The sequence below is a fragment of the Arvicanthis niloticus genome, chromosome 1, assembly GCF_011762505.2.
Source record: "Arvicanthis niloticus isolate mArvNil1 chromosome 1, mArvNil1.pat.X, whole genome shotgun sequence".
Lineage (NCBI taxonomy): Eukaryota > Metazoa > Chordata > Mammalia > Rodentia > Muridae > Arvicanthis > Arvicanthis niloticus.
In genome coordinates this window covers 69622130-69683077 of record NC_047658.1, presented here as the reverse complement: position 1 = coordinate 69683077, position 60948 = coordinate 69622130, and the positions used below count along the sequence as shown (strand labels likewise).

At 37.5% G+C, this 60948-nt stretch overlaps 1 protein-coding gene and 1 pseudogene across 1 annotated transcript; one reads left to right on the top strand and one right to left on the bottom strand.

The window, feature by feature from the left end:
• Positions 1-3031: 3031 nt before the first annotated feature.
• On the bottom strand, positions 3032-48968 carry Pgm2l1 (phosphoglucomutase 2 like 1). The gene is made up of 15 exons (XM_076938787.1): positions 48901-48968; positions 48267-48608; positions 24702-24869; positions 22885-22991; positions 21883-21967; positions 19711-19794; positions 16429-16622; positions 14606-14795; positions 14204-14301; positions 13258-13435; positions 10812-10905; positions 8508-8637; positions 7870-8059; positions 6010-6143; positions 3032-3701 (listed from the first exon to the last, which is right to left on the bottom strand). Exons 2-15 carry the CDS (start codon positions 48375-48377, stop codon positions 3599-3601), a joined length of 1866 nt encoding a protein of 621 aa, XP_076794902.1. The 5' UTR covers positions 48378-48608; positions 48901-48968; the 3' UTR covers positions 3032-3598.
• LOC117708476 (heterogeneous nuclear ribonucleoprotein A1-like) lies at positions 9436-10717 on the top strand (annotated as a pseudogene).
• Positions 48969-60948: the final 11980 nt, after the last annotated feature.

The following is a 60948-nucleotide window of genomic DNA, read 5'->3' as shown; positions in this document are numbered from 1 at the left end:
CAAGTGTGTTCAAGTCTCATACAGCTTGCAAATTAAAGAGAACACCCATTACTGCACCCATGCACCTCCCATTCAAAATATATACAAGTTATTGGTGAGCCAAACTCTAGATATGGGGTGAAACACAAAAGTTACTGATAGTGCTCTCTATATAAGTCTTGTTCCAACCTGATTCTTAAAAATGTGTTTGAAGTAATCTTTAAACTGCCATTTGGTATATCCCTTAATATTTCAAATATTATTCCATCAAAAATAAGGTTTCAAATAGGTTTTATGATCACTTCTACTCAAGAAATTCTAACCTCTTAAACATTTCACATTGTCCATTCATTTATTTCTGACCATTACATACATGTATAGAATGTATTATGATCATAGTAACCCCATCATCTTTCTCTTAACCCTTTCCTACCCGTTTCACTCACTTTTCAACTAGCTCCCTTCTATGTCTTCTTTTCGTGTTCTTACAATAGGTATTGTTTAGTTTTTTTTTCTTTACAACCTTATTCCCTGTGGTGTCTTCACTAGAGATAATCAGGGTGCCATTAGTGCTTCTTACTTTGATACCTTTAGCAAAAATCCCAGTGAATAATTTATGATCTAGTAAATGAACTCAATAGCTCTTTGTTTCAGAGTCCAACAATCTTAATTCCTTGAACTTTTTCTTGGAGGTTATACTTTCCAATCTTGGTTTTATTTCTTTTAATTTTGTTCTTTATCTTCTCTCATTTTCACATAATTCTGGAACAACATCCCACTAGGGAATGAACCCACAGTTCAATTGTGCCTCATCTCCTAGAACTGGGCTTCTTTTTAGTGATCACTACTGAAGGAAAACAATACAGGCTTGCTGTCTGTGCATCCTAACACACACAAGTGAACAGCCTGGCACACAGTTTACCCCCATTTCAGCTTATGTTTGTACTTCTCGAGCGCTGCTTAGACCATCATTACTGGCCTTTTACTGTTTGTTGGTCTATTGTTGGTTATTTCCACTTTATGATTTGGCTTTGCTCCATCAATAATAACATTTCTCTTTCTTTTTTAGTATAGCCAGGGATCAAATGTAAGCTTTGCTTTACCTGCATGCTAGGTAAGTGCTTTACCACTGGGTTATGTTCCAGCCTAATTCTTTTCCCTCAGAACTCCAGAAAATACTTGTTTTGATTTATTTGCTCAAAGAGAATATATTCCCATACTATTACTGAAAAAAGGGAAGAGATAAACAATGTAGTTATTATCCCAAGGCCGAGACCCACAGGCTGGCACTCCTATCTTGAGCTGTTGTTAAATTTATCCTGTTAGGCACCTGTGCACCCATTGTGCCAAGTTCATGTTAAACATGCTCAGACAGACTCAAGAATGTAGACAAAAATCAAACATTCTCCTTAACTTACACATTCTAGGAACCTTTATACATAGTTGGAGCTTAGCTTTTAAAGGTAAAAGCTCAAATGTCAGTAACTTCAGTTTAATATGACTTATTTCTTGTGTATGCTAAAGTGCTGAAACAAAAATGTTCTCTTCATAAGTGAATGGCAATCATGACATGGCTTTCTTGCTATAAATAGGCTGTCACATCGCTTTAGTTTCATTTTGTCCTTGGGCCACTGGGACACAGTCACTTAAATCTGAATATGCATGTTTTTCCATATATAGCTTTGATTACACCACTTTGTAGAATACATGCTATTTCCTAAACTACAATTTACACTCCTAAAAGCCAATAAAATGTTTTAAACATTTTAAAAATAAAACAAAAAAGTCTACACACTACTTCTTTAGCACAAAGCCTTTAAAATAAACTCATACAGAAAAATGGCACCGAACATTAACAAGCTGCCATCTATAGTCATATAGGACCCAGCTCTAAGACAGTAAGGAAGGAACACAGCAATAGTGGCAACGTAATGTAAAAACTATGCTTGGATTATATAAGCTCAACCAAAATTATCCTCAAGCTGCAACAAACCAAACCATGGTTTAATTAACGTTCTAACTGGCTTATGCTTATACTATTTATTTTTAGGAAACAAATCATCAAACGTCAGTGCAACTTTTCTTAAATGATTATACCCAAAGGCCTTGTTACTGTTATCGTAACTATATTTTGTGTATTCTGTAAACTATGTAGGGAAATACAGAATTTGGGAAGTTTGGACAATATTTTTCTATTAGGGCTTTTCAGAAGGCTAGAGAGTCAACCACAAATGACTTTCCTGAAAACTGTTCTGCATTGAATAAGATGAAAAGTATTTATATGATCAGAAATTCCAAAGCCAGCAACATACTAAAATAAATAAATTGACCTTAGTTTTAAATATCAGTTTCAGTGTTTCATAATACCTAAAATTTCCCATCCAAGCACCATGCTTAGCCTTGTTTAGCTTCTGAGATAAAATGATACTGGATATTGAATCAAGGAGGTATGGCTGTAGAAAATACTTATCACTTGATGTTTCATTTCTTATTAAAATTAGCATTACCTTATCAGATAAAGTAAATCTGGCTATAAAAATGTAATTAAAAAAGACTGCCAAATAAATGTCATGCTCATTTCACAGGACAGTTTTTCACTTATAGGTTATAACTGAATCCTAGCATGAAGACTCAACTACAGTTACATTAAGCCAAATTTTATTAAGACTTTTTTCTGCAACCATCTTTAGAATCAACAAATCTGTTTCCTATAGAGGAAGCACCTATATAGTTTAGAAGATTTTCCTTAACTATCTGAAAATGGACTAACAGACTCATATTCAATGCAGGAACACTGTTTCAGTACACACCAGACCCTGAGAATGCACTGAGGAATTTGACAAGAATGAAGCCATGAGGAGTGCTGCCACTACTGTTTTATGTTCAGTAAACATCAGTCTTAAATACATACAGTAAATGTACACCACACCAAGGGCACCTGAATCAGAGGTGCAGAACCACAGACTGTAACATCTGTCCTAAATCAGAAAACCTAAATAAACTATCAACATTTTTTTCTTTTCTTTCTTTTTTTCTTTTTTTGGAGACAGAATTACTGTGCAGCTCAGGCTGGCCATAAAGTAGCTAATGATCCTCCTGCCTCAGCCTCCTAAGGTCTGTAATGACAGGAATATGCCACCAAGCTGGTTTCTAATTTGAAAAACAGTATCTACAACATAAGAACTTTTTGACCCTGGGCAAGAACAATGCTCCCAGCCACACATACACCTTTAAAAAATAATTTCCTTAACTAACCCTATAGTTATACAATGTTTGACTTCTTTTAAACCATGCTATACACAATACAAGCTACGTAACTAAGCTTAACCACAGTTCAATAAGAAAACTCACTTTTGTATTGTTGTGATACAAGAGAAACAGCGTGCCACTGGAACACTTCCACTGTAATGACTGTCATTTAAGACTATGAAAATACCTGACTTATATCCAAACATTTTCATTTTAAATGTATATAATCTATTTAGCTAGCTGAACACAGGAAAGAAAAGGAAAACGATAACTTGGCAGATGAGAGAATTCTAACACAAGGTTCACTGAGTGGAGTTCTTGGAGGTTTCGTTCCATATGTCAGTGCAAAGTCATAATGTACTGATGTGCCCTACACAGAACGCCAGATCAGTGCATTCTTACTGGGCTCAAGAAAATTCTCTATCAGAGCGTCAATCAGTTTCTTTAATTCTTCTTCCAGTAAGGTAGTGTCACTGAGGGAAAAAGACAAAGAAATTTAAAATTCTTATTTTCATAGCCTTAACATCTATTTAAATCCTTTCCACTTTTAAGGAAGGCACATCTCTGATAGGACAACTAAATAATTGTCAAGCAAAATAGAAATTCACCCAGTTGAAATAAAACAAAAGTCTCTTTAAAAATTAATACACAAAAAAATCACAAGCTAAAACTGAACTGCATTACTAGGTGTCTTCTGGCCCATGATAAAGTATGAATTTATAACGGCCAATGAATTTTCCTAGGTTAATCAATTGAATAGCTCAGAACGCCAATAGCAGGTATTATTAAAAAAATGGTTTTCTGAGATACTAAAGGACATTCAGTACAGAAGATATGGAACAATACTGCATATCTTTCAGGTATCAGAAAGCAGTCCTGGCACTCACTGGGAAGGTGATCTCTGTCAATTTGAGGCCAGCCTGGTTTATATAGAGTTCCAGGCCAGCCAGGGCTATATAGTGAGAGCTTGTCTTAAAGGGGGGAGGGAAGGAGGGGATGGAGAGGTGGCTCAGTGGATAAGAGCACTGACTGCTCTTCCAAAGGTCCTGAGTTCAATTCCCAGCAACCACATGTTGGCTCACAACCATCTGTAATAGGATCCGATGCATTCTTCTGGTATGTCTGAAGATAGCTAAAGTGTACTCATATGCATGAAATAAATAAATCTATAAAAAAGGAAGATACTCTTTAAAAAAAAGAAAAAGAATAAGGTGTTTATTAAAAAAATAACTATACACTTACAAGTATTCCCTATGAATCATCACTGAAATATTGCTAAGGCCAGACAGTTCTAGAGAAGCTTCTAGCATCGACTTTCACAGTCATTTTACAAGCCAGATAACAAATTCGTTTTTATTGCTTTAATAATTCCAGATTTTAACTTAAAATTATTTGGATAATTATAAATTCTGCTCCAAACATAAAGATGTCCTTTTCTTCTCTAGTAGAAATACAATTTTAGTACATAGGTACAGGGAAATACAAACTAACACACCCTAGTTGTGTTCTGAAGACAATTAAAAAAGAAATCATTCCCCAAATTCACTCGTCAATGAATGACATAATCAAAAGAAATACTTTTAAATAACTTTTGGTATGTTTATTAAAAAGATCAGCAATCTATGACAAAATGAACCCATATTTTTAAAAAATGAACTGGCAGATTATGTCAAATCATGGCAGATACAAAAAACAAGATTTAACATATAATTTCTTTTTTTTTGTTTGTTTTTTTGTTTTTTGTTGTTGTTTTGTTTTTTGAGACAGGGTTTCACTGTATAGCTCTGGCTGTCCTGGAACTCACTCTGTAGACCAGGCTGGCCTCGAACTCAGAAATCCGCCTGCCTCTGCCTCTGCCTCCCAACATATCATTTCTTTATACTAAATCTCAGTCTTCCCAAGAAAGAAATTCACTACAGTTTTGAAATTCAATTCCCAGCAATGTAGCTTCTTTGGGAAAGAATCTGGCAGTTTCTCAAAGGGTAAAACATAGTTACCTTAGGGCCCAGCAATTCTACTTCTACATATATATCCAAGAAAAATGCAAGGACACTCCATACAAACTCAATCACAACTGCTCATAATTGTACCATTCTTGATAGTGTAAGAAGTAACAGTCTGCGTGTCCACTGACGAGTGAATTTAAAACCACAGTATAAGTCATACAGTGGAATATTTGTGGAACAAGAATGATTTTAGCCACTAAGTACCACATAATATATTTCATTTATATATAAAATGTCCTGTCATGGGTTGAATCTGAAATGTCCCTTACAGACTCAGGTGTTATATATGCTGTCTTCAGATACTGGTGCTATCTGGGGTAGTATGTACTTGAAGGAGATAGATCCCTGGGGCTATGCTTTTGAAAGTTTTACCTGATCTCTTCCTCCTCCACATGTGGTATTATGTTCATCCTTGTCTTCAGTCCAGACAACTGTGAACCAAAACCTCAAAAAGCATGACCCCAAATAAGTCCTCCCTTCCTTCTTTTAAAGTGTTGAAAACATTAAGAAAAACCAACACAAGCAGATCTATAGGAAAGGATGGTGGATCAGTGACTGCTTAGGGCTGTAAAGGACTTCAAAGGAACTCTTTTTGGAGTCATAAAAATGTTCTAAAGTTGATTGTAGTGATGGTTACACAGCTCTAGATATATTTAATACCATGAATTTTACACTGACAAGTTGTATCTCAATAAAGCGCATATATATATATATATATATATATATATATATATATATATATATATATATTCTCTCCAAAAAAATCAGTTCTCACCTCTGGCCAGGTGATGCACACATCTCTGCATAATACTTTATCTTTGGTTCTGTCCCACTTGTTCGAAGAGTAGCAACACAGCCATTTTGAAAAGTAAATGTAATCATTTGGCTGTTTTTACTCACAGGCAGTACCTATGCAAAATACAACAGTTTACACCTATATCTTCATTTTCAAGAACTATAAAATACATCACACTTACATGAAGTATCTAAGGTATCTAAGTCATAGAAACAAAGTAGACTGGTGGTTGCCAAGAGTTGGGAGATGGGTGTGCAAAGTTGTCTAATGAGTACACAATTTCAATTTATCAATGGAAAGTTCTAGAAATCTGTTGTATAATAATATAAACATACTGTATGTTTTGAAATTTAAGATTAAAAAAGAGGACATAAAGTCCTGAGGGAGATGGGTTGGTGGAGCCCAGAGGGAGTTGGAAGGAGGGAGTGGAGGTGGATAAGATCAAAATACATTGTACACATGTATGTAATTTTCAAATATGAAAATTATTTAAAATGGGTAAGATGCAAGCATAGATTAAATACATTATTAGAATACTGAAATATCATATGAACATTACAAATGAAAACTTAAGCTAATGGTTATTATCATAATTATAATAGTGAATGTTAGAACTTATCAGATAAGTATCTATTGAGCATCTACCACAGAGGTAGGAGCTTGGAGAGGCATTGAGGAAATGGACCTGGCACGTGCAATGCAGCAGTGACATAAGTAGACATCACCCAAAGAAGGTTACATAATAACTGATTATGTAAAAACTGATTATGGGACCTGGAATTCCTAAGGAAGATGTAACAATTGCCTTAAATCTTAAGCCTCAAACATTCTAGGTAAGGGCCCTGTCAACATCAGCTCTTGCCTTAATTAAACCTTAAGTAATGGTGAGGTATGAGCCTACAGCAGAAAGGAGAAAAGGTAAACTGAGGAAAACAAGTTGACCCAAAATATAGAAACCTTAAGGCATATGTATTTAAGAAACCATCAGTTCCTCTATTTGTCTAGAGGTATGGAGAGTCGGGTTGGAAGCATGCTACAATTAGAAAGTTACAGGGCTCTGAAATCAGCACTTAGACTTCATCCCACATCACTCATCACCACTGCACATCCCCTCTCTGTACTCCCTCTTCTTCCTTGTCCTCTTCTCCACGCCCACTTTACCAGCAGCACCAATGGTTATTTGGGGAGTGGTAAGTATCAAGTCAAAGAGACCAGTTAGTGCACTTGAAAACACTCTAGCACAAAACAACAGGTCCTACCCTCAAGAAACTAGAGGCCACTCTTTTATTATACCATGAATTATAACATTGTTTTAAAAAAGTTTTTTTTTTTTTTTAATTGCTGCTGTTGTTGGTTTTGTTTGTTTTTTAAAGAGGTGTTTGCCAGGGGCTTCAAATTCTAGCTGAACACACAGAATGCTGGGAAGGTGGTACACCTGGAGAGTGCTTAGAACAGCCATTCTTTATCTGTGGGTTTTGAACCTTTCAGAGTTCACATATCAAATAATTACATTGTGATTCATAACAGCAGCAAAATTATAGTTATAAAGTAGCAACAAAATAGTTTTATGATTGGGGGTCACCACAACATGAGGCTATATTAAAGGGTTGCAGCATTAGGAAGGCTGAAGATTAGTAGCTTAGAAGGTTTTCCCCCGGCCTCCATTTGTGGAGCCTTGCCTGTATGTCTCTTCCATCTGACGGCTTCTAAACTCACCACTGTAAACTAGTAAACATGATGGTTTGGATCTTATGCAAAACTTACTGCAGCATTAGATTATTTTTGGTGTCTTGAGTCATTAAATTTTCTTCATTGTTTGTAAAAAGATAAGGTACTTACTGATTTCTTATTTGGCTGGCTGCTATCATATCCAGTGGTTATGTCCCGTACATGCAAAATAGCAAATGCCCCACAAAACTTTGGATACTCCTTTGGAGACTCAAAATTGCGAATCCTTTCAAATATGGTTTTGATGGTAGGTGGATCATAACACAAGAAATATGAAGTTTTTGACAAATGATAACCGTATCTGCACAAAGATTTAAAGCTAAAGTCAGATTCTAGGTAATTTTTGGAACATGTGCATATTTTTTTGGAACATGTGCATATTAAAGATAAGACAATATAATATTTTATAGAAAGTGATACAGAAAATATTAATAGTAAAAAATATAATCAGGAAGTGATGGTACATGCTTTAATTCCAGCACGCAGGAGGTAGATGCAGGCAGATCTCCATGAGTTTGAGTCCAGCCTGGTCTACAGAGTGAGTTCTAGGACACCCAGGGCTGTACAGAGAAACCCTGTATTATGAAGAAAGGAAGGAAGGAAGAAAGGAAGGAAGGAAGGGAGGAATCTGTTCCTCAAAAACAAACTAAGAAAAGGACCCCAAACCAACCAACCAAACAACCAACCAACCAACCAACCAAATGAGCAAGCAAGGCAGGTCTGTTGTGTGAGATCCCATGAGAACTTACATTTCATACACTTTCGTCAGTTGCTCCATCAGTGTTACCTTCCTGGTATCCAGGAAAGAGGCCATTTCAGCAACAACAGCAGCTGCACTCACTCCATCTTTGTCCAACACGGAGGTTCCACACAGAAAGCCTGAGGGTTAGACGCTGTCTTTAGAAAAGGGGGAAACTTCCGATACCCTTTGTAGTTTTGTACTTCCTCCCTGACCAGGGAACTGAAGATGACAGTACCAAGCCAGGTGTGATAATGTATGACTCTCTCTCAGCACTCAGGGGCTGAACTGGGAGTTCAAGGCCAGTTTAGGCTGTGACAGCCAAGATCTTTTCTCAAAATAAAAACAAAAAACAAAACAAAAAAAACATTGACATGAACCACAAAATACAATGACAACAATAAGTACCCAACTCCATCATAGTCTAGTAACAATATATTCAGGGATCTTTAGGTTCTTCTCTGATGGAAAATGTTTTTCAGTCTTCTTAGGTAGTCAAAGCTTTTAGAAAGGAGACATAACCACAACTCATGCTTACACCACGGCTACAGAAAGCTTTTACCAAGTCCTTCTCTGTAATCAGATTTGAGGGGCTTTCATCTGATGAGCTACTGTCCACTTGAAGGCATATATACCACTAGGCATACATCTGCATTTCTGCAACTCAAAATTATAGCCAGAAGGTTGGTTTGGCATCCTTTTCTTCTTAGTTTGTTTTTGAGGAACAGACTGATTGATTGATTGATTCCTTCCTGCCTGCCTGCCTGCCTGGCTGCCTGCCTGGCTGCCTCCCTCCCTCCCTCCCTCCCTCCCTCCCTCCCTTCTTTCTTTCCTTCCTTCCTCTACAGAATTACTGTATTTTAAATGCTTTCAATCAGGGCACGTTCGTTATCTTATTCCTTTCTGCTCTTTGGCGCTGTGGAGGGAGCATTGCTGAAGGCTCTCATCACCCTGCTGTCATGTCTAAGTCAGAGTCTCCCAAGGAGCCAGAACAGCTGTGGAAGCTCTTCATAGGAAGGCTGAGCTTTGAAACAACCAATGAGAGTCTGAGGAGCCATTTTGAGCAATGGGGAACACTGACTGACTGTGTGGTAATGAGAGATCCAAACACCAAGAGATCCAGGGGCTTTGGGTTTGTCACATATGTCACTGTGGAGGAAGTGGATGCTGCCGTGAATGCAAGACCACACAAGGTGGATGGGAGAGTTGTGGAACCTAAGAGAGCTGTGTCAAGGAAGATTCTCAGAGACCTGATGCCCACTTAACTGTGAAAAAGATCATTGTTGGTGGTATTAAAGAAGACACTGAAGAACATCACCTATGAGATTATTTTGAGCAGTATGGGAAAATTGAAGTGATAGAAATTATGACTGACAGAGGCAGTGGAAAAAAGAGAGGCTTTGCTTTTACCACCTTTGATGACCATGACTCTGTGGATAAGATTGTTATTCAGAAATACCATACTGTGAATAGCCACAACTATGAAATAAGAAAGGTTCTGTTGAAGCAAGAGATGGCTAGTGCTTCATCCAGCCAGAGATTGAAGTGGTTCTGGAAACTTTAGTGGTGGTCGTGGAGGCGGTTTTGGTGGCAATGACAATTTTGGTTGAGGTGGGAACTTCAGTGGTTGTGGTGGCTTTGGTGGCAGCCATGGTGGTGGTGGATATGGTGGCAATGGGGATGACTATGATGGATCTGGCAATGATGGAAGCAATTTTGGAGGTAGTAGAAGCTACAATGATTTTGGCAATTACACCAATGAGTCTTCAAATTTTGGACCAATGAAGGGAGGGAACTTTGGAGGCAGGAGCTCTGGCCCTTATGGTGGCAGAGGCCAGTACTTTGCTAAACCACGAAACCAAGGTGGCTATGGAAGTTCTAGCAGCAGCAGTAGCTATGGCAGTGGCAGGAGGTTCTAATTACAGCCAGGAAACAAAGCTTAGCAGGAGACAAGAGCCAGAGAAGTGACAGGGAAGCTACAAGTTACAAAAGATTTGTGAACAAGACAAGCCAAGGTGGCAGGGCCTAGCTGCTACAAAGAAGACATGTTTTAGACAATACTTATGTGTATGGGCAAAAACCCCAGGACTGTATTTGTGACTAATTGTATAACAGGTTATTTTAGTTTCTGTTCTGTGGAAAGTGTAAAGCATTCCAACAAAACGTTTTACTGTAGACCTTTTTCACCCATGCTGTTGATTGCTAAATGTAATAGTCTGATTAGGATGTGTCTTTTTAAAAATAAATAAATAAATAAATAAATAAATAGATGCTTTCAACCAAAAGAAAAAGAGTATTAGTATTTACTACATACCAATAGACTCTTCAAATGCAAAAAGAACTTCTTTTCCATGTCCTAGGAGGTCTTTTATCCTACTTCCAATCCATTTAAAGCCTGGTAATGTTTCCTGAAATATAGAGGAAGCCACTCCAGTTAACTCACTCTGATGAACACATATTAAAGAGCTTATTTCTAAATGTACATAGTTCCTGCATAGTGAGCTTCTGTCACAGTACTTGGTCCATAAAGGTTTATATAGTGGTAGATATATATAAGCTATATATGTGTCTCACACACACACACACACACACACACACACACACACACACACACACACACACAGGCACAATTAATGACCTGCTAACAGAGCAACAGGTGATTTACATCAAATATAACATGTTTACAAGTGGTGATAAATACAGATTCAAAATGACAGGTGTGTGTATATATGTGCTACAATCATCTACTGCCTATTAAGTACTGTAATGGGTGCTTTACAATATCCCTTCTAATGGTTACAAATATTACTGCCATCGCAGAAGCTTAGAGATTACTGTTCCCAAGACTTCACATAAGGGATGGAGGCAGAGTTTGATTATATTAATTTCCTGAAGCAATTGCTGTCCTTTAAGTGCATTATAACTTTAATATGAGCACTTGTGAAGGATCTGTCTTCTGGAGTAATCAAGGCCTTTAAGTTTTTAGTGACATAACACAAGCGCACCACATGCCTGTACTGCCTGTACCATTCCTCAGCACTGTGGCATACACAAAGCCTTTACCAAGCCCTTTTTGTAATTAGATTTGAGGGTTTTTCATCTGATGAGTTACTGTCCAATTGCAAGACGTGCCCTGCTTTACAGTCAATAGGGAGGACACATCATGCACACTAATTCTAGAGCTTACCACCACTCATCTGTTTCCTAATTTACTTTTCTGCTTCCTCTCAAAACAACAACCAAAAAACCCTATAAATAGAAAAGCCAATACCATCCTCAGTAAAAACAAATTTATAATATTGTTCCTTAGAATCAAGTTTCTTTTATGCTCAGGATATATCTTTTTGCTAACACACAAGGAAAATGTTAACATAATTCAGAATCTTAGGCTTGAATAAAATTCCAGTATCTTCTAATTTTTTGTGTGTTTAACAAGCACAATATTCATTTTTTCTTTTTTGTTATGTATGATTGGTGTGTATGTACACACATGCATGTTCATGTGAGTGAAGGCATATGTGTGCCACAGTCCACATGTGGACTTTAAAGAACAACACTGAGAATTGGTCTTCATCTTTCAACCTTATTTAAAACAGGGTCTCTTCATTGCTTGTTATTGCATTCACTGAGCTTCAGAAGGATTCTCCCATCCCCAAACCCTATTTTGTCATAGGAGGATTAAAATTTCATGCATGTAATACTACATGGGTTCTGGGGATTCAAATTCAAGTTCCCAAGAGTGCAAAGCAAAACTTTACCCACTAAGCCATCTCTCCAACCCAGAATATTCTTTTACTTGTCTAAAAGCTAGAAGAAACTAAAATATTAGAAGATACTGAAATTTTATTCAAGCCTAAGATTCTTAATTATGTTAACATTTTCCTTGTCTATAGCAAAAAATATATCCTGAGCATAAAAGAAATTTTACTTTAAATAACAATATTATACATTTGTTTCTTTTGATTGAGGGTAGTGTTAAATTTTCTACTTCTATTTCTTGTTTTTGAAAGAAAGCAGAAAAGTGAAATAGGAAAGAGGTTCATGATGCATTAGTGGGCATGATGAGCCCTCTCTATTGACACTAAAGCAGGGCATTTGCAAATGGACAGTAATTTATCAGATGAGAACCTCGAAAATCTAATTATAATTAGTAGCTAGATTTAATTAGCCCATAGCCTGATGACGACAAAGATGACAACTTAATTGACATTAGTCCAAGAGGCTGCAAAAAACTAACTGCCTGTCATAAGTTCATGGTCACTAACTGCCCGAAGGTCACAAAACTTAATGATCCAGCCTGAGAGTAGCTACTGAATTTCTGGATATAGAGTCACTGGGTCTTAGTTTGCAATTTAGAGTTACACTTAAGGTAAAAAGTCATAATTCTGTATTTGATGAGAAGAAGCAAAGATTCAATGAGATTTATAGTTTTCTGAAGTCTGAGTTACTGATAAGTTAGATTTTCCCAGTCTAAAATGTTGTATGTTCCCATATGACATTCCCAGACAATACTATATGGAATAAGAAGTGTTAGCTTAATGTCTAAAAGAACATTTCATCTTAGTCAGAAATTCACATAGTGGATAATTTTGGCTAGGGTATCTAAATTATCAAAAATATCAAGCAAGCATGAACAGAGGTAGAAAACACGAAGAGTTATCCATGAGATCAATGAAAGTCAGTTTGGTGCAGAGATATCTTTACAGAAATGTTTAGCAAAGTAGCACACAGATTTCTAATGAAGTCTGCATCATTCTTACTTCAAAATGAAATCCTTCTTTAAGTGCAACTGCCTTTAAAATTTTAGAAGAGACAGTGGTGGCTAGCATGTAAACATTCTTCACATCGGCATTTGGTTTGTTTTTCTTCCAGCAATCAAACATCCACCACCCAAACAAAGCCGCCAACTCATTCCCTGTGAAAACTTTCCAACGACCACTGCAGAAAGAATAAAATTCAATGTCAAGACCTGCATAGCTTCTTATGAAAACTTTCTGACTTATAGCTTCAAATCACCTTCCTTTAGATTGGAAACCCCAAATTCTATTACATGGAACTTTTGACAACATTTCTTCCATTTTTCAGTATGTAGTATACATGTGTATGTATGTGTGCACACATGTATGCACACATGTATAGAGGCCAGAAGTGAACATTGGGTAATTTCCTATATTACTCTCCACTTTATTTTAAATATAGTTTAAATTTCATTTGTTTTTATTTATGTGTATGTTTGTGTGCTTGTTTTTCTGTATGTGCACATCTCTGTAATGCCTGTGGAAACCAGAGGAGGGGGGTTGGATTCCCTGGAACTGGAGCACAAACAGCTGTGAATCACCTGATGTGAGTACTTGGAACCAAACCCAGGAGTTGAGAAAGAGAAGGACATATGCTTAATCACTAAGCCATCTTCAGTTCTCTGCCTTATTTTTTGAGATAGGGCTTTCACTAGACCTGGAGATCATCAATTTATCTAGGCTGGCTATCCAATGAGCTGCATGAGCCTCCTGCTCTGTCTCCACCAACCAGTGCTGTGAATTCATACAGCAGCTGACCTGCTGTGTCCTGAAAACATAGCTGTGTTGTAGTCACTTACTACCTCTGGCTCCTAGACTCTTGACACGCCCTCTTCTATGACAATCCTCAATTCTTGGGAGGAGGTGGTGATGTGGATGTCCCATGTAGGCTGAAGCTCAAATTACTTACTTCTCCTGAAGTTCTGCCACGGCCAGCCGGTCTGCATCAGGATCTGTGGCTAGCACTATCCGGGCATTTTCTTTCTCTGCCAGTCTCAGGGACAGTTCCTAAAACAAGTGACCCCAAAAGGCTAGATTATACTAAAGAACCTAAATCAAATGTCCTTGTTCCTAAAAGTGGGCACTATGTCAGTGATATGAATTTCAAAGCATGCAGTCTAGAGAGATTGAACTAAAGCCATTTTCTACAGAAATTTCAAACAATACTCCGTGTTGCTCTAATAATGAATTAATACTATGGAACTTGCTGCAGAGCACAAGGAAAGTGTGTAAGTCATCTTTGATGTGTCACTCAGACCCATTTAGTCTGGTGGCTGATAAGCTAAGAATAATTTAAATTTAAAAACAATACCAGCACAGATTCTCCTTCTTCAGGGTTTGGACATTTAACAGTAGAAAAGTCTGGATCTGGATCTTTCTGTTCTGGGACTGGAATTGGAGGCTTAAAACCAAATACTTGAAAAGCCAACTGCACATAGTCATGTCCAACTCCATGAAAGGAGGTATGTACAAATTTCAAGGTGGTCTTTGAATTTAAGTCCCTGTAAAGGAAAATCACACACACCCTTACCATTTACTAACCTCTTCCCTATAATAAACAACATTTATAAAATAAATAGCAAATATTTCATAATAGCTTTCAAAATACCCAAAAAGAGAACACCCGATATCTATATATATACTTGGCAATTGATTTCAACATGTCAATTCTGTCAGCCTGGCTTTGTTTCTTCAAAAATCATATTATTTTGCACAAAATATTTTAGTATCTAAGAACACAATTATACCTTATCACATCTAAAAACCTGAACAATAATTTTTAAATGTTGACTAATATCTGCGTTCATATCTTCTCCAAGTATCTAAAAATATCACCTGGTTGTTATGTCTCTCAAATCTTTTTAAATTTGTAAATGTTCTTTCACTACACCTCTAACCCTTGCTCTCTCCACACCATGTCCCATATCTTGGTTTGCAAATTAAGCATATTTTTCATAGTTTGTTTTTCTTTTTTTCCTCCCTCCCTCTTTCCCTGTCTTTCAGTTTCAGATAAGACCTTTTAAATGTCTCCAGCTGGCTTCAAACTCTCTATGTAGCTGAGGATGACTGTGAACTTCTGGTCCTCCTGCCTCCACCCACTGAGATTTCATGGTATATCACCATGCCTAGTTTACGCACTGTTAGGGATTCAACCCAGGGAGGGCTTGGCTCACACTTGCTCTATTAATTGAGCTACATCTTAGCCTTTGTTTATATTAGTACATTCCTCTGATCTGTTTCTACTAGGAATGGGTCACTGAATCTAGAGGTAACATTAGATTCTATTCCAATTCCTCTGGCAAGAATAGATGTGTATTTTCTACCAAGTCACAAGAGGAAGTCCACAATGCCAATTTCACAGTTAATATTTATCAGTGTCCTGTCATCCTCATTCGTCTGTCGGCAATTCTCTATCAATTTATTGCCATTATAAGCTTTGGGGATGGTTGCTAAAGATCATTATAAAGATAACAAAATTGTGATGTTTTAATTGTATTCTTCTTTCTGCATTTAATAGCTGAATTTTGGGAAGGTAGATCAGTGGTAGAATGCTTCTTTAGCACATATAAAGCTCAGAGTTCAATCTCTAGAACAGAAAAAAAAAGTAGTGTTTTGTTCTTTGAAAAATGTTCCTTTCAGTCAACTCTTTAACTCTGAAATGGAGTTTAAACATAGAAAAGAAAAATTATGAGAATTAATCAGTTTTAAAAGTGAAGATTCACAATTCATTAAAAGCCCTTGAATAAGTGATTTTTAGTCTACAAACACACAATAGTAACCAATAATGTGCTTTCTTACTATTACTAACAACCACTGATTTCTTTTTCAATTAATTACAGTGATTCTTCACTTTGATGACTTTGTAGTCTTTGGTTAGTGACATGCCACTCATGTTGGTTTGTGACATGCCCCTCATATTAGTTCTTCTATGTTTTTAATATGACCTAAGTATCTCCTAGTATATTAAAAGGGATGGGGGAGGCAGAAAGAAAGGGAGGGAAGGAGAAAGAGAGAGGGAAGGAAAGACAGAGACTGACTGATTCTGACACCAAGCTCATTTAGGACATTTTCTATACCAGGCGGGGATATATGTTAATCATATTCTGAGGTTATCCTCTAGTCCCACTTGAATACCTGTAAAAACAGATCTTTTTCAGATCTTCCATGTATTTCTTGCAAATGTCCTGCAGAGGATCTTTCTTCAGTGGGCTGGTGTCCACTAAATTATCATTCCAAGAATCATTCCAGGGTTCCACACACTCTTCTATACATTTCAGAATTTCTTTATCATGTGGAGATGTGATCTGAGCACCAGTTTCCCAATAAACCTGTATGATACATAAATATAGCCAAAATTAGTTAAAATGCTTGTTAGGCTCTTTCTTAGCTATAGTAGAGATGATTGCTGATATTTTGAAGAATATCAAATTAACCAAGTAAATATGTCAATATTAGACTAACACTAAAATACACTGATGGTAATGATTTCAGAGAGACTTGTCAAAAGAGAATCATGTATTATTTCCAACCTTAGAATAGTAACAAGTCAATATAAAGCATCATATAACCACCTTATATGCACACACTAGTGTCTAATTATATTCTTAGATGTATAACTATATGTTAAAGATAATATATATAAAAGTATAAAAAAAACATGAAATGGGCTGAAGAGAAGGCTCAGCAGTTAAGATCACTGGCTGCTCTTGCAGTGGACCTGGATTTGGTTCCCAGTACCCACATAGCAGCTCAGGACTATCTATAACTCCAGTCTCATTCTCATGGGATCTGTTGCCCTCTTCCAGCACTGCACTCAGGATACTATATTCATTCAGGCAAAACATTCATACACTTAAAGTAAGTCTTTAAAAACAAAGAAACCATGAAGTATTCACAAAGATTTACACTCAGATTAAATTCAGTTATAAGTAACAGAAGAAATTATTTATATTATAAATTAATATATCAGAATTAAATTATATATCAGAAAAGATAGATAATGTTAATCATCTATATACATTTTAACATTTTTCCAATTTATCAAGCAGCTGGAAGGGACTTTGCTTAGAAAATACTTATGCTAATTCTATCATGAATGTGGCACGGAGCTCTGCTTTTATACCCTAATAGAAAAAGAGCAGGCCAGGAAGTGGTGGTGCACGCCTTTAATTCCAGCACTTGGGAGGCTGAGGCAGGTGGATTTCTGAGTTCGAGGCCAGCCTGGTCTACAGAGTGAGTTCCAGGACAGCCAGGGCTATACAGAGAAACCCTGTCTCAAAACAAAACAAAACAAAACAAAACAAACAAAAAAAAGAAAAAGAGCAGAATACATTTGAGTGCATATACTTCATACTAAGCTGTCACAGCAACGTGACGAATTATTAGACTTAAAATTCTATCAACAACAGAAACAGCAGGAAGAATACAAACTCATAGAAATTGATTAACTCATTACTGAATTAAAAATAGGTCAAAACAAAAATCAAGAAGAAAATTAAAAACCTCTTAGAATTAAATAAAAGTGAAAATACAACATACCCAACCCTCTGGGACACAATAAAGGCAGTTCTAAATGTTAAAACGAGCAAACAAACAACCCTGAGAGATCTCATATTAGCAACTTAGCAACACACCTAAAAGCTCTAGAGCAAGAAGAAATAACATCCAAAGAGTAGAAATAATCAAACTTGACGCTGAAAGCATTAAATAGAAACAATGATAAAAACAATCAAAGCATCAATGAAATGAAGAGTTGGTTCTTTGAAAAATCAACAAGATCAAGAAACTCTTAGCCAAATTAACCAAAATATGGAGAGAGAAAAATCCAAAGTAAAGATGAAAAGGACATTACAACAGACATTGAGGACATTCAGAGAATAAGGACATATTTTAAAAATCTGTATTCTACTAAACTAGAAAACCTAAAAAAAAAAAAAAAAAGGATGAATTTCTTGATATATAACCTACCAAAGTTAAACCAAGATTAAGTAAGCAATTTAAACAGATCCATAACCTCTAGTAAAATAGAAGCACTAATTAAAAGTCTCTCAAAATTTCCATATTTTTAGGATATTTGTGTTTACTTTCATGAGAAGTTTGTTAAAACATGTGTGTATCTCCCCCACCCCTCAGATTTACAGATGGTTGTGAGTCATCACATGGTTCCTGAGAGTTGAATCAGGGTCTTCTGGAAGAACAGGAGTGTGTTAAGGCTCAACTGTATCTCTATTCCCTTTCAAACTTAATTTTTGAGACAGGATCTCTTGCTGAACCTGGATAGAGCGCCCTGTCTCAGATGGACTGTCTGGCCAATGAGCCCCAGGTTCCCTGCCTCTGTCCCACAGCACTGGGGTTACAGATGCACACTGCTGCGCACTGCTATTACATGTGTGCTGAGGAAGCAAGCTTGGATCCCATGATTTCAGAGCAAGCACTTTACCCACAGGGCCATCTCCTCAGTCTCTGTTCCATATGTTGTAATATATATGGTACCCTAAAGTCTGTGACTTCAGCTCACTTCTTCCTTGAGTTCAGACCTCCACATCCAGCTGCTCACAGCACATATGCTTACCCGGTTAACTCACAATACCTGAAACTTAGGTGTCACAAACTGAATTAATTATGTTTTTTATTTCCCTGCCTTTAGGAGTAGGCCAGGTCTTAAATCTTTTTTTTTGTTTTGTTTTATTTTGCTTTTTGAGACAGGGTTTCTCTGTATAGCCTTGGCTTGACTGTCCTGGAACTTGCTCTGTAGAGCCTGCCTCTCCCTCCCTAGTGCTGAGACTAAAGGTATGCATCACCACTACCCAGCAGGCCCCAAATCTTAAACCTTTCTCCCATTTAAGATAGAACTTGGTGTGTCTGGAGTCCTCCCAAACAAGAAGGAGAATGTAAGAATGTGGGTCTATCCCCCAGGAGCCTGAACCACAGTTCAGTACTGGACTGTGTGCCTTCCATATGTACCTGTCAAGCTACATTTTACCTCTGGCATTCTACTTTCGATGTTTCGTCAGAGAGACTAATGTAGCTAGTAGGTCCTGTGGCCACTGAGAAGCCAGGGCAGCACAGAGAGAGGGGAAAGTGAGTTCAAGGTACTATTTCCTGACTCTTCCCATTCAGTCTTTGTATTCTTGATATACAACATGACTTGATTTCTAAAATTATAGAGAGGATATATTTGGGATGGGATGGAGAAATCAAGGAAAAAAGAAGTAAAAACCCCAATGAAAAGATAATTGTTCTGCACACACCCTGGGAACCAGTAAATACCATCACAGGTACAGTCTGTGAGAGCCAGCATCCAAGTTTTTATATGTTTCCAATGCCTGGCTTTGTTCCTCAGTATAGAAAATATTGAGTATATATTATTCAAGTAAAAGTTATAAATTAGGCAAAGGTTGGTAGTCCAAGGCTTACCTTGTACCCGTTGTCCTCTTTGCGGTTATGAGATGCAGTAATCATCACACCTGCAACTGCTTTGAGCTCCTGAACTGCATATGGCTGAAAATAAAAATAAAAAAATCCTAGCAGCATTCTTCCACTTTGCTTGCTAGATATTCATACATTTTCTATGAATGCTACTTGGTTAAATTAACACAGGAGGACACTTAGATATCATAACTTAAGATCTCCCTGCTCCAGGTTTGATGAGTAAGGTCCTTCTCTAACATACACAGTTCAACAACCATCCAATTATCACCCTGAATGGCCTTTCCTCTCAATCTCCTATTGCTTATTGGTTTAAAAATTTCGTATTCTTTGTTATACGATAATATTTAGCAAATGCTACATGACAGACACTTTGCTGGACTGCAGATACAAATGGCACATATAATTACAAATAGTTGGAGGTGGAAGTAAACTTAGAAGCCATTTAATCCATCAGGTCACATGAGTTTTATCTATATTATACAGTCATTAGGTAGAACATTCAAAGGTGTAGTCTTTTGTCTTCTAATTTGAAGATCTTTACATATACTCTGCGGCCTCCATGGCACCCTTAAGTGTCAGCTCACCCTTTTCTTGATTATTTCTCTTCCTTGGATGCTTCCTTCCTGTTTCCACCATCATACTGACCACTCTTCAGACCACAGAAGGTGGGGAAGGGGAGAGGAAGGGAATTGGCAGATGTTCCAGGTCTGATCACACTAGTCTATTCCCTTAACTTGATTCCCAGAAACAGTTTCCAAACTCATACCTGATCAGAGTTCCTTCCCCCAAGATACGCTGGCTACTCTTAGTCAAGGAAGACAACCCTTGATTTGAAGTCATGGTGATAAAAGGGAATAAATCTGGACAACTAATATTACCTCAGCAACTACAATAGAATAATCTATAGACAGTATTCATTCCTTAAATATTTGATAAAACTTGCATATAAAATCATCTGGACTTGCTATTTTAAACTTGAGAATACTTTTTAAAAATACCAACTAAACTTATTGAATAATTATAGATCTTATTTAAGCTTATTTCTTTCAGTTTTGATGTATCAACTGTTATTCTACAAAACTAGCTATTCATCTAAATTTGCACATTTATTTGAATTACACTGTTAGAAATACTATGATTATCTTAGTTTTTATTGTATTTATCACACACTCCTTTTGTGTCTTGTATCTTTAGCACTCCGCAGTTTTATCAATAAATCTTAAGTTACATTTATTTATTTATTTGGGGGCACACTCATGTCCTGAGAACGGAGAACAACTTGCAGAACTTGGCTCTCTACTCGTACCATGTGGGCCCCAGGGACTGAACTCAGGCTGACAGGCTTGGCACCTGGAGCCATCTCTTCAGCCTAGTTTTGTCTTTTGTTACTATCTTACTTATACTTTTATGATTTCATTTATTTTAATCTGCTTTACCATTAACATACTATTAGAACACAAGCTCAGTATCTTAACATCTTTTCTTTTGCTAACACATTCATTAAACTTATAAATTTCCCTCAAAGTAGGACTTAGTTCTACCTTACCAGTTTTGCTGTTTGTTGTTTTCATTACTGTTCAGTTTTAAAGACACAGTCTTTGCTTTACGTTGTCAATATACTCCCATTTCCACTACCACATTTTTGTCAAGTAGCTCCAGTCTCCTAAACGTGTTCAAATTTGAGACCATGTACATCAATTATAAAACACAGTAACTAGGACATGATCTATTAACTGCACTAAGTGCAAATGTGGTTGGTGGATCTTTAGTCCAAATCACTATGTATATAATAGATCTCTCAGGTCAGTGGCTAATCATATCAGTCTTTTAAAAGTCTGTTGGTGACTGGTCACTGTCTGTTTTTCAGCTCTCAGATGGAAATACACACAAAACCCACCTCAACCAGCTAACAGTATGCTCAAATTTATGTGTCACTTTTGTCCTAATAAATCAATTTCTTAAATAAGATCATTAAACATCTCACAATGACCATCAGCTGGTCAACTTACATAGACCAAGCTCAAAGCAAAACTATTTTTCTTCCTTTGGTTGGATTTTCATTGGGTTGGATATATATATCTCAAAGATTTGAACCCTAATTGACTTAAGCAAACCCCTGAAGAACAGCCAGCTGAGTAATGACCAGAGCATACTTACTACGAAAGGTGTGGGAACATATCTTGAAAAAAGGTAAACAGGAACATCTTTAGCCAGCAACACTGCAGCAGTGAGTTTAGCAAGCCTAAAAAGAGAGATTTCATTTAGACCTTCCCATATTTTAATAAACTAACCTTCTGTATAATACATGTTTTAGAATAGAATTATTCTGAATTTTGAAACAGAATCTTCTGTAGTAGCCAAAGCTGACTGGAACTTTTATGTAGGTTTGTCTCAAACTCACGATCCTGCCTCAGCCTCCATTATGTGCTGCCATCCCAGCAAAACAATTTTTAACCATCACTAATTACTTAAGCTCTCCCAACTTGCAACTGTTAAGTAAGAGTTTTTGTTGCTGTTGTTTGCGTGCTTGTGTTTTTTCTTTAAGGAGCTAGGAATATGGCTCAGTGGTAGCTCACTGGCTTAGTATGTACCAGGCCCTAGCTTCATTCCCAGACACACATACATAAAACAAAAATCCCTAACCCTCCAAATACACATAAGAAAACTAAAAGGTCTTTAACAACAAATAGAACTGATGCTACAATTCTTTACTTCTCATTCACCTTTTGGTAGTGATAGCTGTTTTGAAGAAATAAAACTTGTAAAAAGCAACAAGATCAAAGGACAAACTCCATAAAAAGGTACCATGATTATCGATTATCAACTTATGAAAAGATCCTAGAGCAGGATGAAAGAACAGAAGCTTCATAATTACTTCTACTCCATTCCTATAACCCCCTCAATACATATACTGACAGTATTTGAACTTCCAATATCTTAAGACATTATACTTCTATAAAATCTAAAGCTTATCTCTGAAGTGCTTTTTTACTTCTATTTCAGCTAAAATTGTTCTCAAGCTTCAGAAAAACATATAATCAGCATTAGCTGATCATGCTTCTATATGAAGGTCTTGTTTCAGAACTCTTAGCACCAGAAAAAAATATTAAATATTTGGCCCCCATTCTAATGTAACCTTTGCAGTAATTAACACTGTACCTCTGGCTGCTACAGCTGCTAGTCACTTGACCCCGAGTGTCATAGCCAACAACAAAGCCTCTCTGCTTGAAGTCTGAAAAACACCTCTCCAGGTATTTGTACATCCCCTGAAGCAAATAAACAGAAGATTAGTTCCTGATCAGGCATCCACCTTAAGTGCCCCCCATTTCCCTTTCAGCTGAAGATGAATTGAGGGCTTCAAACAAGCTAGGCAAGTGCATTGCCACTGAGCTACATCTCAGCCTCAAACTCTGACCTTTACAACTCAGGTCTCTTGTTTTTCTTCAGCTGCTTATTGACTCTGAACTGGCTTTGGTGTGTAGAGCCATGCTCACTAATGTGGGAGCAATACTGCTCACCCATGAATATGAGATGGCAGTCATTTCTCAGATTTTCAAATACATTTAGTACTACAGAAATACCAATTTAGTAGCCATACTCCAGTATAACACACAAAACATGAGGGAGAGAAAAAATGGGTCAGTAAGAGGAAAAGGGGGCATGTCAGAAAGAACATTCAGAAGTAACTGGGGAAACTAGTTTTTACTGCAAGGCTCTAGAGGTCAGAATTTTCATCATCTCATTGTGCAGCTCAGGCTGGACTGGAACTTGCTATGTATACCAGGCTGTTCTCAAATTCACAGAGTTCCATCAGCTTCAATCTCCCCCTCCCTTGTGCGGGGACTAAAGATGTGAATAACACCCAGCCAAAGAACTCTTCATGAAAAGGACTGTGTCCTTGTAGACACATAAATGATTCATTTGGGGCAAAACAAAAGATCAAAATTGGGTCTGCCTTTTTTGTTCATGAAAATACCTTCCTGAACAAAATGGTTAATTTTTTTAAAAGAAGGGTACTGAAGTGGACACGTAAGGGCTCTTTGGAAAGTCAGTTTTGTCCGATGATGTTTTGCTGGGCAAACACGTGTATGAGTGTTTTCCTGAAGAGACACAAGTAAAAGGATGTTTTGCTAAGGTGGACACATAAAGGAACATTTTGTTGAAGCAGACATAGATAAGATGATGTTCTGCTAAAGCAAGCACGTGAAAGGACACATGATGGAGTGTTTGCTAATGACACACATGTATTGGTCCTCCTTACATTGTATAGTTGAACTCCATTTGTTGGGACTCTATAGAGAGAAACACACCAAAAAACTTCTGGTGGTGTGCTGTAGCTTCCTGCTGCAGCAAGCTGATTGGCAGAATGATGTCAGCTGAGACAGATGTGCTGGGACAAGACACTTGGTGAGGCAAGGCATGTGGAGAACAAGTGATGTTTGGAGGGTATAAACAGAACACAAGGGACTGAGAGAGTCTTGGCGAAGCTTGCTGGTCCTTTGTGGATTTTTGATTTGCTGAGAGAGGCACAGCTGAAAACTTCTCCTGGTGTTCCTGTTGGCCTTAGTCTGAACCCTTCCTGCTGACGCATGCTGATTCAGCTTGAGGCCTGGCTTTTCCTGCTAGATTGTGCCACCACAGCTGCTATCCAGACTCTATGGAACTGGACTGCTGGTATATCCCTGAAGTGTTTGCAAGTGAATCAAGCTGCTGCTGCTAACCTGCGACCTGAACTGCTGATTTCCTGACAATGCAGATGGGGGCTGCTTCAAAGAACCATCCCTAAACAGGTCTACTTCCCCCATATCCTTTCTTTCCCACTATCTCTAGGGAGGTTAAAGCTTTTAAGAACCATCATTAAAAGTAGGATTTGAAAAAATTAAGGTTACAGGGTACCTCCAAATTTTAAAATAATAGAGTGAGAAAGGTACATATATAATAGTATAAAATACATGTATAGTATATGTAATACTTGCCTGTGTTGACTGTATTACTGTAAGGTCATTAATGTAGCAAAACCCTGCTCCCATGGCAGATCGAAGTCCTGCGGTCCCAAAAGTCATCCGGCAACAAAGACGATCACGCAACTCTTTGTTCATTCCATTCCGCAAGAGATTTTCAATTTGCTCTTTTGTTTTGGGATTCTGTTTTTTTTTTTTTAAAAAAAAAAAAAAAAAGCAGATCTAATTGAGAACATAAAGTGCTAATACTAAGCCTGTCTGAGAACCCAAAATGTAGACATATAAACCTGGTCCATTAGATTCTAAAGTTACTTACTAAAATTAGTATATACTATAAAAATACAGCACAGCACATGGTTATATACATATATACACATATATAATTTATTTATTTATTTATCAAAAATCCTTCCACTTAGTCCTCAAGAGAGGCCCTACTGAGGGTAATTTACATTTATCTATTTTTATATAATCTTAAAGAACTACAAATTGCTTTTAGTCAATTAAATTAAGAGTCTATATTAAGCTTTAAAATATATAGACAAACTATTGAATACAGAAAAACTATTGGATAAATGCTATTAAAATACCTACCAATTACCTATTAACTAGATCTTCAAATCAAGATTTCCAGGCATGGTGGAACACACCTATAACCCATCAATGGATATAGTTCTAATAAATATTGTCAAACAGTAAATCATCTTTAGCTTGGTTCTGAGAAAACTCTATAAAGCCAAATACTAATGCAGGGGTCACAGGATAACAGTAACAAGATGACTTGACATGTAGAATACATACTGTTTTTCCTACCCATTCTTGTCTATCTCCTTCCTAGACTTCACCAAGACCATGTATATGTATATGTAATATCTGATAGGGAGAGAAACTATCAGGAGTCTAAGGGCAGCCTCACTACATTGCAAGCTTGAGACCCAAAAAACTAAAAATAAAAAAACTAACAAAGTAACAAACACACAAACAAAACCCTTACTATTCTCTTAAAACCACATTCCACACATCTATCACACCAAATGACCATAATGAGATTTTAGGTTTCAAGTATGTCATGTTAGATTTTCATTAAAATGCAAACATGGCTTGAAAGACAAGGCATGCCAACATCTATATTTAGAATTTTAGCATATGCAGGGCCCTGGATTCAATCCCTAGCACAAGGAAATAAGCAAAACAAACAAAAAGACCAGCAGATTTCAAATTGAAATAAAATTATGAGAAAGCCTAAATGGAATTTTCTAATATTCTTTATGAAAGGACTAAATATTTAAAAATCCAAAATAAACCATAACTTCTCTCATCAAAGTTACTATGAGTTGAGTCTGTAGTATTTACATTTTCTGCATTGATAGGTAATATAATGCTAATTAATGCTCAACATTACAAACCAAGGCACCTGAAAGGTATTCAATGCTAAGTGAACTTTGCACTTGCACATAAAAACATTATTAATACATAATTTAAACAGTAAAACTCTAGTTACCAAACAGTAACTAGAGTTTGTGGGCAAACTAATGAGACATGGCAATTTTATTAACTGAATTTTCTTACTTTTTGAGACAGGCTCTCATGTAGTTCAGGCTGTGCTTGAACTCACTACATAGGCAAGGCTGGCCTTGGACTCTTGATTATCCTGCCTCTGCCTCTCAGGTGCTAAGATTACAGGCATGTGCCACCATACCTGGCTCTGAGATTTTAATCTGTTTAAAGCTGAAGGGTGTGCATGTGCAAAACCTAGATTCAAGCATTTTCTGTTTTGTAAATGGCATACACTAACATCTACACAGTCTGGATAAAAATATGAATGGCTATTAGGAGAAAAATCAAAACAAAAGAATATCTAAGCTACTAACAAACTATCCCAAAGTTAAAGATATCATCAGATTTGAAAAAAGTAAAATGACTTGGAAACTGTTACCATCAGGAGATCAGAGCAAAACCTGAATGGCCTCTATTTATGCACAGAGGATAAGTACTGATTTCAAATTAGTGAGACTGTAAACTGGGATGGTCTTTTCAGAGTAACTGCAGCAAAGCATCAAATTTTAAGATTACATATGCTTTTGACCCATGGATTTTCGTGCTGAAGCAATACTTTCACTTTACATAACTATCGACACCAGAATGTTCACTGCTGCATTCTTGCTGGTAGCAGTATTATCACTATCACAGATGAAGAAAAAGGATTCACAGAAGGACCCAAGAGCACTGAGCTAGCTAGGCAGGATTTAAACACATTTGGTTGAACATTTGGTCTGGTTCTAAGTACAAAACGATTGTACTGAGCAGGTTAATAATGTGTAAAAACAATTCAACTCCAGGTATAAAGTGAAACAGCATCTTTTTTTGGAACAGCTACATAAATATACAAATGATCCACCAGTAACTATGAGTTGACTGAATATACTTCTTAATGTTAAATTGCATAAAAATGAGAATAAGACCTAAACTTCTCTGTATTACAAATCTCAGCTACTGTACTAACTTAAGTCCTATTTCTTAAAAAGCTATTAAGTTTGAGAAAAATAAAAATGAAGAATCATGATACATTAAACACAGTAAACCTGTATCAAAAAGAGTTAAATGATTATGGCGACAGACATCTGAGGTCTATTTTAAATTTTCATCTCTATTACTTAATAGCTAGATAATTAAATTAATTTATTAATTAAATTACATGGTTTTATAAACTTGGAAAAAGACTTAAAAAGCTATGTAATTATACATAGCTTCTTTTTTTCAGATAATGAAATTGAAATTGTATTTTGTTGCTAAAAATCTCTAAATAACCATGATGTCAATAAACAGTAACAAGGACCTAAAGTAATATAAATTATTTTAAAATACAATTCCAATGTATATTTCAGATATAATAAGTGAAGAGGCAGGCAGAAAAGTATATAAAGTATTTTCATTAGTATAAAAGGAGCATACATGTATACCATGCAGACATATTTCATGCAAAAAACGAGAAAATCTAAAAATACTGGTTATCCCTGAAGGAAATACCAGGAGTAGAAACTGAGGTGAAAAGGTTACATTTATGGTTTATAGCCTTAATAGTGTCTGGAGATTTCTATCATTTATTGTAACTACTAGTTTTGTATTCATAATGAGTGAGTCTGTTGTGAGTTTATGTGAATTCTTTTTTCATCTCACAAACTGCCCTTATTACATCACTGTCTGAGAAGTCCAATTCTATTTACCCCAGATAGGGAGAAAAATGGTAGTCTGAAGAAATGATTCTATCCACATCCAGCTTGGCAAGTCAGTGCATTTAACTTGGATTACTTGTAAGAGGATGGGCAACTTCCAGTAGCCTACTAAGAAGACTTTCCCTCCTGGCAACTGTTAAACACATACATATCCTCAGGAACCGGGGAGAGGTTCGTTCGTTCGTTATTTATTTATTTATTTATTTATTCATTCATTTATTTAGCAACAGAGTCTCATTGTGTAGCTCTGATAGGCCTAGAACTCGCTATGCAGACCTGGCTGACCTGGAACTCACTGCCTCTGCCTCCCAAGTGCTGGGATTAAAGGCATGTACCACCATGATCAGCTTGACTGTTGAATCTTCCTATGACTAAAACGAAGAAAAGAAAGTAACTGCTTACATAATACTTGTAGAAATCTTTAAGTCAAAATGCAAATGTGAAGAACGCGATCTTTTAGTATTAGTATTATTTTTAAATTTTTTATCAGCACATACTATATATAATGTGTATCATTCTAACACTTTTGCGCATGTACAAATTTCAATCCTGTTGCCCTCCTCCTTCCCATCACTTTTTCCTCTTTTCTACTCTCACTGATTCTTTAGCCCTGTCTTCTACTTTCAAATCTGGACTTACATTTTTAATTTATTTTTGGTGACTCAATGAGTTTCACTGGGGCTCCTTATAGGTATACAAGTGAGGGTTTGTTTACTCGAGCATGTACACCTTGCCACTGGCTACATCACTGAAGAACATAGCTTTCTCAAGATACCTTGAATACATGGAAACGTTTAACACTTAACTTCTTACAACCTTTCACAGATATGAAGAAAGCTACACACTACACCAAATCACCCCAACTCTGACAACAAATGAAGGTATTTAATATCACATATGAAAAATCATAATGGATTTGTCTAAGCTTTTCTGAACCTATTATGCTTATAATTAGGTCCTTTTGCATTGCTTATGTGTAATAAATATAACTGTATATAAAAGTACTTTAAATAAAACCCAAGTTTGTCAATGGGTTTACCTGTAAATCTTTTTCATACCTGTGATAATACTTACTTACTTACTACTTACTGCAAGGTTGACTGAATTTAGAAGCCCTTTGGAAACACACCTCTGGATGTATCTATGAGGGTGCTTCCAGAAGGCTTACTTGAGGAAAGACCTATCCCAAATGTAGACTGCAGCATCCCATGGGCTGAGGTTCTAAAACGGAGAAAAGAAGCTGAGCACCAGCTTGTGCTCTCGCTCTGTCCCCCTTCCTGACTGTGGATGCAGTACACTAAGACACCTCATTCACCTGCTGCCATGCCTTCTCTGCCATCATGAGTGCTCTCCTCAAACTGTAAGCCAAACAAAGAGTCTTCCTTAAGTTGCTACTTGTCAGGTATTTGGTCACCGCAATGAGAAAAGTAATTAATACACTGCCTATTTTATAATTCCTATGCAACTTAAATCTACTTAAGAATATCTGAATATTAGACCAAACAGCTTGTGAATAATCTGAACCACACACTGTATCATTTAGAAGATTAGAAAAGATATTAAAGAACATGGTATCAATTAACAATCCCAATTCCTGATATTGCTATTCATTAAAGGTAGCCTTCTATAATTCAGTATGTCTAAAACTACAAAACTTTAAATGTTGTTCTTAAATATCCTAGTCAGAGATTTGTATTTGAACAACAAATAACAGGTTAATAAAATAATAAAGATTTTTTTTTAGTTTATATCTAAAGAGAAGTTGAAATAGGAAACTGCAATCTGAAAACCTGATGGGTGAACACGGCTGACATTTACTTCTGAAGGTCAGCCAGCTTGGAGATCCATTTCCAGAGGCCTGGAGCAGAGCAGGGGATCCAGTCAGATGACTGCTTATTAGCTTCAAAAATAATCATGTTCTTCCCAATTGAAGCAAGCTTTATTCAACACTGGCCAGGAAGATGGACACTGGCCAGGCCCATACCCGGAATTCCCAGAGAAATGGCCCAAAATATAATCATGTTAAAGGAGTGTTTCCCCATGTTAAAAAAAAAAAAAAAAAAAAAAAAAAAAAAAAAACCTGTGTATAATTCTAAATTTAATTTTCCCATCTTTGAAATTTTTTTACTCAAATTAGCATTAAATTGGCCTAGATAAAAAGCTTGGATGGTTATACTCATCATATAAAACAAAATTTACTTGAAAAATCATTTTTTCTGGGGAAAATAAAATCCAAGAAATGAAAATGTTAACTAGACCACAACTAGAAAGTAAGTTTTAAAATACAACTTTGTTATCACTTAAGTATGATATTGGATAGGGAAAGATTAATATGAAAAGTTTAAAATGTCCATTATTGTATTTTAAAGCCTTCCTGGGGACATAGCTCACTGGCAGAGTGCTAGCTTAGGCACTAAGCAGAGGCCCCAGCTTTGATCTCTAGCAGTATAAAAACAAGAATACAGCTAGAGAGATGGCTTAGTGGTTAAGTGCACTGGCTGCTCTTGCTGAGGACCCAGGTTCCATTCTCAGCATTCACACGGTAGCTCAAAATAACTCCAGTTCTAGGGGATATGATATCCTCTTCTGGCCTTCTTGGACCCTTAGGCATGATCATGGTGCACAGACATACATGTAGGCAAAACATCCGTACACATAGAATAGTAAAATAATTAAAACTAACTAAATAAAAATACCTATTTACCAAGCATATACTATGTGCCCTATTTAGAAGATACTATTGGTAATAAGATGATCTTACAAAGCTTAATATGTAGCAAGGTGGAAAGATAAGTAAAAGGGCAGTTTCCACAGAGAGTATGTATGGGTTCTGGGTGATACATCAGTATTTGGACTAAGTTTTTAAGCTAGGATGAACTGAGGAAAGGGGCCTGAAGGAGGCAAGGTCTCACTTGATAAGTGAAAAGTGAGTATAAACTGAATGTCGGAGGAAATGGAGACAAGCTAGAAATAGAACCATAATGATTTCAGTATTAAATTTACAGAGTTTGAAGTGACAGCCACACTCAGCACACCAGCTACTTTCTCCCTACTAGACTGGCTCTTCACAGTAACTCAGAAAATACAATTAAATCAAGATACCATTTTCATCTGATTTTAATTTTTAGGTGAAAATGGCTTCATGATTTAATTTAAGAGTTTTTAGAGCAGAGCTAGGGAAGAAGGGTGAATTTACTCTAGCTGGATAATAAATCATTCCAACTTTAAGGCCGAAATCAATAACCACTTACTATCTTCCACAGTTTCTGTAGACAGGAAGTGTCTGAGGCCTCTGTTGAAAGACTCAAAGATCTGCTTGCTGGAATCAACTCCAGTCTTTTCTGTCATGTATCTGACAGTGATGATAGCTGTTAGCTAGAACCCATACTATTAAATGGAACATCTACAAAAGGCATTCCTTGTAGCCTGGGCTTCCTCACAACGCTGGGTTCTAAGGACAAGTGTCCTAAAAGAAAGCCAGCCAGGGAGCAGCTCTACCACCTTTCCTGGCCTAGCCCTGGACAATCAGCTGACTTCCACTGCTTCTGCTATTTCTTGAGGTTGTGACAAAGACTCACCCACGTTCTGGGAGAGGAAACACAGATTGTGACTTTCAACTGAGGTGTGTCAAAGTAATGCAGAAAGACAAAGAATGTGAGATGAAGGAAGTAAATGACCCAGCTATTTCTGAAAGCTGCAACTTGCACAAAGGGACTATAAAACCCCAAACTTAAAAATCTGAAATACTGCTTATCCCAAGAATTTGGAAGAAAAAGTTACTTAGCCAATAGCTCAAATATTAAATAGTCTTGATCCAGTTGTTCCATTTCTAGAAATTTATCCCCAAAGAGAAGTATAATCAATCAGGGATTCATGTTAAGACTTAGTTATATGTCCTTAGTGACATAGCTGGTCTGGCTCATGGACACCTTAGTCTATATGTGACTGTCTCAAAAACAAAACAAATCAAAACAAAAACAAACATACCAAATATTTAGTTATAAGGATACTCACTAAAATAATGTTAACTAATGTGTATTAGTATTAACTAATGTGTAAGTAAACTACATATTCTATAGAAAACTTGTGAAACAAAAAATCTAACATAAGAAGAAGCTAGGGAGATGACTTAGTTGGTAAAGTGCTTTCCCAAGCATGAAGTTTGATCTGGGCATCTATGTAAAGAGCTGGCCTTAGTGGCATGTAATTTTAATCCTAGTGATGGGAGGTGGAGACAGGAAGATCCCTGGGGCTCAATGGCCAACCAACCTAGACTAATAGGTGAGCTCCAGGCCAATGAGAGACCCTGTTTCATAGGTAGTAGATAACATTACTGAAGATGACACACAAGGTCATCCTTTGGCCACCAAACTCACATGCACCTACAACATCCAAAAATACACATGTACCTACAAATAAGAACAAGCACACATATGCACATACATACATTAAAAGGTATAATGGTACATTCAACTATCATTTCTAAAACCCTATTAAATTATAGTGATATGTCAGACACTCAGGATATCTTAGGAGAGGAATGTTTATAATTCCAGATTTGTAAAACAGTTTTATATACATATATGTATATATTAAAATAACAAATGTGACTGTTTTTTGTTAATGCTCTTATTCTTTTCTTTTCTTGTTTAGGGTAATATAATTAGGTATAATTGTAATTATAGGTAAGCTTAGAGCATACATTAATACCAAAGTTAATTCATAGACTGGTATTATTCATGAGCTTAAGAAAGTTCACAGCTATAATCTGTGCTTCAAATACTGCTGCTCATCTACTCTCTTTCCTCTCCTTGGGTAACTTCAATCCAATGGAGCTGAGAACTAAATTATATTATTATCTCAGGCCTCACACCCATACTTCCTCTTCAGTCTTTCTATTATCATTCTATCACTACAGGCTTCATCCTCAATATTTCCTGCTGCCCTATCTTGTAGGTTACTGATTCTCTTTTTAACTCTGAATTTTACTACATTTGTTCACTAAGTTCTTAGTTTTGGCATTATTTTTTGTGTTATTTCAGAATCAGAACTTACATTAAAAAACATACAAGGTTTTGAATTATTTTCACTTTTCTGCCTAATTGTTAATTTTCTCTTTTTGACCTCTTAGATTTGGCAATCAACAGTTATTTTAAAGTCTGCATATCATAATTTAGCATGAAGTACCTTTACAAGTCAGTTTGTAGCACATTTGTTTTTGTAGGGAAATTTTTATGTTGACCTATTTCTTTATGGATCTGGCTGATTCTACACTGGGTATTGTATTTGTTATTAATAGGACCATATTGAGGCCTGTAATGAAGGTGTTTCCTGCTGAAGCCAAGCACTGTAGCTGCAATCCATGCAAAACGATCAGCAATTCAAGGTCATTTTTGTCTACAGAGTAAGTTTAAGGCTACTCTGGGCTACTTGAGGTCCTTTCTTAAATCAACAAGAGCAAAAATGAATGTACTTTCCCTTATATAGATTTCTTTCTTCACTGTTCTTGGGTCCCTAAAACCAACAGCAATCTAAGCTGATTTTAGTCTAATTTTCAGGCCACTCAAATGACTCAGACCTGGGACTTAGTCTGTTTAGTGTTGACATTGAATCCATAAAGTGGTCATATGGCAGCCCTTTGAACTATCATTCTGAAGTAGCAGTCCTGGACTCTAGATTCTGTTTATGAACCTTTTAAAGTCCAGTGCCAGGGATAGGTTACTCCTTTTAGAGTTGTTGGCCACTAGAGTCCCATAGACCTCCTTCCCAAACATTACAGGTTACCACTGTTCTTGTTTATCCCCTAATCCTTGATTTTATTTATGGACTTTATTGCTGAAGACATTTGAGTCACAGAATATGGAGAAATAAAGCTGGTATTGACATGGAAACTTCATCTCTACTGGCTAATTTTCACAGTGATAGAAGGTGCTATGAACCCAACTAGGGGAGAAAAGTAATCATTAATCACACCCAGCTGTGAACAGCCTGAGACCTATAATAATGACTGGCATGGCAAGACATGCCCACTGGTGGAATAGTGGCAAGAACATCACAGGAACAACCAATCACTTTCTGATTGGATTGAAGTCCCACTCCACAAGATCAAACCCGTATCTGGCACCATTACTGGGACAAGAACCTATGGCTAGTCCCTAAGGAGAACCTACTATTCTGCTATTCTGCTAAATGGACATAGTAGTAAGTCAGCTTCTAATAACTCACCATTATACCTATAGATCAATGCAACTCCCAACTCTCATCTAAGAAAATTTTATTTGTAGTAGATAGTGATTAACAGACACCTACAATTGGCTAAACTACAGACAAGAAGAGAATGCAGAATATTCAGCCCTAAATGGAACCTCACCCCCTCCTCCCAGGGCTCGAGGATTATTGCAGAAGATGGGCAGGACAAGTGTAGAGGAGCTCAAGGGAGTAGATTATTACAAGGAAATGGTGTCTTCTGAACACAGCAGTGCTGCTGCTCAATGAACTCAGAGCAGTTGCAACAACAGGAACAAAACCTAGGAAAGCTCAAGCCAGACTAAATCCCAGCATGGAGATAGGAACTGGGCATTAATCCTGATCCTAGCTTTGCAACTTTTGGCAGTTGTTAACTGCTGGAAGGAGAGAGAGCTTTCTTTAAAAGTGCAGACCCTGGTGCGTGGACCAGTCTCCAGTGGAGGATCACATATTCAAGAATATTTAGGCAACACAAACTCATTAAGAAATGAGTATTTTAATAAATAAAAGACACAAAATCACACAGCTGGAAGAGTAGTGAACTGGGGTAGATTTGGAAGAGTTAAGGGAGGAGGAGTGACTATGATCAAAACACATAAAAAACTCAAAGAACTAATAAAAATTAAAAAAAAAAAAAAAGAAATGGGAGGAAGCCTAAATAAAAGCTACACATTAAATGACATATTTACTATCATTCAAATTAGGGTTGCTGCTGGTAGGTTTTTTTTTGTTTTTTTGTTTTATTTTTTGAGGGGGGAGGATAAACCAAGTTTTCTACTATGTAGTACCTGCCCCTGCCCCCCTTAAAATCTTTTATTTTAAGAAGGATCTCACTAAGTTGCCCCAGCTGGCCTTGAACTTGAGCTCCTTCTGTTTTAGCCTCCTAAGTAGCTGAGGGTACAGGCCTGAATCACCGGGCCTAGTATCAATTAGGGGTTTTTTGTTTTTGGTTTTTTTTTTTGTTTTGTTTTTTGCTTTGTTTTTTAAACAAGAAATATTTTAACATATTCAATGAAAAATGGTGATTTATCAAGTAAAGTAGTATGTTATTGGTAAAGTTAGAATTGTATTTTCCATGAAAAAAATTTATAAGAATAAGTTAAAAGATGATCTTAGAGGAAAAATGTGGAATAAAATGGGCTTCTTTCTTCCTTCCTTCCTGTCTGTCTGTCTGTCTTTCTTTCTTGTTTGACAGAGTTTCACTGTGCTCCTCAGACTAATACCAAAACACTAAGTTCAACTGATCCTCTCACCTCCATCTTCAAATATACACACACACATATACATACATATATATGTGTATATACCCATATATATAAATATATATACACATACACACATACACACACATATATATGTATATACACATATATATTTATATATACATATACACATGCACACGCGCATACACAAATAAAATAATGACCCAGTAGAAAAGTCAACAGAATCTATGAAGACAATTTGTAGAAAGTCAAGTAAAGATTTAAGTATATGAAAACACTCAACCTCATTTTTAAGAAAAATGGATATTCAAATAAAAATACAGTTTTTGTTTTTTATGGTAACATAGAAAAATAGATACTGAACTGTGGAGTCAAAAGTGACAGATGGTGATGGAGCATGAATCTTAGCATTCAGGAGGCAGAGGCAGGTGGATCTCTGAGTTCTAGGCCAGCCTGGTCTGCAGAGTGAGTTCCAAGACAACCAGGACTACACAGTAAACCCGTGTCTTGAAAAACCAAACCAACCAAACAAAAACGATTTGAGAAAGTAAGACTATCTCCCCAGTGTTTGGATTACCACATTTGGCTGCTTTTACATTGTTCCAAGTGGAACTGTTAATTCATACTGCTAACAAAGTCTGAGTAGACATTATATTGATTTAATAAAGAAATACATATTTCTAATGAAAAATAATCTGGGAAAGCAAAGACTTTTACATATTGTGGGCAGAAGAATAAATCACCCGTTATGGAAAGTAGTTTGGCAAAATTTTATGTCAAAACGTTAAATGCATGAAACCTAACTCAATATTCGAATTTCTGAGAACTGATACCATCGAGACACATAGATGTGTCTGAAGATGGTGCAATAGAAACACAACAGTGATGATAATAACAAAATAAGGAAAAAAGAAACATAACATCAGTTAAGACTGAATAATTAATTTGACTCATCAATTTACTAAAATCCTATGTATCGCTCTTAAGTGAATGGAGCCCTTCTACAAATACACTGATGAAAAGTATTTTAAATGGGGAAAAAAGACAAAAACAAAGGGTAAAAGACCAGTAGGGTACAGGTTAAGTATCTATGAACATATACAAATACTGCTTAATGTTTCTTGATTAAAAAAAAAAAAGCTGGCTATATGAAGGCAATAGCAACAGAAAGCAGCAAGTATCTTTCATATCTATGCATATGTGGCCCATTGTTAAGTAATTAATAGATTTATAGATTGGAAAGCTGGATGTGGTGGCACACATCTATAATCTCTGCACTAGGGAGGCTGAGGCAAGAGGATCTCTAATATAAGAGCAACCTCGATTATGCAACAAATTCAAGGGCTGCCTGAGCCATGTGGAAAAATCCTTGTCTCCAAAAAACTACGTAGAATGAAAAAAGCTATAAGTACAAAAACATGGTAAGCAGAAAAAAAAATCAAGTATACCATGCTAACAGGCAAGGAAAAATAAGACAGTCATACTGACAAATATTATTTACATTAATTTAGTGAATATACTTATAGACATCAAATATTTGGCTATTGATTGGGGCTTTCCCTCCTAAACCTTCATAACTATGTAAAAGATAAAAACAGAAAACAGTTTGCTGTTAGACATAGTGACTATGCTCTCAATCCCAGCATTCCAGAAGCAGAGGCAGGCAGACCTCGTAAGTTTGAGGCCTGTCAGAACTATACAGTGAGACCCTGTCTCAAAAACAAAATACAACAAGATCACAGTTTGCATCAGCCTTTCTATAGAGGTTCCCTGGAATAAAGTCCAGAGATGCCTCCAATGTCTAGTCATGTGTTTTTTAGATGGGTCTGTATTGACGACATTTGAAGACTATTTAGTATTGGATAGTGTTCTAGGCATTACGCTACAATAACTGTTTTATTTTTAAACTTTTAAAAAATGCTGGTGGTTATAGGTACAGACTGTATCTGGAAAATGAACATAGGCATCTGGAAGATGAACATAGTTGTCTGTCGTAAGAATGAAAGGCCTGCAATATTCAAATGAGTACTACTAACTTAGATCATTTTGAAATAAAGCTTCCTTTTGTAGAACACTTAGACCTGTCTGCGGAAAAAAAAAAAAAAAAGAAGAGTATTCACTAAGCTCTATCATGGAAGTGTGCATTACAGAAATGATACTATAGGGTTCAAGGTGACCAGTTTTGAAATTTCTATACTCAGGTAGGACCACTCGTAGGATCTCAGATCTTTAACTATAGTTCATTAAAACAAAAAGTACAGTTTTAACTATTACTTAAATATTAAACACGGGGGATAAAAATCTAGAAGCAAACATGTGTTTGCTAAGATTCTTAATTAAATAACAGGTTTTATGACAGCATTATGAAATTAGCTATCTACTTGAGCCAATTCACAACTTGTGTAGAAATTAAAATATGACCTAATGATCATAAGGACAAAATAAAATCATTATGTAAAAATGTTTGTGGGATTTTTTTTTCTTCTGACACCAAATATGTGGTTTTATAACAAGCATTTAAAAGCTGCTTTTGTTATAAAGTATTAGACAATAACCACCAGGGCATCACTCACCAGACTGCTTCAGTATGCATATTTTTTACTTAAACATAATTATTCCCCTAATTAAGCCTAAAACTATTAGTACCTTGATTTTATCTGTGATGTTAATGAGAATGCCTTCTATCCCCACTCCCACAGGCTCATCTGTTTGAAAATCTGGTCCCAGCTGATGGAACTCTGTGCAAAGGATTAGGAGGTGTGTCACTGGGGGCAGGTTTGAAGGTTTCAAAGCCCACACCATTCTTCTCTCTTTCTCTGGTTATGTCTCAAGGTGTAGTAAGTTCCCACCTACTACTCCAACCATACCTGCCTACTGCCATACTACCCACCATTAACGTCAATGACTTTAACCATGTAAGCCCAAATTAAACGTTTTTTTTTTTAATAAGTTACTTTGGTCATGCTGTTTAACACAGCAATAGAAAAGTGACTAAGACAACATAAATCGGTTAAATCTTGGTTAACTGGGACAGTCTAGTTTGTTGGGACTGCCAGAGCTTTTGCCCTAAAGTTCCAACAGTGTCTTTCTCAATAACAATCATTCTCCACTTCTCAGGATATAAATTGAGAATCTATGACTTTACTTAATTCTCCCACTATGTCTCCACCATCAGATCAGATCTGAAAGATTAAAGGGTTTGGTGTTAGAACCTAGGTAAAATATTAAGGCCTAAATGGAATGTTAAGGCTTACATAAAACATTAAGGCCTATGTAAAATATTAAGGCTTAGGTAACTGTTACCTACCTAGCCTACCATTATAAGGAAGCTTTCTTATATGTTTCTGCTGTTACTAGGAAACTTTCTAATGCCAAGATTGATTACATATTCTGTTATGTTTTGTGCCCTTGGAAACCAAGCATGATAGAAATCAGTAGAACTGTTTTGTATATTTACCCACAATAAGTTTGAACCCAAACCAACCACCTAACAGCACTTCCTGCACCTATGTATAAGCTTTTATATCTGCCTTTATAAGCTGCCTTTGGGGTGGACCCCAAGATAATCGCAACACCTGCACCAATATAAGAAACTATTTGGAATAGGACTTCCATTTTGAGTAGTGGTCTAGTAAACTTTAAGTTCCCAAGACCTCCCTAGGAACTGACATCCTACTTGGCAGAAAAAGACATGCATGTGGGTAACTGACATTCTGGTTGGCAAGTTAAGACATGAATGTTAGACAAGTCCCATCCTAGTAGGCAAGTTAGAACATGAATATTAGACAAGGCAAGTCCCCTGCCACAGTTGAATATCCCAACCAATCGGAGCAGGATAAATGTAAAACAAAGACATGTTTCTAAGGAAAATATCTACCCCTAAATCCTAATTGATGAAATAACATGGCACAGATGTTTATGGATTTGGGGCTTAAAAATCCTGTAGGATCTTAATTCAGAGTCATGGTTCAATTCCAAATCTGGACCATGGCTCTGGTCAGTGTTCATATGGTTTGTGAGGTAATTCCTGGACCCCAACATTTAGTCCACAGTACTGTCCCCATTTTGTAATGTGAGTGCAATTTTAAAACAAAGGATTAAAAAACCATAAAAGGAAGTTCTCTCTGATCAGCCCCTCATGTTCAAAACTAGAATGTCTTACAAACTCAAGAGAATAGTTTACCAGCTTATTATAAGAATGCACCTCAGGAACAACCAAATGGAAGAGATAAGTAAGGCAAGAAGTGGGGGGAGGAGGATGGAGCATCCGCTCTCTAACTAGTACTCCTTCTAGCACTTTGGACTCAGTGATTCAAGAGTTGTTGCAGAGCCCAATTTCTAGTCCCCTGACCTTTCTTCACCAAAGGTCAGCAGTTAGTAAAAGGCAAAAAGGTCTACAGGTTATTCTGGTGACCAGCCCATTCAAAGGCTCTCCAGGGGCTCCACCTAATCATAAACTCAGATGTGATCAAAAGGGGCTGTTATGAATAACAAAGGATACTTCAATAACTCAGGAAATTCCAAAGATTTCAGAAACACTGTACTAAGAACCAGAACAAAAACAGATTTATTTCTTATAACATAATACCAGATCATAGTAAATCTGAAGTCAAGGAAATATAAACATGTTTTTATATATGCACATATTACATATGTATATGTCTTAGACAACAAAGAAGAGAAATGAACTTCCTGGTTCTATAATGGATGGCTATAATTAAAAATAGAAAAAAAAACAAAAAGAAAAATCACCCATAGTTAATGTATAAAGCAAGAAAAAAAGACACAAAATATATTACTCTAAAAAGCATATTTTTAAGATGAAATGATTTGTCCTACATATAAAACTAGAAATTTTGGAATTAGTATTGGGCTTCTGAAAATATGATCAATAAAAGCTAATCACATTTCTGTATTTTAGCAACAAGAATTAGCTTCCTGTAAGGCCAAGTAAACTCTAGCTATGTATCTGATTAGCTCAGTGTAGTCTCAAACTTGCTACATAGTTGAAGAGAATCTTCAACTCATGATCCTCATGACCCCATCCTGGAATTATAGACATGAATCGCAATGAAAAAAGAGAAGATGATAACACCACCAAACATTTTCTATCACTAATTCATATACTAAAAGGCAAACCACTATCCATCTGGCTTTATCCATGTTTCTTCAACATTAGTTTCAGAACTTTTCTTTATATGTTTTTTTATACATTGGGCTTACTAAAGATATACTTTACACTTAAACCATTAATAGTGAATTCTGTCCATTTAAGAGTTCAATTTAGTCAATTTAAACAAGTATATAAAGTCACACTACACTACAATACTATATTGGTCACAAAATATACAACTATCAGATCTCACATTAAAAGTATTTGGCACAACAAAGTAAAAAAAAGACATAAATTAAGGACATTCAATAGTGTACTTGTATCTTCATGCAGAGGCCCTTTTAAAAGATGTAAATTTGTACTATTCTTTTCACTTCAGAGTGTCAAATTTAGCCACTACGCTATTGATGGGTGTTGAAAGTACAGAACTTGAAGGCCCTCCTTTGTGGTTGAGGTTTGGTCCCCAATATTGCACTTTTGAGAGGTTGTACAAATGTTAAAAGGTGGAGCCTAGTGAGAAAAGTCTTTGGGTCACTGAGGTTTTCCTTTTAAGAGGAACTCAGACCCCTTTTACTTTTGCTTCTTGGCTATGAGGTGAGTGGTTTGCTCCATCTGCTGCCCTTCCACAGGCCCAAAGAGGCAAGGCCAACTAACTGTAAACTGGATCTCCAAAACTGTCAGCCCAAATAAATCTTTTTTTCTATAAGATGGGCATCTATAGTAATTTGTAATAATGATGTAAAACTGACTAACACTATAGGCTTTAAACTTTTAATTTTTTTCTGCATAAAAATGAAACATTTTAAAGAGAAAAATAACATGAGAAAATTCTGCTGCAAAAAAAACCCCACTTACATCAAAGAGATTTTCTGAAAAGATAAGCTCTGGGTTAGCCGGAAACTGAAATGCTTTGTATCTGAGAAAATATCTTTCATTTACAATATTATGGTCTTTCTACTCCTTAGGACATTAAAATATGACCATTTTTATGCTTTGGTAAGATACAGTACTTCAATGTCTAATCTTGTCAACTTGATGGGGTTTGGAATCAATTAAGAAACACACCTTTAGTTTATGTCTGTAAGGGCATTTCCTGAGAGATTTAACTAAAGTGGGAAGACCCTTCATTCTAAATGTGGGCATCATTCCATGAGCTGGAGTCCAAGACTAAACAAAAAGGAAGAGGCAAGTTAAGCACTAGCATTCATCTCTGTTTCCTGGCCACAAACATAATTTGCCAGCTGCCTCATGTTCCTGCTGCTATGCCTTCCATGTCATGATGGACCACACCCTCAGAGAAACATCAAAATAAAACTTCCTCCCTTATGTTCCTTTTGTCACAATAATGAAAAAGTAACTAATAAAAGTTATTATTCAATTATTTGGTTGAAAAGATCCTATACAGGATTGGTGGCAATAAGCTCATACTGAATCTCTGCCTCTTTAGCACTAGACCAAACCACTTTCTCCCAACACCAGAGGGCAGCAACCTCAGTACTAACGAGCAATTTCAATAGTTATTAGGAAGGCAGAAAGCATCATGAAACACAGCACATAGGCCTTAACCCAAATCATTGTATGACCTCTTGTGTAACAGTTTCCCCAAGATTTAAACACTGCACCTTTCAGGAGAGCTCCTTAAGCAGGTGGGTACAAAATTTAAAAACATTCCCTGAAACTGGCCAGAATCTCTAGGCTCCTCCCTACCAGAGTAAGCAGAGTCAAGCTGTAAAGATGACTCTGAGACGAGACCAACTGCCTGGAAAAAGCAGAAACCAGCCCAGGAGCCTGGAAGAGGTTTAGACAACCTAGGCACCGAGTAAGAACACTCTTCATCGGGCAGGTTGGGCTGCCTGCAGGCTGTACAATGTTCCAGGTTCTCAAGCTTTGTGAGCTGTCCCCCATGCTGGACATGGGTGAGTCACCTGTCTTTCCAGGCATTTCTGCTGTTGTAGAAAACTCCTCACCCATACTCTTGTAAATACCCCCAATAAGGCCCATTGGTTCTCCAAATTGGACTTTGGTGGTATCTGTACTTTGATCTGTCCTGGGTTTCCTATCTAGAGTGAGCAGACTTGTATGTTTCATCTCCCCAGGAAGTTTTTTCATACAACACCTATGCATTTTGTTGTGCAGTCAAAATGAAATCCTATCTACAACAGGGATAATAATGAGGACAACTGTGCTAACTGATATAATGCAGTAACAGAAGGCAAAGCACTCTATGACTCCACTCATATAAGGTACCCAGAATAGTCAAATTCTAGAAACGGGAAAAAAGAATGGTGGTTTTCTGGGGAAAGAGGAAGGAAGAAACACATTATTTAATGGGCATAGAGTTCCAGCCTAGCAAGATGAAAAACTCTGAAGGTCTGTTCTACAACAATGTGAATATTTTTATGGTAGCTAATGAACTATATATACCCTTAAAAATGAACAAGATGGTAACTTGTATGCATTTCCACCACAATTAAAAAGTTAAATGCTGTGTTCTAGCTTCTGGTCGATTATCAAAAGAGAAAATAATATAATTACTAGGCTAAGATGCTCAAATATTGTTTACCTTAAACTCTTCTATCGTATACCTGTGCCATCTGGAAAGATGAATTCATACTTGAGCCTCATCAATTAATTATTCAAAATCAGGTCAGGTAATATTTTAGTTTGCTTCGTTTCTGGTAAATAATTTTTTTTTTTTTTTTTTTTTACTCAGGTGGCATGCTTGCTAGGCAAGCACTATACCACTAAGCTATACCTTCCAGTCCTATTTCCTTCCTTCTTTCTTTTGCTGAAGCTGCCTCTTTCTGCCTCTTTCCCTTCCTTCAGTTCTTCATAGATGACTGCTTAATCGTCTTTCTGATGTTGATAAAAATGACATGGCATCTTCACTGCATAACTAGTATTTTTAAAAAACTACGTATGACATAGATATCGTGTTCCTTTATTTCATGATACACTGTGGATCTAGTGTATAACTTATCAACCAGGATTTCTTCACAAAAGACTCCTGCAGTAGTTATTACATAAGAAACTGTTCTCAGGGAACTTACTTCTTTGTTTCTCCAACTTTAATACTCATATGTGTGAGTGAGTGTGTGTGTATTTGGTAGAGGAATCACTTTTTTCTTTCATTTCCTAGACTTTATCCTTGTTTCCTATTGCCTTTTCACATTATCTTTTCTTATCTGATGATGAAATAATTCTCTATTTTTAATTTATAATTTTGGGGGTTTTTAGTGTTCCCATTGTAATGTTCCTATTGCTTTACCTTGTTCATACAAATTGTTTTTTTTCATATAGTTTGATTCTTAGTTATTAATAGCCACAGATTTTTTTTTCTGGAAAGTTGGCATAAACTTTCTCTGTTTTGTAAAGACAATATGTTTTCTGCCAACATCTTCCTAACTAGCTGGGACTTCTATATCTGCAAGTTACTGTTCTGAGGATTTTATTTGCACAGATTAAATTAATCTGTTTAATTAAATTTAAAAATTTTCAAAAGCATATATAACAATCGAATTTTTAAAAGTAAAAGTGCTATAGTTTAAATGTGGCCTGTACCTCAAGGCTTCCCATATCAAAGACTTGGTCTTCAGTATGAGGTACTGAGGTAGTAGAAGCTTTTAAGAGTTGAGTCCTAGTGTGAGGAAACTGGGTCACAACCAAAGGCACTTCCCTAGGGATTTTGTGGATGAGTTCTAACAAGAGTAAGCTGTAATTTATAGAAGAGAGGAAAGAAAATTTAACAGCAAGTGAGTGAGGCTCTCTGCTCCTGTCTCCCTGGCTTCCTGCCTCACTGTGTAATCCCTTTTACATATGCTTCTGTCATGACTCCAATCAGCCATAAGGCTCTAACTCAAGCCAAACAAATGTGGCTACCTGATCTTATGCAAACTGAGCTAAATAAACCTCCTTTCTTTATACATTACCCAGGCTCAGGTACTTACTTATAATAAGATAAGCTTGAGGAATTAATTCACAGCCTTTTGTTCTGGTTAATTTGTCGAAAACTGTTCTGTTGTTAAACATCTGAAAATCACTGGCTTAGATTGATATCTTTTATTTCTCTTTCCAGGCTCTTTATAAACCTAACCTATCTTCAACTTCATATTCTACTCTTTCTTAATACAGATCTACACTCTGAGACCAGATTGTTACTTATTCCTGCCTCCACGTTGTTGTTAATATACAGGACATGTGTTGTTGCTGTTACAATCAGCAGAGCAGCTCTGCCCTGTGTTTCAGTCTCCCTTCCCTATCCACCCACCCATGCTTTACCAGTGCTTACCATCCTAGATATAAATTGCTTACAGAGAATTAAAGTTCACATTGGAACAGAATCAAGAGACAGTTGTGATGTTAAAGAACTCAGCTTTTAGGCCAGGACGGCTTGTCTGTAACTTGACAACGCATGAAAGCCCTGAATGAAAGAAATAAGGAGGTATGGGCCTCGACCTAGAGCACAGGAGAATACATTGGTAATGGAGTTCTCTGTGCACAGCTGATAGGAGGAACTCCTTGACCCCTGGACTTATGGGGTTAGAGTAATAGCATAGCCTCACACAGAGATGGATGCATTTACTTGTTACAAGCAGATGCTGTTAAATGTTTAATGTTTTATTCCCTGTGATCTGGCTTTATAATAACCAAAAATCTTTGGATTATTTGGCTTTTCCTATGGTTATCTACCAAATGCCTGAATTAGAAATTAACCTACTGCATCTATATCATAAACCATAAGTTAACAAAACAGTATTCTTAAATCAGTCATCAGTTTCTATTACCTTGAATTAACTGAACTCATTTTAAAACTAGGGAATCGAACATACTAAATAAAAGCTTGGATGCCAGTATCCAGGTTGTATCCATCCAAGTCTGGTAAATCTGCTGATAGAAAGCTGGCCTACAGCAGCTACACAAGAGTACCCTCTCCCCAGTAAATCTGATCAAATATAAACAAATAAAAAACAAGAGTCTCACTCTGTTTAGGCTGCCATGGAACTCACTATGTAGCCCAGGCTGGTCTCAAACTTAACTGCTCTTACTGTTTCAGCCTCCCACCATTGAGATTATAGGCAAGAGTAACACTATACAGGGACTACGTTTTAGCACTATTTTCTTTTTAGCACTTATATATACTCTTAATTGCTGAAGGCCACTAATGATATACTACCGTTCTTCAACAATCTGGTCTTCACATTCCTTTCCAAAGATTACTCTCCATGTACCCTAAGCTCTGGCAGACACAAATGTGTTAACTACACACATTCAATTTTCTATCTTTCTGACTGTCAGTCTTCCCTCTTCATCTTAGTAAATCTGAATGTTAACTGAGAAAGTTCAATATGAATAACATCCTTTTTTCATGACGACTTTTCGATGTACACCAAGCCACCGAAGCTAAAATTAGTAATGTTGCTGCTGACTATGGAAAATAGCAAATTACCCTGAGACCAATTTATAACTTATCACATGCTTCATCAATCTTCAAGAATCAGCAGCACTATTGGGATTCCTTGATTGGTATTAATCAGAGACTGAGCTCAGACTCTCTGCATTAAAAGGCTATAAGCATGGTCAATGTATAATGAAAGACTTAAAATTCATTTTGTACTCTAAATTCTAATGGCTTTGGACTTACCCTAGCTTAAGTATCAATCTACAGTAGATAAACCTTTGTTTCTCAAATGAAAGCATTATCTCCCATTAAGAAAGAGATTTCCCAGCACTTGGGAGGCAGAGGCAGGCGAATTTCTGAGTTTGAAGCCAGCCTGGTCTACAGAGTGAGTTCCAGGACAGACAGGGCTACACAGAGAAACCCTGTTTCGAAAAACCTTAAAAAAATAAAAGAAAAAAAAAAGAGATCAGTAACATATAATTAATAAAATTATTTGAATCTGTTTTTCTGTTAAGGCACTTATTACTTGTTCCCTATATTTTATTTGGGAGCCTTTGTTTTATCCTCTTATGTTCATTGAGGTCAACATTTATTTCATTTTCTCTCTCATACAAGCTTTCCCTGTTCTTTTTATGTATATTCCATATCTTCATAAAGCCTTCTTTGACCATCCTACTTCATGATCGCTCTCACTTTTGAATCCCCATAAGCACTGAATGATTGAAACCTCATTTATTGCTACTATAACTGTTGTAGCATTATTTTTATATGCATTTTACAGTTCTTAAATATTTCAGTATATCTTGGCAGTATTTGGGCAAAGCACAGACAATAAGTATTAATTCACTCAACTGGGATGTTTATTAGGAAAATACAAACAAAGCTGATACTGAAAGAGAAAGGAGTGCCATTATTTTTAGTGTGGTGCACAAATCAGCAAAACTGGTATCAATCACCTGGAAGCTCACTAAGGCTGTCAGGCCCCACCCTAGTTGTCTGGTCAGAAATGCCTCTTAAGATTCCCAGATGATCTGTTAGCATTTTCAGGTTTGAGAAATATTGGTTTAGACTCTAGAAGAATGATTAGACCATCTAAGAAATAGATGACCCAGTAACATCAAAAACTTTATTGTAATTGCTTATTTGTTGGACTTCCTTATCTACTAACTAAAGACTTGCTGACAGCAAAAACTCTTTCTATCTTTCTCACCACCAGTATTTCCTGGCTGGCCTAGAACACTCAGTATTTGGTTGGGTTTTTTGTTTGTTTTGTTTCCCTTCTAGAATGCACAGATACCTGAGGGGGAAAAAAAATGAAAATAAACTTTTTCTGAAAGCTAGCTAAGTAGTTCTGTGTATAACATAATCTCACATACCTCCATAATAACCCTTTAATTCAGTTTTAATCAGTTTTAAATGTGCTGTCTTCTCTGTTTTAGCAGCTGTATCATATGCACTTTACAAAACAAACACTTGAATTATCATCCCATCCTCCCAGAGAACCTCCAAGAGCCTCTTTTACAAGTGAAAAGGATGCATTTTAATTCTAGCTTTCACACACCCACCCTCTATACCTGCACAAGGGGAGGGAGAGAGAAGAAAGGATGGCATTAGCAATTCTGAAATTCCTAAGAAATTCTTAAATATCTGGTCAGAATCTGCCTTTTAAGATTTGAGAAGTAATAGTGCAAACTCTAACTGTACAACTAGACTATTCTAGATGTCTATGGCCACAATTCTTTGAACAGGATACTTCCAATAAATAACTGCTGACAGAGGAATAAGAGGAGAGAACCCTTGTCACATTCAATAGCAAAAGGTGATACCAGAAAATAAGAGTGAAACAGACTAACGAATACCTAGCCAGCAATTACCTAGTGACAGAGGGTGGAAACACACCAGAGCAGCACCAAAGCAGATAGTGAGTGGTTAGTGACGTTCAAAAAAACGTACCAGAAGCCACTTTCAGGTTCTGCAGAGAAGGAAGTCAAGGGAGAAAGAGGAAAGGAGATGGATACATAGTACAAGGAGTGTAACTTACAAAGATGAGGATGAGGATGAAGATGAAGTATTTTTGACAATGAGAGATGATAGGCACTAGAAGGGAAGGGGTAGCAGGCGAGGAAGCCGGGCTGCGGTGTTGCCTACCACAAAAGAAAGCGACTGCAGTTGTCCCTGCCCAGCCCAGACCTCCTGAGAGAAGCTGCCCCTGTATAGGTGAGAGGCATCGCCCAACTCCACTAGCCCTGCGCTGGCTGGAGCCATCTCCCCTGGAGCCTGCAGAGCCCTGGGTGGGTACCGGAAAGGGCGGACTGTGAGAGGGTGGGCAGGAAGAGGGGACAGATGCCGGGGTGACCAGGTACCCACCTTATCCCAACGCAGCCACTGCCCGATGGCCGTGTCTAGCTGGGGGTCTCCAGTGAGGTAGGGGGCGTGGAGCAGGTTAGAGTTCAGGTCATCATCTGCGTTCTCAGCCATGGCAGACACGCGTTTGCGGGCCCGAGGGGCGGGCGAAGACACCGAGTCCGGGGGCTCTAGGTGCGCTCACCAGGGTCCAGAAACCCCCTCCTTGACGAAGGGCATCGGAGACCAACCGCGAGCTGTTCAGTCAGCGCCAGCTCCTGCCGCAGCTTCAGCGAACCCGGAGAGAGGGCGGAGACAGGACAGCCGCCTCCCAGCAGACTAGCTCCGGATCGCAGCTCGAACTGACTGAGGCGGGCGTGAGGCGAGAGAACAACAACAGTCCCAGATGTCTGGGTCGCCGCCTTCGCCCGCGCCGCCTTAGGCCCCACCCCCGCGCCGCCCGCGCCGCCCCCGCCCGCCCTGGCCCGTCCAAGTGCCCGAGGCATGAGGCGCGAGCCCGGGAGCGCGCGCCCCGCACCTCCGCAGCAGCGTTTACTGTCCGCTGAGGCAACCGTGCACCGCAGGCTTTATTTTTTTACGCCGTTCCTCAGCTGTCTTTCCCTTATCACCCGCCCCACACTCGCACGTGTGTCTCCACCTGGTGTCCCAGTCGTCTCAAGCAGCCCGCCTCTGCACTCACTGGGAGAGTCCCCGGCGCGCGCAGGCCCCACCCTCTTCGCCTCAGGGCTTCGTCTTGCAAGGGAGCCGAAAGTGGCGCGCGTGAAGCCTCATGGGACTTGTAGTTTTTTCACGTTCCCTGAGTTCCCTACACTGGTTGCCTTCCCTTCTGTCAGAGAGAAAAAGCACCACCCCATGGCTGTTGTTCCCTGACGCTTCTTACTTGTGTTGTGCAGTGGTGGTCTCCTGCTTTAAGGTAAAAAAGGAATGTCGTAAGGAACAACCGTATCTATTGGGTGCTTGAAAGTTTATGAGTCGTTTTTTGTCATTCCATCCATCCTGTGCGGTAGGTTGTACGTATATTCCATTCCCACTTTACACAGAGGGAACTGAAAGGCGAACCGAATTTTCAGAGCAGTAGTGTTCCTGAGAAATGAATGCGGGTTTCAGTCTGTCACATTACCTCAGCGGGCAGTTGTTTTTGGTCGGCTGCAACAGCAGAATAGAGGTAGAGAGAATATAATGTCTGGAAAATAGATAAGAATGTTGTCAGATGATGGGTCGGCATTTAACGCTATTTTAAGAATGTACAAACATCACAAAATATATAAACCAATACAAGTAGAAATACAGAGGAACAAAGAAGTGAATACCCCCAAACGGAAATAATTTCTTCTCATCTTGGCTTTCTTCTATAAAATGTATGCCTTTCAAGTCTCATTACTTGAGGCCAGGGAAATACTAAAGCCTTATATATGGACCATTCTGCTTTCTTTGTTTTTGAGACAGGGTCTACCTCTGTGGCTCTGGCTAATCTTGAACGTGATATATATCAGGCTGAAATTGAACTCACAGAGATCCACCTGCCTCTTGAGGGCTGGAATTACAGGGGTGCACTACCACACCTTGCCAATTACCCTCACTTTCTTGGTGTGATTTGACCAAGTATATTAAAACTCTCCCTCATCAGTTCTTGTAAGGAGTATATAATATTTATAGCATGAGAGAACAGTAATTGAAGAGATGCTTTAGAGTGTTTTGAGCTTCACAGATAAAAGACATAATAAATCCAAAATATTCCTTTTATTACTTTAAGGTGCCATTTGCTCTAATAAAATCCAAACTACTAGCATAAAATAATTGTACTGAGGGTTTCTGAAAAATAATATGTCATTGTTGGGAGTTGCAGTTTTTGCCTTAAAAATTGAGTGCATCTTTTAAGAGTTTATGGGGTTCTTTTAATCCCATAAGACTGGGGAACAACCATGTTCCAAAAAAGAAATTGGTCATCCACTATGATCAGAATTATTATACAAAACAAATATTAAACATTCACTATATATTAAAAATTATGCTACTTGGCCTCAGAAGATGGCTCAGCTGTTAAATGCTAGGCTGGCAATCAACAAGACAAAAATTATGCTAGGAGCTAATGTTATAAGAATGTAAATAATTATTTCCTTCAAGGAATAAAATCTAGGGCTGGAAAGATGTTTCAGCCGTTAAAGCTAGGCTTACAACCAAAATCCCCAGAAATAAAATCTGGAGAGATAGAATATGTGCAAGAATGTTTAGTCTGTGATAAAGAGCTTGCTGCACACAGTGGGAATGAAACCATCAAGCAGGAGGGACCTCGACTGGGATTTCAAGAACAGAAAATAAACAAACTGAGAAGAAAGTAGAGGGCATTTCAAATCAGTTGATGAGTGATTCTCAAGTCTCAAGTATGAGGTTGTTTAAAATATATTTTATATTAGTGAACATAATTTCCAGCGATTCCAAATTTTGATATGGCCAAGTTACCTCCATAAAAATATCTATTGATTGTGACCTAGATGGCCATAATCAAAGTACATATTAGGACCAACATGTTGGCATCCTCTGGAAGCATATTAAGAGATGCAAATTTTCAGTTCTTTTTTTTTTTTTTTTTTCTCTGTGTAGCTCTGGCTGTCCTGGAACTCACTCTGTAGATCAGGCTGGCCTCAAACTCAGAAATGCGCCTGCCTCTGCCTCCCAAGTGCTGGGATTAAAGGCGTGCGCCACCACCGCCCGGCAAATTTTCAGTTCTTAATAAGGTACTACAGACTTACATTTTAACAAATCTAGTAGTTAATATTTAAATATTGTATGTAGTAGTTTTATGAGACAATTTTTTAAATACCAAGTAATAGTACCAAATCAGCAACTTTCAATATATGAAATTATATAGGACATATAGTGAAGACAGGAGAATACAGGTGCTACCTAGTTAAATACCCTTTTCAACCAACGGTTCCTTACTTTTATCAGCAAAATCCTAACAGATATTACTGGTTAACTAAGTCTTACCCAACAGGTTAGGCTTATTGTTAGACACTGAAAGATAACCAAGGAGACCCCCAATTCATTAAATCTGAGAACATTGTTTAAATGTGTCCAGAAGGGGGAGTCAGGAAACTCTCAGAAGCTTTCCATTTCTATTGGGATTTGTCCAAAGCGTCCTGTGTTTTTACTGTATTTTTATTTGGTAAGTTTGTCAACTCTGTGATTATGAAAGTGAGTTTTTGGTTCTCAGGATGAAAATGCATTCTGAGAAATTAATTTTGAGGCAATTTTATCATTAAGTGAACATCAGAGAGTGGTTATAACATCATTTTGTGAGGAAAATCTTATGAGACCACTGTTACATAGGCAGTCCTCTTTTGACACAAATGTGACATTGTACATAATTGTATACTACAATAAGTATGAATGCATTTTGTTATGCCATATGTATATATCAGTTATATATATATATATATATATATATATATATATATATATGGTTGTGTCATTGTGTCAGTCAGCTTTCCATTACTATGACAAAATGCCTAAAATAAATCAACTTAATAGAAAAAAAATGGTTAATTTAGGCCTACAATGTCATAGACTTTAGTCGATGGTCATTTGGCTCTGTTGTTTTTAAATGTGTGGAAAAACAGTCTGTTACAGCAAGGAGTAAAGAGTAGAGCGAAGATGCTCGCCTCATGGTGGCTGGAAAGTGAGAGTTAGGAAGAAGCTTGTAGGTCTCAATATGTCCTTTAAGGACATGTCCCAGTGGCTGGTCTTCAGTTTACAACGGAAGCCCAAAGAAGTTGTTGGTGCTGATAATGGTGAAGGAATGTACCAGCTACAGGATAGGTGAATTTACCAGCAGGAATGAGAGCAAACTTGGGGCCCAGGGAGTTTCCTTCTTCTGTGTCTTTTATCTGGGCTGGTCGTATCTAGGCTGGGTCTTCCTGCTTCAGATGATCTAATCAAGGAAATTTCTCACAGACCTGCCCAGTGGTTTATGTTTTATTTGGCTCCAGATGCAGTCAAGTTGACAAGCAAGAGCGTTAGCTATTATAAGCGTCCCTTCTAAAGCCTTGCCAGGTCCAGAATGTGGCACACGATACAACTCAGGAATAAGAGAGTAAATCCTTTTAAAATGTAAGATATATTATTTTGTGTACATGCATGGTGTGTGTGTGTGTGTGTGTGGTGTAGCAGCATATGTGTGAAGGTCAACATACTACTGTGGGAGTCAGTTCTCTTATTCCACCATGTGGGGCCTTGGAATGGAGCTCAGGTCATCAGGCTAGGTGGCAAGTACTTTTACTTGCTGAGCCATCTTGCCTGCCAACCAAGATATTAAATCTTGAAGAAATTTGTCATTTTGTTCTGTGACCACTGTGTAAAGAGTATATTCTCTTCTTATTGCTTACCGAGATACCTGTCATAGACCCTAGTTAGCTTTGTATTATAAAGGGGATGTGTGCATGTGTGTGTCTGTCTGTGTGCGTGAACATGTGTGTGTGTGTGTGCACTTGCATGTGTGTGTGTGTGTGTGTGTGTGTGTGTGTGTAAAGGAAGAATTATGTAAGCAATGTCCTCCTTTCAGGCCTCTTCTGATGCCAGAAGCCATAACAATACAAGCAGAAGGGGATCTTCATGTAAGGGCAAATGACTGCAGGCACAGCAGGGCTACAGTGAAGCAAAGTGACAGACCCAAGGTGCGAATTATAAGGAGGCCCTTGCTCTCATGCTTGTGGAAGTGTAGATGGTGCCTGCGTGTGAGTGCTTTGTTCCATTTTCAGTATCTATCTTTAGATATGATTCAGATGCCATATAATCTATACATTTAAAGTATACAATTAAATGGTTTTTAAAAATTCTTCATAGATGCATATATATATATGCATACATACACATACATACATAAGAATTTTAGAACAACTTGAGAACATCTTTCCCATCCCTTAATCCCTGTGCCTTTCACTATTAGCCTTCTCGTCACTCAGGTCTTTTGTCAGCCCACCCACCAACTGAAGCAACCACACATCCATTTTTTAACCCTATAAAGATTGCCCCATTACAAACATTTCCTCTAAATGGAACCCTGTCACATATGGGTCACTGTCATTGGTTTCTTTTAATTAGCATAATTTCTCTAAGATTTACCCATTTTTGCTGGCATGGTGACTCATGCCTATAATCCCAGCACTTTGGAGGGTAAGGTAAGAGGACTGCTGTGAGTTAAGGCTAGCCTGGGTTACACACTGAGTTCCAGGCCAACCTGGATTACTGTATGAGACCTTGTTTCAAGAAAAGAAGGATCTGTCAATCTTAAAACATGCTCAGGCTTTTTGTTCTCACTTGGTATCTCAGTAAATAGAGAATATTAGATAGACTCTGGCACTCTTTCATGATAAAAACATGCAATAACCTTGGAGCATGGGGAAACTGCATCTAGAAGAGGACTATGGTTAGCCAACAGTGTGATTAATAATGCAGTGCCGGGGGTTGGTCCTCAATAGGATAAAGAACAGGAGGAAAAGGTCTGCTGTTGCCATTTTCATTCAGCACAGTACTAGGGTCTAAGTAGTGCAACTGAATGACAACAGCATAAAAAGATGTCAAAGGCATTCATATTGCAAAAGAAGAAATAAACTATTCAGAGGTGACATGATCTGTGTAGATAAAAATTTAATTAGAATCGATAAACAGATTCTACAGGGTTTCAAGCTATATGATCAACATAAAATCGAGCCTAAACACTTGAACTATGTGGAAATGAAGTTAACAAAACAATTTTCAATAGCATCAAAAAGGATGAAATGTTGAATAATATATTTAACAAAATAAGCACAAGACTTGCATTCTGAAATCCACTGAACACTGTTAAAACTGTGAAAGACTTATGAGCAGAAAATCCCATCTTCATATATTTATGTGAAGGTAAAGTTTCAGAAGTTATGCTGTGCAATTCCTTTCACTTCCTTGTGATGTTCTTATGTGTCTGCTTGCTAGTTATCCTTGACTTATGTGGCCATATTCATGAGATCTTAAAAAGTATTTTCTTGTGATGTATTTGCATGTGTTCAAGACAATTCTGTCCTCATAAAACAATTTAAAAGGTGTGCCCTCCTCTTTTGACGGTTGAAAAAATTTGCAACAGGTTGATGGGAAATGTAAACACCATGCTTCTGTGACGTCTCAGGACCTGCCACCTTCACAATGCCCTGACATAGCTACCAACTGAAACACTTCACCTTTAGGTTTTTAATTTTAGTTACTATATTTCTGTTTATAGAGTTACTTTAGACCCTTGCAAATTTGGAATCCTATTTTCCATGCCTTCTTAGTTTCTCCAGAGAGCTTTAAACCTTGAAAACACATATCTATAGTCAGTATAGTTGTTTGTCATCTAAAATACCTATGCTTCAGTTTTTTCTTATCGCTTTTTCCTAGATCTTAAATCATAGAATTTAGTTTTTGTATATATGCATATGTTGGACATTATATTTGGAGACTCATTTCTGGGAATAAATTTAGACTTACAGCGAATGTTCTCAGCTCTCAGGAGGATTTGCCTTGTTCCCTGGAGTTCAGCCATGTTGAGGTTTCTGCAATTTTCATGAGTTTCTGGAAACTATTTCCACGTACCTTATTATTCTAGATTCACCTCAATGGATTGGGACTCTGATGATTCTGAAGAGGTTTTCCTGTCCAACTACCAACTTTGTAGAAATCATGGCTTTATTGGTGTTTCTTATTTGTTCATTAGAGTTTTAAAATTAAAGCCACAATTTTCAACACTGGCAAATGCTTTCAGATCAAAAGCTACATTCTATTCAGTTTCTCTCTGGTCTAATATTTTTCCTTCACTTTTGGCCTGTTTTTTTTTTTTTTTTTCCACACTGACCCGCCATTTCTCCTTTATAATTTTAAAGAAGGTTAAAAAGTATTATTCTGCTTATTATTAGCAAGATGGTTACCATAAATAACCTCATTGGGGGGGTACTATAGTTTTATAATTATCTAATGAATGTAAACTATTATTTGTTAGGATTACTTACTTATCTCCATTTTTCTCTTAAAAACTGTAATGGATACCTTTGTGCATCAAGCCGGGTTTTTTTTTTTGTTTTCTGCATTATTTCATTTATCTAAATTATCTAAATTATTCAATTACAGGGTAATATACTAAAAATATTTCAGAAACTTGATTTCAAAGACCTGGACTAGTTTGGGGGAGATTAAGTTTCATGGTTTTAATCATTTTAATTAGTTCTTTGAGAATTTTGTACAATATATTTTGATCATATTTATTTTTATTACATTCACCCCTCCCCCACCTAATCCCAGATCTACCTCCCTTTCTCTACCTCCCAAATTTGTCCATCTATGTACGTGTGTGTGTGAGTGTGTGTGTGCACTTCCATGTGTACGTGTGTGTGTGTGTGTGTGTGTGTGTGTGTGTGTGTGTGTGTGTGTAAAGGAAGAATTATGTAAGCAATGTCCTCCTTTTAAGCCTCTTCTGATGCCAGAAGCCATAACAATAACAAACAGAAGGGGATCTTCATGTAAGGTGTATACACACACACACACACACACACACACACACACACCAAGTCCAGTTTATGCTGCCCATGTATCCCTGGATGTGTGGCCTTCCAATGAGTCTTTGTAGACCTGTCATAAAAGTAATAATGTTTTTTAAACCAAGTAGAATCAATTAATCTTGGCTACCTAAATAAATAGTGCTCAGGCACAATAGGGTTGGCAAACCTACCACACCTTTTATTGTAAATGACAAAATCAAACATCCTAGCTTAAACAGAAAATTGAGTTTCTTACCACAGTACAAGTGTACCTTAAATGTCTTTGAACTATACATTTAAAACAGCTGATAGAGTAAATGTTATGTCACATGTGTTTTTAAATGAACATTTTATATATATATAGCAACAAGCTTCTTTAGTTGAGAGTATTTGCTCAAGTTCTTGAGACTGGCAGGACTGGACCTAGCTGCAGGCACCCATGTACTGTCAGGAAGAGTCTTCTTCATCCAGCTTTGTTACTCACTTCCCCTCAGTCTTCCCTACTTAATTTTCAGAATAAGACACATATGACTGACTACACACATCTCCAGGAAATGCCATCCTAACTAGCAATCATAAAATAAAGAGAATGGCCGGAGGAAGCAGTGTAACTGACTCAAGCTGCAAGATCCTCCAAGATGGAAATTGAAAGAGGAACCTCTTCTCAAGGAAGCTTGGAGCTGGTACTGGAATAAGGAGAAAGGGAAAGCAAACAGATAAAAAAGACAAAAAAAAAAAAAAATGCCTCCATACTGATTTTATTCATCATCCTGTACCTTATACCCTCCCCCTCACCATCTGTCAAATCATCTTCCTCAGTTCTTTCCCCCTAAACCCCAGTTCTCTTTTATTTATTCACACACTTTACACTGTGTACCTAATTTTGTGCCACACAGTCTTCAATACGATAGAAACACAGTGATAAGCAAACCAAAGGTTCCCTTCCTATCACATGGATTATTTGCCCCCTGACAAGTGGCATTTGCTAGCTTGATATTGTGACAGTTTTAAGTACCCCCAGTAAAGTTTTGTGGTTAGTGGAAGAAAATGTTCAAAAAGTCTGCTTTATTTGAAAGCTCAAAAATAAGCTTCCTTTCTAAGTGCTACGCCAGATTCTTCAGCTGGAACATCCTGATATGTGTATCAGTCTGACTTTAAAGTCCATTTGAAGTTCATTTTCTTGCCCTAACAATGGTTCATCTTCAGTGAAATATAAGATTCATCTTCTAATATAATGTGTGCATAGTGTAGTGCAAAGGGAAATTGAATCTGTTGGAGCCAGCTCTTGTTTAGAGACTGATTTTATGATGATAGTTCCTCAGTCTGCTATATCTTGGATAAATGGCTAATTTTTCAACAGAAGGGAAAAAAACCTATGGGTTATTGTTAAGGTGAGGAATAAAAAGCTATAATTTACTGATGATTTTATTGTTTAAAAATGTGTAAACCAGCTGGGTGGTGGTGGCACACGCCTTTAATCCCAGCACTTGGGTGGCAGAGGCAGGCAGATTTCTGAGTTTGAGGCCAGCCTGGTCTACAGAGTGAGTTCCAGGACAGCCAGGGCTATACAGAGAAACCCTGTCTTGAAAAACCAAAATTAATTAATTAATTAATTAATTAAAAAAATAAAAATGTGTAAACCAATGTTATACACATAATTATAAGCTTGTAAAGCTATCAAGTATACATATGTACAAAATTGTAAGTTTGAATAAGTTATATGCATATATAAAAATACATTACTAATTGTATGTCCATACACATTATACAATATCATATAACATATAGTTAGGAGATTCTCTTTTTGTGTTATGTGTTTGTGCGTGTGCATGTGCGTGTGCGTGGTGTGGGCGTCCCAGTGAATGTGGAGGCCAGAGGTTGACATTAGGTGTTTTCCTCAACCATTCTCCACTGTAGTTTTTGAGGCAGAGTCCCTGAACCTGGAGCTCACTGGTTTAGCTAGACTGGATGGTCAGTGAGCTCCATGGATCCTCTTGCCTCCACCTCTCCAGCACAGGGCTTACAGTTGCACACTGCACATCTGGCCTTTACATGGGACTGGAGATGGTCCTCACACTTATGTAGCAAGTGCCTTACTGACTGAGCCATCTCTCCAACCTCGTGAGTTCTATCTTTACTTTTCTATCCATCTTTTAGTTAAAATCATCAATGAGACTAAATATGTTTAACATCTATAGCTGCATTCAGCTGTATGTGACCAAAGCCAAACCTAAGTGAACTACCCAAAAGAGGTGCAGTTTCCTTTTCCAAACGGCAAGAAGTCTCTAGAAAGGCAGACTGTATGTAGACGGTAAGAGAGGTCATGAGTAAGCGTGTTTCCTTTTGGCTCTATCTGGCATGTTGTTCCTATTCTCACAGTCAGAAGATGACTGTCACCTTTGACACCATGTAAACATTGTAGGCAAGGATGTGAAGAACAAAAGGTTCTTGTCAGTCCCCTCTGCCTGCTGACCCCCTTTAAACTGTTTCCCCATGAATCCTTGGGCTCCAGGGGAAATGAACCAGCCTGCCTAGCTGACTGATTCCCAGGGAACTCAACTGGCTGAGCCTCTCAGGTCAGGTTACTTAGGTAACCTGGAACTCACTCTGTAGACCAGGCTGGCCTCGAACTCAGAAATCCACCTGCCTCTGCCTCCCAAGTGCTGGGATTAAAGGCGTGCGCCACCACTGCCCGGCTATCATTTTTGTTTGTTACAAATTAGATGGAAAGCCTTAGCCATCTATTAGAAATATTTTTTAGGTTGTCTGTAAAACAAACAACAAAACATACCTCAATGGCTTATAAAGCATAGGAGTGAGTATACAATATTTCCAGAAATAAAGGATTTGCATTGAGCCCACTCCAGGATTAGTTTAGTCAGTGGCTCAGACTCTTTGTCGCCTCTATCCCCATAAAGTCAAGTAGCTAGGCCATTGCAGGCGTCATTTCTGACCCTAAACATTTCCAAGGGCAGAAAAGAATGATGTGTGGTTTTTATTAACCTGAGACACTTTTTTCAGAAGTCCTTGGCAAACCTATACACCTGCATAATGACTCCATGGGGAGGTGCATGAACCCCCATGAGTGCTTTAGATTAAACATGATTCCTTTCTGGCAGGCTGAGCAGAGGGAGCCGTAGGCAGGAAGATGGAACCTGTGTAAATATAGAGTCCTGCCAGCATGAGAAAAGGAACAAGTGGTATATGCAAACACTCCAGCAGTATCTGTTAAGGTCTGGGATGAAACAACAAAGAGGAGAGAAAGGCAGAGAGTAACACCAAAGGCAGTCTTCTGTTGGAGACAGAAAGGCCACACTCCCCTAATTTCTTAAATGCACAGCAGCATCAAAATACCCCAGAGAAGCTAGGCAGGGCAAAATGACTGCAATCTTTGCTATTTTTTTAGCTTGTGGCAGAAAGATCACAAATTCAATGTCATCTTGGGCAACATGATGAGATGTAGCCTCCAAATAGAAGGGGGCCATGGAAGCTCAGTGGTAGGATACTTAGCTAATGTGTATGCGACAGTGGATTCAATCTCCATTACTGCAAAAGCAAAAGAAGGAAAACCCTAGGGAAGGCATCCAAACCTCATATACCATCCCCCTAGGAAACTGGAAAGGAAATGAGTCTATGCAAAGGGTAGCAGGCACTTAATTCTCATGGTGGAGTACATAAACCTGACATTAGAGGAAATAATAATTTGGCCTCATGAAGTATCAAATTACATTATAAACAATGTCCCACGAATAGTCTATTTCTTCTATGCTATGTGCCCACCAAACACTTGGAGAAATTATTTCAATGTTTGATCTCAGTCAGGGGAGAGTAAGCCAAGATGGTTCTGTGAACTACCTACTTTAATTATTTAAAGTATTCTCTGTGGTTGAAAAAAGTGATATTTATCTAGAGTAATTGATATTTCTTTAAAACTTTCACGAGTCATTTTGGAAATATTTTTCATGAAATCTTTAAAAACCTGAAGCAATGAAAGCAAATGACCCTAAAAATTGGCAATATGCCTTTCAAAACTGGTTGAGCCAGTTCCCTTCCTCCCCTTGTAAACTAAAGTATTAAATAGTTAAAACCAACCACAAAGATTGTGGTTTATTTATTACATATATTCAAGATGAAAGGGGATATAGTCTCAGCAAGTCGGCTGGGGATAGCTCAGATTCTGCAGCCAGCCTTGCCATATTTCTTCCCCGCCCCTGCCCCCAGCCCTTTGAGCATGTCTTTTGGTTACCATGGGAACTAGAGGTCTTAGAGAGAAGAGATTGTTTTGAATACTGGACTAAGCAGGAGGCAGGTTTGAGTACAGGTGTAGAAAGTGGTTTTAAACAAGGAAACAATGAGAGCTGGGGTCGTTGTGGATGAGTTTGTGCTAAGCATTTCACATTATTTTGTAGAGAAGTAGAAAAGACAGCCGTTATGCTAAGAAATATAACATGACACAGAGAACCTAATGCTTGGTGGAACAGTTCTGTGTGGCCACAGTGTTATTTTCCCTGCACCACTGTTTTAGTCTGATGAACATAAGTGGTGGGACCCAGCTCATCCATCATCGCACCCCTCTCCCTATCCTCAGAGTATCTACAATTCAGGGACATGACTGCTTCAGGATTTGCGCTCCTAGAAGGGATGTTGCAGGTTGCAGCGTAGTCACGGGGTATTAAGCTAGCTAAGCTCCTACAGCCCTGAAGACAAGCAATAACTGCCAAGCTGAGACTTGCTTAGAAGAGGACTATGCTGGGTGGGCCTGGGGAGATTGCTCAGGGGTTAAGAGGATGCTAGGTTCAATTCCCAGCACCCACCTGGCAGCTCACAACTGTCTGTAACCATCCCACGGAGACCCGACACCCTCAGACAGACAGACAGACAGACAGACAGACAGACTACCCACTTAGCAGTTTATTCTGTTCAGTTCTGCTTTGGACACAGCCACCTCCTGGGGTCCTGCTGCCACACGTGCAGTTTTAGAATTAATTCTGGCTTGTGCTCATCGCAGAGGAAGATCCAGCCTTCATTTTACATTTTGAAAACTATTTTTAATTTTTTTATTAGGATTTTTTTATTTGTGGAAGTGGAGAGCTGATGCCACAGCGTGTGTGTGGAGGCCGGAGGACAACTTTCTTGAGCCG

Coding starts and splice junctions, on each gene's coding strand:
- Pgm2l1 (XM_076938787.1), bottom strand. CDS start 48,377: ATGGCTGAGAACGCAGATGATGACCTGAACTCTAACCTGCTCCACGCC. Junction 24,870..48,266: donor AGTGGCTGCGTTGGGATAAG/GTGGGTACCTGG, acceptor AAAAAAAAACAG/AATCCCAAAACAAAAGAGCA. Junction 16,623..19,710: donor AAGAGGACAACGGGTACAAG/GTAAGCCTTGGA, acceptor TGTATCATACAG/GTTTATTGGGAAACTGGTGC.